General features: G+C 39.1%; 1 long non-coding RNA gene across 5 annotated transcripts; it reads left to right on the top strand.

Moving 5' to 3' along the window:
* Positions 1-31,036: 31,036 nt before the first annotated feature.
* On the top strand, positions 31,037-55,725 carry LOC107203615. Of its 5 annotated transcripts, XR_004497087.1 has the most exons (6): positions 31,037-31,146; positions 31,252-31,954; positions 32,914-33,117; positions 40,590-40,754; positions 54,522-54,679; positions 55,584-55,725. It is a non-coding gene; the product is annotated as an uncharacterized LOC107203615 (long non-coding RNA). The 5 variants fall into 5 exon arrangements; XR_004497086.1 differs by lacking the exon at positions 55,584-55,725 and having other exon boundaries at positions 54,522-55,552; XR_001521278.2 differs by lacking the exons at positions 40,590-40,754; positions 54,522-54,679; positions 55,584-55,725 and having other exon boundaries at positions 32,914-35,747.
* The last annotated feature ends 16,364 nt before the right edge of the window (positions 55,726-72,089 follow it).

A 72,089-nucleotide genomic window follows, 5' to 3' on the forward strand; every position in this document is an offset into this window, starting at 1 on the left:
CTAGGTGGATTTCTTTAGACATCATATTTCCAGCTTGGTGAAGCGCTCTGTGATTCCTAAGGTTGTCCAACTACACTGCCTTGTGTCACATCATGGTCTAATGAGCGCCTGACACTATTGTATATAGCTTCCCATGCAGTTTCCAGCTAGTGTAGTTGAAGTACATTGAATACATTGAATACATTAAAGCAGTATAAGCAGGTGTCCCATACCTAACACAGTGTCTGTTGCATTGGAATTTTGCATTACAGCTGATGCTTGGAATTCTCTAGAAAAAGTAACACTTTGCAGCATATTTTCTCTGCTTGTGTTTATGTTTTGGTGTGACATCTGCTTTTGCAATTCGTTGGATTTGTAGCAAAGCTGAAATCTATGTATGTGTAACTTCCATAAAATACAAACTTAGTAATGTGAGCTATGAGCTTTAAGATGCTGCTAGACTGAAACTATCTTACCTCCAAAATATGACATTGTTGGATTGTTTCTAAATCTGGCAGCATGCCACCTATTGCTTGAAGTTTCTGGATTTATATTCCCAGTGTTTCTGAATATCTTAACAGTGCAGTTCTAGTGAGAACGTACTAAAATATAATTTGTCTGTAAATCTCCCCTGTCATATGCAAACACTATAAGATCTTCAAGGGAATTGCTTTTTTTTTTTAAACTACAAAAAAGACACACTTTGCCTAGATTATCAGTGTAAAGCCCTGTGTGCAAAATACAAAGCAGAGAAAGCATGTCCCAGAATAATTGAAATAACTTTGTCTATCAGCAGTGTAAGAATCATAATGTAAGTATTAATACAGAAGGCACAGGGTCTGTCATCTGTGGCTCCACTTACGTAGGGGTGTGAGCTGGTTCAGCCAGGTAATTGTCACCATAAGTGAGGGTCTGACAAAACCTGGATAGCAGTGGGCAAGCACTTGTCACTGAGCACTTCGTGTGAAGTTGTAAATAAATTTTCAATGCTAAATGGCAGCTTAGCAGATGGGAAGACAAGTCCCTCCCCTCACCTGGAATCTTGCCCCAGCAAAGGGCAGTTTCTTACTTGCTCTCCGCTTTTACAACTCACCCCTGAACACAAAGGTAAGGTTCTTATTAATAATAGATTGTATGGGGTGGATTAGAGTGAAACAACATGAAATGACTACTCTTTATATATATATATATATATATATATGTACATGTGTGTGTGTAGTGTTCATTTTAGAACAAGTTGGTTGCAATGAAAAGGAGATACATAGCCATTTCTGTTATTATCTACAGTGATATAGTAATATAAAGCATAAAAATAACACTTATGAAAATGTATAAGGAAAAGAAGGAAAGACAAAGAAAGATAACACCACCTGTGGATCCAGAAACAAGACCTGACTGTTGCGGTTTTGGTGTCAGATGGTCAAGTGTTGATCCCTGGGGGTGGGAAAAGCCCACAAGACCTAGAGTTTGACAGGTTAATATGGGTTCTGGTTTATGTGGGAACACCCAGGTACCACCCCTGGGGCAGATTTTTACCCTCTCTGAGGAAACACTTCAATCTGAATCTGTTGTAATATTGTGGATCATGTCCAGTGCTCTAGTGAAAGGCCCCAGAAATTAGTCTGTGGGCACTTTGGGTTACGACAGTTGTGACATCTTGTAAGGCATGACAGCTCCCTCTCATGCAGTGTAGTTGAGCCAATTATGTCCCACCAGAAAGGATGAACAACTTCAGGACAACATTGGCTGAATATCTCCTGTGATGGGGAGAGAGGACTTTTACAGCTGAGCCAGCTGTGTAAGGGAGGACATTGGAATGATAAGAAGCACTTTCCCACCTCAGCAGGGAAGGCTTCTTATCAGCCTTCTTGCTCATCTGGGTCAAAACCCAGCTTCTAGCCCTTGGTGGTGGGTGCTCACCCACTGTGCACTGGAGTGGTTCCCTTGCACATTGTCAGCAAAACATCCACTGTCAGTGATTTATTAAACTATTAACATTATTAACTATTAAAACAGTTATTAACTATTAACATTTCAGACTCACATCCACAGAGATGCTCCTAACCCTCTGAAGGAGTGTAAGTTGTGTACCAGTTTCTGCTAGTATTCAGTTTCAGTAATATAACTCTATTAGCTGCACTAAATATCTTGATTTTTAAATGTGACTGAATATTTTAGTGAAACTGTACTTGAATGTTTTTTGGAAAACACATTTGGGAAGGAAAAGTGCAGATATATTCCTGTTAAGAACTTGTTATTCACTGTATTAACATGTGGTGAGTCAGATTTATGGGCTCAGACATCCTCTGTCTGTATTTTTGTATGCATGTGCATGTGTTTAAACCTGAAAGAATATGAATAATTGAGAATAGTTCTCAAGGACTAAAACACAAGGAGCAACTGCTGTTGGCTCTTGTAGGAGTCCACTGGAGAACAGGTTATTATTCCATTTGCAGCTCTGGGGGAAACCACTTGTAAAATCTATCCACAGGACATTTAATAAAGCTGGGGAACCACTGACTACTAGGGACACATAGCCTGAACTTCAGGGTCTTGCATAAGCCCTGCTGAAGTGGTAGGAGCTGAGAACTTGAGAAAGAGAAGGAACTGCTTAGCATTTAGGTATGACAGTGCTCTGGAGTGAGCCAGATGAGTGCCTGCATTCAAAACTCATGACATTCAGTTCTGGCAGAGGTTCTTCCTTTGTGTATCTCTGGTAACGCACAGAAAACCAAACCTGCAAGGCATGATGCAGAGAGAACTGGCTGTCCTGCTCATTGGCTTCCCCTGCACATTGCACTCCTCTGGAAGAGATTGATCCCTGCTAAAAGGCTTGTCATTCACCTTTGACCAACTCTGCTCTGTTGACTAGACTTGAGCAAGGAAATATTCCAGCTTGTGGTCAGGAAAAACAATCATGCAGCTCTGCCCTCTTTCAGTCACTTTTCATTTCTCTGCTGTCTGGGCTTTCACACCAGACCAGACAGGTCACATCTATACTCTTGCACTAAAGGTCTCAGAAGCAGGGAAGCATGTTTTGGTCAGTGACATTTCTGTCCATTTGAGAGATCACCTTTGTCCTTTGGGATAATTTCCCAGGTGGAGTCACTGCCACCACCTGGCTAGGGAGGAAGGAAGCTAACCTCAAGGCTTGTTAGTAACAGCTGCTGCATTTCCAAAAGAGGGACCACTCTGTGTTTCAAAGCTAATGATTTTGGGAATCATTGCATGATTCAGGTATTTTCCCACTTTTCACCTGAGGCTTGAAGGGGTTGGGATTTGGCTGAGGAGACATGACAGATATCATGGTGTTAACCAAGTCTTTCAAGTACATGCAGAGATAGATTTAAATTTAGATGTTGCAATCATGTTGGTTCATTTTGTAGTTATGTTTTTTCTATTATCTGTAGTCATAGTTAAGGAAGACTTATTTGAAATCCAAATGAGTCAAATAAGAGAATTGGCACAACAGATCTCACAGAAATAATAAAAGCTATTTTATGGCCAAGGACAACCTATGTGAAAAACCAAGTGGTCTCCAGCCATTCCTTCTGAGGCCAGCACAGGGAGAAGAAACTGAGGGTCTGCTGGGTGATACCACACTGTCCATCCCTCCAAACATCAGAGAAGGCAGCGAGCTCTGAGGTGGATTCAGAGGAACTGGACTGCCTTCTACAACTGATTGCAATGCCTGGCTCCAAATACGTGCTTGCTGCTGAGAGCACTCTTGTGCAGATCATAAATAAAAGCTATGTGGCTGTTGACAAATTTCTGCATGTTTTCTTCACCATTCATCCAAACTACTTAACCTTGACACATGAATCTTATGGGGAATATCCCTTGTAACTCCTTCATTTTAAAGAATCCGCTTTGGTGGCTAATCAAGGCTGGGCTGTAAATTTCATAACCTTATTATAAAGTACATCAGATCCAGTTCTTAAGAAAACAACAAAAAAAAACTTGCCCAATGTAGGAAGGTCAGTATTTTAAAATAATCAGATTATAGATATTTTTTCAAAGTGATCTAAAAAAGAACCTATACCTTTGTGAGGACCAAGGTTTATAAAAGCCGGTCTTTTTGACACAAAAACTTAATTTGGCAACTGATTTATAATCCTGGCTCACATTTACAGCCAGTCTCACTGGCTGTGTGTATTAGTTGATTAACATAGCTCTTAAAAATTGGCTATGGAACAATTTGAATATACCTTATAATGGTCAAAATAAGAAGGGAAGTTCTACAGTGCTGAAATAGCAGAGAACACAATTGTGATTGGGGAAGAATAGCTAAAAATCTTTGTCTAGAAACAAAATAATAGAGTATTTGCATGAGTGTGTTTGCAACAAATTAATGAGGAGTAAAAACTGGGATGCAGAAGAGGGAAAACTAGGAAGTTTGGAAACTAGATTTCCCTGATAAAATTGTGGGGAGGAAGTCTTTTTTTTCCATTCTAAACTTGAAGTCATACTGTATGCATACAGAAAAAAAGGAGCAATTGGAGCCAGGATGTTAATAAGGTTTGATCTTTAAAAAAAAGAATGAGCAAGCAAGAGAGGGAGAAATATAATAATGTTTTGTATTTGAATAACATGTTAGCTAACAGCAACAGAAAGAAACATCAATTCAGAGGGAAGGAAAGTGGTCAAAATTGCATTATGGAATATGAATCATAGAGTAGCTAGAAAGGTAAATATGTAAGGAAGCAACAGGAACAACAAAAAGACTGGACACCTTACAAGGATTCTGCTGTTGAACAAATCATCTATTCCTATGATTTTTCTGCCAACAAAATATATCTCAGATCATCCAGAAGAGAATAAATAACTATATAGAAACTATGACATTAAAGGAACAAATTATTTTTAAAAACTACTTTGACTTTGTCATCAGCCTTGGCTGCATACACTGTTAACTTGTACTGTGCTGCCCTTTCTTAGATATCTGTTGTGTCAAAAAGGGTGTCAGATGAGCATGAGACGATCTTTAGTAAATAAACATTCTATTTGCTTCCTTTTTAGCTTTTTCCTCATAAATTGTTTTCAGTTGTTTTGCAAAATTTTTAGAAGCTATCTGGTCAAAAGATACCGGGTGATTTTTTTTTTTTCTCTTCCCAAATAATGGTTCTTCTTTTGTTATCTAAGCAAGGTAATCTCAGCAATGCCTGTTTTGGCTGAGCTTTCCAATTCAGAGTCATGTGGATTGCCTCCAGTAAAGCATGTCACTGTCATTTTAGAAAAGTGAGGTGAGATATTTAAGTTTGGGATTATTTAATTCATGGCTGCACTATCCTTAATGTCTCCCCAATATCTCATTACATAAGAACCCACTTTTCCTCTGATTTTTAGCATGTGCCTGAAGGACATTTTAGGGGTACTTTTAATCTACTTGACTGCTTTAGTTCACCTTGCCTTTTTCTAATTCTCACTAAATTCTTCAGCATTCTGTCCCTAAAGACATACATTTTGTGTTAAACACTGATTGTTTTTGTCAATCAGTTCAGTTTTTTTTCCCCATTCTCAGCTTTAGATTCTCTGTTGACTTCCAGTGTATTATTTCATGTAATTATTCATCCAGTTATGTGTGGAGCTTTTCCCTGCAACTTCCTTTTCTCCTTTTAGCATCAGTCTAGGCAGTTTCATACCTTTCATGGTATTTGTTTTCATGGTAAAATCACAAATTAGTTCTCCCAGACCAACAGCCGTGTAAGAATTAAGGTTTAATATTATCACATTATTTCCTTTTTCTAAATCCATTGGCAAAAGTAATTGAAAGTTTTTGCTGGAACTTTCAAAATGTAAATCTGACTGCAGCCAACAAATGCAGGATTTTACTAATTTTTTAAGTCCTGGGACTTACAATTTCATTCCAGGCTTTTTATTCATGAGGTTTTTAACCTGAGTACAAATTATTGCTCATGTAGCAACCTGAATACAAATTATTGTTCATATAGCAAGCTAATAAACATTTAAACCCAAAAATATCTCTCAAAGACCATCTGCCAGTGGTTACACTGGAGACTCAGGCAATCTTCTTTGAAAGTCACATTAAGCCAAGTGGTTTCTAAAGACATCTCTCCTGTTACATGTCCCTGTGCACAGGGCAGAGGTTCAGAGCTATCTACTTAGTTCTGTCTGTCTATAGGAGTGAATTAAGCAGAGCCAGGTAATGTTCTCAGGTGCTGGACCTGCATTATCTGGACTATTACGTCATTAGAGCCATCTTCAGCGTGAATTTGGACTACATTCAATAGGCATATAATGTTAGTAATAAAATAGCAATGGGTTATGACAATAATGTAATAATAATAACAGTAACAACAACAATAATGATGATGGTGATAATGTCAGTGATTGTTGTCCACACAGAGTATCTTCCTCAGGTCTCCCCCAGCTCCCTTATAATCTTCAGAGCATTTTGTCAAACAGTATTTAAATTCACAGTATCTAAAATGAAACAAATACCATTCAGGATTCCACCAGCCATGCCTTCCTGTTACTTTGCACCAGGTGCAGAATTGCACCTGCATTTGCCTCAAACGTGACTAACTAGTCAGTGCGTTTCAAGAGAGAGCTAGGAAGAAAACTAACATAGACGTAGCATGGCCAGGCAGGAAGGAGGAGCAAACTGGGGGAACCAAATTACTTGGCCAGTCAGCTGTAGACACATACTTCTCTTGCCCACATGGTGATGTTGAACTTTGCTAGCCTAAGAACTTTAATGAAAAGGAAAGAAAAGCTGTTTTAGGAAAATGAGTGCTTAATTGACAAGAAACCAGGGCAAACAGCTCTTCAGTTTTTGCTTTCCCTTTGGTTTGTTTAGGAAGTTCTGGATTTTTAAGAAAATGCAGCATCTGTGAGTGTGAAAAAGCTGGAGGAGCAAGGCAGAGCTCAGATCTGTGCTGTGCTTGCACCCTGATGTGCTCTGCTTAGAGGGTGACTGGGAGCAATGTTCATCAGCTCCCTCGTGGGAGGCTCAATAATGTGATGAGTTTCTAGTGCTAGCAGTACCTTGGAATGCTCTGAAGCTCCAGCATCATGTGTAGTGCCTGTGCAAACAGCCCAGGTGCTTGCACAAGTGTCTAGCCTCAGGTGCATGAACAGTCTTGTTGACTCTAAGAGCACTTCTCATGCATTTAGATTAAGGCACACTCTTGTGCCTGTGGGTGAAGGGAGCCAGAAGCCTCCTTCTGCAGTCACACCATGTTACTCCTGTCTTTGATGCCTACTGTGATTTCCAAAGGAAGAGTTTGCAAATACTGAGCTGAGATTAAATATGTTTACTTACACTGAGTATCATTACCTCACTCTGCTGGCATTTTCCTTTCCCTCACTTCCCCACTTTGGTGGGGCCATTTGCAAAGCCCTGCTACTTGATGAGTAAAACACCAGCCTGGGTAATGGTGTCTGTGTGACAGCACAAATCTCAGTCTGAGCCTTCCCTTCTGGTGGTGCTAAAACTGACCTAGGATCAACCTCCCTGTCAGTAAGTGCAGGGCATAGTGACATTCATATTGCTAACTATGCAATATTACTTTTCAGCTTCACACCACTACCAGTAATTAAGGGATAATATTAACAACTTGCTGGTTTGTGGGACAATAATCTTGTTCCCAAAGGGACGTGCCAGAAAACCAAAAGGAACCAGATTATTGACAGGAAAACCAGGGGTGGTATTGTTCTCAGAGTAATATGAAGCAATACTCATTTTGAATGTTTCTGAGAGCTGTTCTGCTGGTTTTATGATAAGAAAACCATCCATTAGGGGGAAAAAAAAAATGTCCATTTTTCTGCTGACTTGCTTTTATCCTGCCATGCTTTCAGGGCTGAATTAATAAATTGTTTACCTGTGAAGTCTAGAATCCTATTTATTAAGGAGTTTATTTCATAAAAAAAATGTGTAATTGTCTCTGAGATGGTGTTTCAGCTTCAGAAACTGGAGCTACTGGAACAAAATCAACAACAAAACTACTTTTCTTCATGCTGATAAAGGCATGGCTTTTACAACCCACAGACTTCATCCTCAGTTTTCAAATTGCTTGTAGTTACTTTGTCATAGATAATAACATAATGTGGAAAGTAATGGTTTATAGAGAGTTAAGAGGGAATATACCAGAGTGCTTTGATGTTGTTACTCACCACTAAGTGCTGTCTATCCAGATGAGACACAAAAAACTCAGACTGGTAGCAATCCAAAACTTAGAGCATTATTTAACATAGAAATTAAAAAAGCAAATGAAAGAGGTCTTAAACAGAAGCTAAACAAAAATTAAGGGCTTTCTTCCCAAAGCCTATCTTTGCGAAAGAGAATCTTTGAAATGAGAAAAGTTAAGGTACAGTGGTGGAAATCAGACCCATTCAATAAAAAAGGCCAAGGAACACATTCTCTTCCAGATGGACAAGTGGAAGTGAAAATGAAGGTCACAAACTCAACTGTGAGTACTAATTAGGTCAAATTCACTAAATATAATATTCTTTCCTAGTAGAACAATCTATAATCCTAGGCTGACAATTGCAGGCTTACACGAAAAACCAAAAATCCTGGAATAAAGTCCCATTAAGAGTTTGGCCTAAACAGGCAGAGAGAAGCACTAAAAACAATCCCTGTTTCTACAGTCACATGAGTTTGCCTGAGGTCCTGCTCCACATTTTCAGCTGTGTGCTCAACAGAGGCACTTCTTTTTCTTACATTTGTGTGTTGGAATACCCTCTTGGGCATGTGAATACTTGTTTGTATCTGCTACCCCTGAGAAATATGGTCACTGAAACAAAATTAAACCCATAGCAAATGCTTGAGTAGGTGTCCAGAACTTGTGAGATACATGTTGTGATTGCCAACAGCATTTTGAGACATTATTTGCAAAGCAGGGAAGAGTGTGCAAATGCAGAAGAGCTTCTCCTGAGAGAGAGAGACAGGGTGGTCAGTGTGGCTCTCTATGTTGTATTTGCCCCAAGCTTACATACACTGCTCTTAGAAGGAAAAAAACGAGTTTTGATTGGGGTGGAAGAGACAAAAGGGATGAAGCAGACAGAGCTTCTTCCCTTTTGGCCTTCTGAAGCATTCAAACTGGAAGTTTGGATTCTTACCAGATAAAATTAAATACCTGAAGTGCAAAAACCTTGGTTCACATGGTCAGAACTAACTTCGGGAAAATAAGTGGAAAAACCCCTGTTTTAGCTCTTAAATGATTTCCTTACAATAAATCACTACATTTTAAGTACCATCAGTCAGCATTATTCAAAGCAATATTACCCTGACAGAAAAGTAAAATGATTGGGCCAGTGGGCTTCTGTGAGATGTAACAACTAGACTCCTTCATCAGCATCATCCCGGCAGCTGCAGAAGCACTGCAGAATTTGGATTAAGCAGAAAACTGCTTGGTAGCTCCATCCTGTTTCTCACAGACAACAAATGTTTCCTATCTTTTTATATCACACTAATCCATCTGTAAAATTCTGGCTATGTGCAGGGAACATGGTTGGGCCCCAAATGTGCAACTGTGGGCACTATTTTCTAGCAGGATGTGTGAAAGCAGCTCGGATTTGACTGCTGTTGCACTTTGATTGTAAGGTCTGACTATTGAAAGTCTTATTACTGCTCATATTCTAGTTGTTGTCTCCTGAATTTTTGTGGCATTAGAACAGTTGGCCATAGAAAATTCAGCTTTATGTAATGTATCCCCTTATTCCTTTTGTGCTAGAGTAAATATTCAGGCAGAGTCAATTATGAAAGAAGGGAAGAATTAAAACCTAATGAAAGTTAATCAAAGAGAAGAACTTCCTTCAGGCTGGCCATGCGTGTCTGTAGTTTGTCTGTCATTTATAATGCTGCAGCCTCTGGTTCATAGTCAAGCTGTAATTCTGCCAGTTAATGTATCCAATTAACCCCACTAATGAGCTAATCAACAGTGTAAAATCTGTGTAAAATCACTGAGGGTGTATGATGAATGGGAAATGCACTGAACTCTCACGGTATAAAAAGTGCTTTATTGCACTTGTTAAAGTGGCACAGTCTTCTCCCTCTCTAAAGGGTAATTTATCACTGGGGTCTGTAACAGTGCCATGCCCTGATAAGGGAGAGGTGGCAATAAACCCATCATAAAATGATTACTCAGGAATGCTGAGCAATTAAAGTGTCTCTGCATATCAGAGTCATAGGCTAGAGAGCAAAACTGGTATTTTTTGGTATAGGGTGCTAACAAAGGGTAGGCAGCTGCTTGAACTGTGCATTGATCCACAATTTGGGAATGAAATACATATTTAATACAAATATTTCAGTTTAGGGGTAAAGAATCTACTGAACCCCTTTCATTGTGATATATGAAAATAATTCAAGATTCTGACATCATTTTCAGTATGAAAAATGCTTGCTGCAGTGATAATCCTGCTAATTTCAATGAGATCATGTGACTAGGAAAGTAGTCCTCCACCCAAACAAGCATAACAGAATCTGGCTGGTTTCAGAGAAAAGAATCGGATGAAACTGTATTTGTTTTCCTACAGTCATGACTAATGCAAAACACTGATAACAATAATTAATTTGAGCTATTTTTATTATTTTATTCAATATCCTTTCAACATCTCTTTTTGTGAGATACAGTTTGGAGAAAAATAACATATCATAAGAGAAGATTGGAAGGAAAGAAAATCAAAATACTGGCATGCCAAAACCCCTCTTGTTAAGTAAAGGGCAATAAAAAGAGATAAAAAGGAGTTTTCTTAACCTTTGCAGAAAAAACCAAACAATAAGAGAAAATTTTGCTATGTACAGGGGGAATCAAATTATCTCAGGAGTCTGAGAATTTCAATGGAAACAAGAAAATTAGAGAACTCTCACAGATAATTAATTTTATGTTTGCCTTGTGCAATTTGATTATGTATAAGGGTAGAGTGAAATGACCTGCTAGAGATCCAAGTTGCTCTGTGACTAAATTTGATAATTGAAGGTATTTTCCATGCAACAATATTTTTTTTTCCTATGCAAGAAGCAGCAATGATTTTAGTAGAAAGAAAATGAAAGTTAAGGGCTGTCTGGGATATTGAGGGATACATACGGCTTTAGTTCTACAGTTTATATGGTAGAAAAGAAACTAGATTGCAATAGGCACTGCTAAAATACAGCCTTTGCAGTTTATATTTATTTTTTTTTTTAGTCCAAAGGAAAACTGAGTAATTTTCCAAAGAATGATATGAATTCTATGTTGGACAAGGTTTATAAAAGGCAGCGTTTCTCAAAACATTCTGCAAAGAGACAAACTGCAGGATATTTTTTCTTCTTGTCTTTGTGCTGGGTTTTCCCAACTGAGTTAGTGTTTTAGCTCTTTTTGATCTTCCCTACCACTCTCGCACTGATGAAAAATAGGAGGCTTGAAATATTCTGTGCAGAATGTAAGAATTCTCTGTCGGCATGATTGTGTTACAGGGTGTGAGTCCATGTCCCGGGCTGAGCTCTGTCAGGTACTTATGTCCCCCTCTCACCTTCCCTCTGCTCTTTTCCACTCTGCACTCTTACCTGGAGGGGGGAAAGGCACTAAGTGTGCAGAAAGGGGTCTGTGAGTTCACCCACACAGCCCTGGGCAATCTCCATCACCACCTTGGAGTAGCTGAGAGGAGAACAATGAAAGGAGACAAACAGGAGAGGCACATTCTGGGGATGGGAGCTCCCAGCCAGCCTGTGAGGAAAGGAAATCTCTGTGTGGTGCACAAGCTGCAGGAGGCATGGAGGTTTCTGGAGAAGGAAGTTAGCTTTGTACAGGCATTGACATGAAACAGGTGTGGTGATAAGAAATGTTTAGAGGATGAGAGACTTTAAATGGAGAGGAATCTTATTTACCAAGAAAAATCTTACCGTCTTTTAATAAATTTAATGAACAATGAGCATCTATGCCTTCCCTCTACCTTTTCTGTGCCTCTAAACTTGCTAGCAGAATGATCTAATTTTCTTTCTTTCTTGCAAGTAGGGTTAATAATGCTGCTGCAGTGTTAGGAAGCAGAAGGAAAATCTAGACTGTGGTTCTATTGGATAGATTCTCCATATGTATGTTCAGACACCCTACTGACACACAGAACTGAGATAAATCTGCAAGTTATTTCTGAAACAGGTCTTATAAGATATTATCAATAATAATAACAAAAACAATAATAAAACCAATAATAATAATAATAGTATTGTGTTGTTTGCTTGCAAGTAGTTCATCACCATGGTGATGAGAAACAGCTTGCATTTCTTTGCTGTTTTCAGGTTTACTGACTTGAAAAGATTGTTACATGCTTTGAATTACTCAGTTCCCCTTTGGAAGATTTTGATGCTGTTGCAAGGGATGGAAATAGGAAGTGGGACATGCCTTCTGCTGACACTAGGACAAGTGGCACACACTTTGGGTCACCAAACACCACCACTGTCACTGAACCTGGGGCTGGTCTTGCTCCAGGTTTCCCCTGTGTTGGACAAACACTCCTGAACCTTTGTTGTGAGTTAAGCTGAGGAGGTGTTCTGGGTTAAAAATATTTTTCATCAATTTCTGAGTTAGTTTTAACCCAAACCAGTTGTTCCCTTTGACTCTTTACATGGAACAAGAAACAGGGAGGTGTAGGCAGAGTAATCAACCGAGGGAAACACAATGCTAAAAATTGCTGTTTGCCACTGGTCCTCTTAGGATGGGTTCATAGATACTACAGTGTGGTATGTTTTATATCTCGATATAAAAATATCTGCATTGAACCTACTTGCTTACCTGGGAAAATATTTGCTTTTTGAAAAGAAGCCCTGAGGCAGGGGTTGCATATCAGAGCAACAAAATAATCTCGATTTTTTTTTTTTTTCCCCAATGAACTTCATAGATGAAAGATGCAGGAAAATTGTGTACCAAAATCATTTATCTAGAGTCTGGTAAAACTGATTAATGATCCCCCCTGAATTTATGTCTAGTGTAAATAAATCACTTTTTTTGCAGTTGTCTGAGGCATCAGACAAACATAAACTTAAAAATATTCTCTTCAAGTTCTTTTTTGCCTAAAATTACAGTTAAAACCATATTCATATGCCTGAGGTTAGGAAATGTCATATTGATGGATGAGTCACATGCCTGCCTTTTCCTGGATTGGGCATTGGGGGCCCGACTCTGCTCTCTGTTCAACTCTGCTGGATTGAATGGCATTGAATTGACACAAATGAGAGAAGAAAGGCAGCTGGGGTGTGCCTTTCACAATCAATAAAAATAATTTCATACAAAGATGAATTTTTCAAGTGTATCAGAATCAATTAAGGTGCTACCTGCTACTTTCAAGTATATGTGCTTAAATGCAGAGTCTATATTCATTCTTCTTTCCATGAAATTTGACTTTTGGCCAGAACATTAATACAAATTGTGTTCTACTAAGTGGAAATAGAACTCCTATTCACATTTCATGAAATAGGAGATATTCTGTATACCTATGAGTTCTGAGTATGTTTTCCTCTGTGTGTTAAACTCCTTTATCACCATAGACTTTAGATAATACTTTCCTGTCAATGTTGCCAGTAACAGCATAGCAAAATATCTGCAGGATCAAACAACAGTCATTAGAGCTCATCTACATTTCATGCTCAGTAGAGACATTCTCTGATTAGTATAAAAGTTATCTAGTATACTTTTCTTGTATTTTTGTGTCCATGTGCTTTGTATCTGAACAGTAAAATATGGTCAGTGCAATCCAAGAGGTCAAAATCCTGGTACCCCTGTCCCACAGCAGGGAAATGCTACACAACTGATAAACTGTTGAGCAGCTGTGCCTGCCCCTGAGCCATGCATTTCAGCCACTAGAGAGGGAAAAAACCCCAAAAAATACTAACCTGCTGTCCCAGCATTTCTAAGTTTTGAGGATCAAAACCAGGATCCAAGCCAACTTTTTTAACATTCAGGTTTTTTTCAGTCAAGTATTTGACTTCAATTAACCTAATATTTGACTTTGAATTAATCCAATATGAAACAGGTTTTAGGGAGGAAAGATATTTTGAAGCCCTTCTTACAGCTGGGTTATTCTGCATGCCATGTGAGGCACGTTCCAAAACCGAGTGTTCTTCACTGGCAGTTCTGACTGGGAATGAAGATATAGCATTCAGCTGTAGTCCAGGTCTTCCTTTAATGCCATTTATAATTTAGAGGTAATATAATTTAGAGGTATGGTTGCTCAAAGCAACCCTTAGAGCCTTTAACTAGGAAGTGTATTAAAATAATAACAAATCAAAATTGGACTACTGTACAGCATCATTCCTCTTTAACCATATCCCTAGATTTAGCTCGAAGTGCACAGATGCCTGAGTCTCTTTAGTGATGCAGCCTGCTACAGGTCTGTGTTTTGTTCCATGCAGCCCATTCCAGACCCTATGTTATAGTCTAGAGGCACCTGCATGGCTCAAGTAAAAACTTACTTTATACCTTTTGATATTAAAGTTTATTTTTCAGTGTAGGGATCTAATTAGAATGTATTCAGTCTGTAAACAAACCACTGTATAGTTGAAGGAAATTTATTTTTCCTTTCAACAGCATAAGGATTTTAGTAAGCAGCTGATATGCAGATCAGCCAACCTTGTAGAAAAGGTAAGCAGTGTGAAATTATATATGAGTTATTAATAATTCCTAATAGGAGGAAAAGACCTAACAGAAAGGGTGAATCAAATTACTACAATAATCACAGAGATGCATTAATTGGGATTCTTTTCAGCACATTTCTGGTACTCTGTAATGTGAGTCAACTTGTAACTCAGCAAGAAAGCATGTTCTTCCTCATTAACAATATTTCCTCTTGAATTTAAATTCTTCTGTTTCATATTCATACACTGATGCTAGTACTGCACTTGTAGGATAGCTTTTTTATTATAAAAATGCTTGTCTAAATACATCCATTGAACTACAGCTCCCAAAGTGTGGAAGAGCTTGTTTATGTCTATTCTCAAACCTTTATCTATTCATCTCCTTCTCCACTGAATTCTAAGAAGTCAGTAAAGAATTATTTGTTAAATACTGTATAATGGAAAAAAGATTACTGCAAGAAAAAAAAAAAAGAAAATAATAACATGCTATACTGCAGAAAAATAGGGTGGGAAACTATTCAGTGATCTTATTATGCTAACCTTATCTCTCTGTTAGAAATTTTAATCCTGCTTTGATCCAGTTGTCTTTCTTACAACTGATTTTCGGATTATGGTATCTCTTTCTATGTGCACGTACTTTCAGCACAGGGCTGCCTATATTCTGTTAGACAAAGCAAGATCATCTGGATAAGACTGACAGCAGACTGAAATATTTTAAAGAAAATTCTTTTCTTGTATGTCCCTGACCTTTTTTCAAGACCCTGCATGTATTTCTAGGAGGGCTGGGTGAGTCAGGCAAGCACGTGTGCATGCACACACCACCACGCACCCACCGCACACACCCAAGCCCAAAAGAAAGAAAAGCCTTTTGTGTAGCTTGGAGGATACATAAATGTCAACTAGAGAGGTAAATAATGGTCATTAATTTGAATAAAGAGACAAGAGCTGAGTGGGAAATTAAACTAATAGCTATGGAAGCCGCCTTGATAAAAGAGAAATGAGGACAAACAGTGGAAACAGGCTGAACAAGCACATGATTATGGAAAGCCAGTTATAGAAACTACATGAAAGAGGAAGAATGCAAAGTATCTGTGCTGTTGTGTATCAAATTTCATCATAATCCAGCATAGGTCTAAGTATAGGTAATGAAGTTCCATACTAGTTTACAGAGAAATGGGACAAAGCAGAGTAAACAGGACTCTTAGTGAATGACTTCTGTTCCGTAACTTATACAGAAGATGAGTAGGATGTTCATTGCAAATGTACATACAGTGTTAAACAAGTCCTTAAAGTACAAAATTACTAAGTTAAAATTTCTGTTTCTGGTAAAATTATAACACCTGTTTATAATGAATTTAAAAATACCAGCATGTGTGTGGGAATTTGGAGGTGGAAGGGGAGTGAGCTATTTACTTTCTTTGGTGGATTTTGTATATTTGTTCTTTTTTATACTTAAAAATTTTGCACTATAATTTATCTGTCTAAATCTAACATGTGTAAATTAATCTTAGACAATTCCCATTTCTTTATATTCTTTAGCTGGTCAGTATCTCCTTCCATTGAATTGGCAGCATGCTTTCCTTTTTTGGTTTCACTTATCTGTTGAAAAGTGGTTTTAACAAGTTTGGATGAAAACACAAACATCATAAGAATATCTTTGCATCCTGTGATCACTTTTGCTGAGTTATTAGACCTTCTCAAACTGAGAATAAAGTTACCACTTATATGTGTTTGAGAATAGATAGATGTATAGATAGATGTAATAGTTAGATGGTTAGTTTTCTCATCTGCCATGGCCAACAGATGCTGGTAAGAAACAAATAATTTGCATTCTCATCCATATCAGTGGAATATGTCATTTCTTTAAGAGCTTTTTCTGACTTTGAAAAAGAAAATAGCCCCATTATTGCTGTGTTTCTTTCTTTTGGAAAACTGCATTTTAATAATTGCTTACATGGTCTTCTTGGTAAAGTCAAACAGCAGTGACATGTTCCTGTTTTGGAAGTTCTTTCTATTTTTCTCAGTAATGTCTTAATATTAAAGAGTTTTTTCTAGGCCAAACACCACTGGGGTTATTGTGCACAATTCATTTTTGTTGGGTAGGCAAACAGAAAACCTCCCAGAACAAATCTTTAGAGCTGGCGTTCTACTTTAAAGCTATTTTCCTCAGTGCACACAGGAAGGCAGAAAATGCACACAATCTCTTCCTCATCATTTGAGATAAAGCACGTACTTCAAAAATTACATATTTGTAAAGGAAACAGGTCTCATGTTACTCCTTGAGTGGCAACAGACCATGCACTCTGCAGATGTTCCTTGGTTCAGTAATCTCAGTTATTTCAGGGGATTACTAACATTACAGGTTGTACCATTAAACTACAGATTCTCTCTACAGCAAAGTCAAGGCTGTTGAAACGAACAGAAAAGAGAATATTTTATAAATTGTGCCTTATCTTGCTAGGTATCACATGGGGATTTTTATTTAAGGCTGTCCAACATTGTGCACTATATGATAACATTCTAGAGAGCTTTTAAATTTTAATTTCTTCACTTGGAGGTTGACATTTTCTATGTTGGTCTTTATGAATATCTTGGGGAAAGTAAACAATCAGCCAAACACCTCTATTTTGTGGGCTTCAGTGATGTGGTTTAAGATGTATCTTAATAAAGAATTGCATCAGTACAGCTTAGGATGTGGAGGACTATGGTACAAGACAAACTTTCAAGGTTATAAGCTTTTGAAAGCTTGAACATCAGAAAATCTGTTCTAGCTTCAGGGTGTAGGTCTTTCTATGAAAAAAGTAACAAAAAAGACAATAGAAAAAGGAATCAGCCATTGGGTTCAAGGAAAAGGAGGTAGAACAGACCAGGACAGGGTTTTTTTTTTCAGTATGGGTGTTTTTGTAGGACACACAAAATTCAATCAAATCAGGAATTAGCTGAATAGGGAAAACACACATAAGAATATAGGAATGTGAAGATGAACAGGAATCACACAGGCCCCAAAGGAGATGCTGGGACTAGGCAAGTAGAAAGATGAAACAGTACACATAAAAGAAGATTGGACAAATAAATAAAAAGAAAGCCAGAATCCAGTGGTAGATTGCATGGCAATGTCTGTGTGACAGATTTGTGTCTGGCTATAGAGAAGGAGTATACTAAGGGCAAGGAAGCAGCAAAGTGAAAGAGAAGAGATGAGAAAATAAAGTTAGATGTAAGGATCTGAAGGACTGTGAAAGGCTGGGTGTAGACAGTAAATTTTCAAGGGATGAATTATGCAAACTAGGGGAGACAGATCAGGGGAATGAGCAGAAGTGCCTGTGTTCACAGGACCCCCTGGACTGAGCAGCAGTAGAAGAACCAATTCCCATTTCTCTCCATTTCTATTTCACTTTTGTGCAGTATTTATGGTTCTCATCTCCTATAAGATTACAACTGTGTTATACAGCTGTCAGTTGTGCCATTAGAGATATTCAAAGGCTGGCAGGATGTGGTCCTGGGCAGCTGTCCCTAGGTTAGTCTCCTTTGGCAGAAGGATTGGATCAGATGACCTCCAGAGGTCCCTTCCAAACTTCAAGACTTCACAGGACTTCACAGGACTATAATCCTGTGAAGTCACAGCTCCGTGTCAGACAGTGGGAAGAAGATCCAGGGAAATGACTTGGTTTTTCCATGTCCTGTGAAAGGCCACATAACCCTCTCTTTCTCTGTCCAGCCTGTGCACAGGAGCTCCACAAAACTAAAGTGTTAAAACTTTCTTCTGGGGCATTATTTCCATTCCCCTAGGTTAATGGTTAGACTCAATGATTTAGAGATCTTTTCCAACCTTAACAATTCTATAATATTTTCAGTTGCATAATTACATGCCATTTGTTGATTGTTCCTTAAGAACCTAGAAAGCATGACTGGTTTAACAGAGCCTCATAGTCATAATGCAAGAAAATTATTTGTAAAGACAAAAAATACCTGCCCCTAAAGGAAATACTATGAATACCTTGAGTTTCACTTATCTTCAAACAAACTTGGAAAGAACCCCAAAAATCACACAATATTTCTATTATCTATTTAGAAGCATACTAGCTACCCTGATTTAACATCTTTCCTGAGAACTGTTACTCTTCTAGTTTAGAGGGAGTTGCTAACATTTCTCTCTGTGGCCTCCATAAAGACCATATGAAGCAGATGCTAATAGCACTGCATTTTTGGTAATACAATAAATATGAAAATGAACCTTCACAACTTGATCGTGTACCTGTTAAGAGTTTATGGAGACAAGTGACCTTAATCTCTAGAAGAGCAATAAATATTTACATATTTAAGTGACTGCTAACTACACAATAAAGATTGTATTGACATATAGACAGGATTTGGTTTTGCCTGCTCATTTTTACCTAGAAGCCACCAGCCCTTTGGGTCTAGCTTGTTCTGGTTTTGGCACAACTTTGCTTTCCTCTGTGTTCCCTTCTCCCCCAGTCCTGAAGCTGTGTCTCAGAGTCCCACAGAAAGAGAACAACACTGGCCACCACTTGTAATTTCAGAGGCCTTTCAACTTTTTGTAAGAACACTTCAGTGAGGCGAGGCGTCTTCTTACAAGCAATTTAATTCTTAATCACTAGGGCTTTAAGTAGGAAGAAGCTATATGCTATCATGGGAAAATGCCAAAGTGTGTTAGTTCTAGGAAGATGTAAGTGATCATGCTCTGTCATCTGTGGTGATTTTCACACATAGTACAGCAACCTTAAGAGGTGGAATACAGGAGTAAATAATGACAAGTTTCAGCAGAGCTGTAGGGTAATACAGCTGCTTGTAGATCTTACCTCCATAAAATGAAGGGTTAGAAAAGGAATGACTGTTATACATACAAACCAACAACAATCAAAGCTTTAGTTCTTTGTTTCTGAATTGAAATTAATATAATTTCCCCTCTGCCATGCTCTACTTTCCTACTCCCCTTTCAGTCTGAAGGAACAACTTTTCTCACAAATACTGACTCTGCATGCCTTGAGTCTGGTTGCATAAGTGTCCCATGGGCCTGCAAAATATGTGGTGCTGCTGTGTACTCACAGCTTTGAGTCCTGAGTGCATGAATGACATTCAGTGTGAACTGCCAAGTCCAGTCTCTAGAACTACTGCACTCTCACATTTTTAAATTTCTAATGGTGTTCAGAAGCTCACAATAATTTCAGGTATGCTTATTTATATTCCTAAATGCATATATTTGGTATGTATGTGCGTGTATAATTCTCAAAAGGCATGAACTATGCACTAGGAATGTTTTTTTAAAAATTGCTTTCTGAGAAAATACACAGTAACTGATGGCACTATTGACATAATTCATAAAGAGAATAGTTGATTACCTGTTCTATAACTGAGCCAATGAATATTCATAGTTCCCTTGGTATGGAGCTGGCATATTTCAGCTAATTAACTCTTCTGCTTAGTTGGTGCATATGTGCACTTTTTATATGATACCAAAGTATGTTTAATTGGGGTTTGGCAGATAGTACCAAAGAGAGTTTGCAAACAAACAAACAAAGTAGACTCCATTGCCATTTCCATAAATGGAATGGTATCACTTTATGGATGTCTGTATAAAAATGTCACCTCATTCCAAAAGGGCCTAAAACTCACACTATTAGGGCAATCTTCAGTTAGAAAATTACAGGGGAAATACTTCTTTTTAGGTAAAACACTTATTTCAGATATGCATATAAATTTTTACTCAGAGTGTTTTAAATGTTGTTGATAATTACATTATCCCCATTCCTGAATGTTCCTGAGAATACTATACCATCTTTGAATCAAAATATTAGGATGTCATTTTTCCTTTGAGAATCTTGGATGCAAGCCAAGGTAAGTGAAAGATCAGAAGTTGAGCTGCTGTCTCAGTTTCTTGCTTAACTTCCTACTGTCTTTTGCTGGGAACACACAACGTGACTGGCAAGGAGCACAGCCTGGCACAGACTGCTCATCACCACTTTGTTGGAAACAAGTTGCCTAATAAGATGACCTGAGCTAGTTTTGGGGGGTGTATCCAGGTATCCTTTCAATGGTCTCACCAACAGGACACTCAGGTCACGCCTGGCTCCTGATGGAACGCAGAATCCAGACACAGCTGAGGTGTGACCAAAGCCAGGAATGCAGAGCTTTTTGTGCTCTGAGAGCCTAGAGGTACCCTAATATCCAATCACAAGAAAGTGATACAAGTGGTGTGCTCTACTATTCTGCTTCCATGGAACCCTTGCCTGGTCTCCCAGTTACTTTTGTCCCTGCCACAGCAGAAGAATTAAAACTTCAGTTCAGTGACACAATGTTCTCATGTTAATGAGTACATTAATCCAGGCACTGACATGAGTTATTCTCTTCTACCTATGAGAATGCAATCTTATTAATTTTTAGTCTTAAATTCTATTTCCCTCTTTTGCTAGTCTTTCTGACACCCTATAAGCTTTTCCACCCTTATGGCCCTTTCCCATGCTCTTACTTGGTATCTACTTCTGAAGGAGACTAATGTGAGTCCACCATCCAAAACAGCATCTTTATGTCTAATTGACACATGACTCTTTTGGATCTTTTTGGATCCCATCTTTCTCTCTGAACCATGACTGCTACACCTTCTGGGATCATAATATCTGATTCTGAAGCAAGGCTGATTTCTGGTTATGAAACAGAGCTTTTTAATCAGTTATTACTCCTTTTTTCACAGAGCTGGAGTACATCTGGAGGAATCACATTGTCACAGGTTTAAGGGAATAAACTGTCTTTGCTCTGCAGCTGGTGGGAAAAATGTTTCCATGTATACAAGCTCTAAGGCATCCACAGCAATATTTATATCAGATCAGATATGTTGCTGAAAAAAGAAATCAAATCAAGCCACTCAGAAAAATTCCCCACACTCTGCACTAAGTTAATATAGTGGCACTGGAGTTAGACATCATATTAGGGGGTATGTGGCTCTTAATTCAGGTAAAATTGTTTCCTGCCGAGCTCAAGTTTACTTAAGCAGTTATCAGAATCTCATCTAGACCGGTCCCCTAAGGAAGGTGTGGATTCACTTTTAACCTGAAGTGTGAAGTTCTGATACGTATTGAATTCCACTTATGATCTCAGCCATCAAAATTTTATGCAACTCAATGAAAATCAATTCTACTCTTCATTTTTTGAAATTACATCATTTCTGTGTATACCCTAATCTGCTCAGAAATACCATGGCACTTTCCTGTGTCTGAAGCTGTAAAACAATATAATCTCTTATAATCATGACCAATATGACTTTTATGTCCTTGATAAAATATACCAAAGAAGGAATAGAAGATCGAACACAATCTCTTTCAAAAGAAAGGTCTGAACTACATTTTGAAGATTTCTTTCATAAAACTAGGAACAGACTAGTTCATGTTCTGCTTCAGTAACTTCTTGTGAAGAAAATACGTTTCAAAACTGGTGAGACTTTTTTCCCGTTCATATTTGTTTCTTCTATATGTAAAGCTTTAAAAAATTAAATCCATAATTAAATTATTTTCTCTGTAAAGTTAAGAATTTGAAGTTAATTTTATCTTACCTACATGATGATTTCATCATAGGTATCTAGCTATTATGTTGTAATGGTCAGTCAGATTTAGTACATAAATCTTAATTCATGATAACCTTTAGTAGACTTTGAAACAGCAGTTATGTCAAAAGAATTTGTAAAATAGCTGTTTTTCCAAATGTTAAAGCTATATCACAGTTGTTTTTTTTTTAATTGTTAACCATGCTGCAGGGAGTAAAAGTAATTTTGCATTCTAAAAAAGGCACAGCACTGGGTTTAAGTATGAAATGTTTTATTGCCTTCTGGTAACAATAGGGAAATGCAGCACCTGGGAGAGCCTTGTAATGGGTTTTTAACATTTGCTAACATTCCCCCCACCCCCTTTACCTCAGTGCTTGTAAAAAAAAAAGAAAATTATGAGAAAAAAATTCTCAGTTTCTGGGGGTAAATCAAGTCACACTGTGCCTAAAAGTGTTTAAAATAATGATTCAAGATTCAAACTGGTCACAGGAAAGTCAGCTGATTTGGAGTGGTCTGCAGGATTTCCTCAGTGTCTACCATGGCAGTGACTACAGAAACCAAGAAACCGAGGTGACTTCTCCAAAGACTGTCCTTTCCCTGAGAGAGTAAACTCCAAAGGTTTAGTTGACAGAATTTCTGTATTGCCTGGACACCAGCTTCTAAAAATATGTTTATACTTACCCCTGTCAAGGGCCTGCAGCAAGGGCAGCACCATTCAGGGGAGATGATAGGGGCATGCAGCCAAGGGAGTGTAATTCCTCTCCCCAAAAGAGCCTTTGAGCCTCACAAGATGGGTTTCTTCTTTTATAGTGCCATCATTTTAATTAGCGTAAGCACTGAAATTATCTGATAGCAGTATTGTAATGACCTCAGCTAATGCACTGGTTTTAGCACTGCCTTTTAAATGAGCTAGTGAATCTAGATGTGGCATGAAAATATTCCAACAGGCATTTTATAGTACTTCTGTATAGATGAAACTACAGTTACAGTAATTAAAATGTTCTTGTAAGCCAGTAGCATTCTAGTCCTCCTACCTCTTACAAGACTGTTTGGACTTGTGTTAGCTTTTACCACAGTGATTCTCAAGCATGTGTTTTTATCCAGACCAGAGCATGATCCACTTTTGTCTAGTTTAATCAGCCTCACAGGAGACCCCCTGACCTGCTTGCCGAGAAAAGTGAGAAAATAGAAATTCACTTGATAGTCTCGTGACCTGGAGTCAGAAATCAAACTGCAGTATCTCTCAGGAGCACTAAAATTCACTTTCAAGAAGCTATGTGTTTAGAGGCACCAGCCTAAGTTCCTATTAGAAGGTGAGACCTGAGACAAGTAACTCGTAAATAAAACAAATAAGGCTACTTGTATGCTGCCACTCCAAATTAATTGACTTCAACTGTTGAAGGTATTTAATGGAGTTGCTTAGATTTTGGGTTTGGAGGTGAGCAGAATTGTGCAGGCTGCTGCTTGCAGGATCACTGTGCTTTCTGTTTGCATTATAGATGATCAGTGAACAGCGTGGCCACTTGAAGATAATTTGCAATATTCTCCTTTGATATTCACCTCTCCCATTCAGTGGAAAAGAGATATGTTTAGTTTGATAATAAATTATTTACTTTAAGGTAAGCAATATATGTCCAAAGATAATGCTTTAATGACAGTGTGTCCACTCATTGAATCAGTTATGTGTCTAAAGAGACATCTGCTAATCAAAGGAAGAATTAGAAATATTTTGTCTCGTTCCCTGTGGGACAGCAAACATCAATCAATAGATCTGATCTAGAATAACCTGCAGTGATTTTTTTCCTGCAGAATTTAAAAGTGAAATTCCCATCTTCTTGATTTTATGGAGGTAAAGATATAGTACTGTTGAAACTAGATAAAGTATTTATGGAGTAAGGCAATAATGTGAATAGGAGTGTCAGAATCTAACCACTGAACAGTAAATTATTAAAAGTGAGATCACAATGAAATTCCTTTATGCCTACAGGTAGCTATTTTTTTCCATAACCTTTTTGTTAAATGCTAGGAATAATCAGGAAAGGGATAGCTGCAAATAAAACAGGCAAAGGCATTAAGTTGCATTACAACTGCTTTTAACTTTAATGGCATTCCCTGAATCTGAAATAACCACTGTTACTTACAACTTGACCTCTTTGATCTGGCAATAACTTAGCCCCTTAAGCTAAAAGGTAACACAGTCAATTACACCTCAGCACTCTTTTCACAGGAGACTTGTCCTTCCTAATGTAGATTCAGTAAAACTGATAATGTTTGCCTTATTTTTTCTTTTGCATGAGTGGCAAGTGATTCCATTTATTCTTTTTAAATCAAAGATGAAATAAGAATGCTCTTCCTGATCCATTGCCTAAACTTCTAGGACTTAGTCTCAACTATTCTTCTCTTACTCAAGTTTTAATCTTTGCTCTCCCATATGTGCAAAATATACAGAAAAAAATCTACACATTGAATTCAAATATTGCCTAAAGCAATCCAGGGTCGTGTTGAAAATGTGTGAGAGTGCTGCATTTATATTACTGTAGGTACAGATAAGTGTTTGTGATTTGAGCTCTACAGCAGATTTTTCCTTGAAAACTGGTTTGGTTATGTGCATTATGACAAGAAACCTTTCAGAAATTCAAGCTTTCAATCACATTTTCTACTTTTTTCTGTCTGTCTGGGGCTTTCCTTTTTCTTACCAAATTAACCATGGGACATTATTTCTCCAAGTTGCTGCCTGTAAGAGAACCCAGAGATCTCCTTCCACCTTCTGTGCTGCAGCTCAGCTTCAGGGAAGATTCCCTCTCAAGGCTGTGTGAGTTTCCAGGTAGCTGCTTTTTAGTTTTCTCTTTGTTAAAAAGCTTAAAAATAGGGCCACCAAGCACCTCCTTTCTCCATACCCTGTTAATGCATGTGTCTCCTGATGCAGAGCACCATACAAGATAGTGCCAGAAGATTCCCAGTTTGCATCTACCTTCTACAGGGATAAAATTAAGGAGTGTATGAAGATCCTCAAAACCACCTATGGTAGCTGGGGGACCTTAGGAACCTGATCTGTGCAGAGTATGATCAGAGAGCTGCTAAGGTATTCAGATATGGCTGGACGTGGTGCTTGCCTGTAGGCAACTTGTTTCTGCAGATGGGGACAGGAATGCTTCTCTCTGCCAGTCCTCTGTGAAACACAGATGGAGCCCAGAGAACAGGAAGAGAACCCTCCTGTCGTTCCAGTTGTCTCCAAGGAGGCAAGATGTGTGTGGGAAGCATGAAGGACTCATTAGAGACAGCAAGGTAGCTCACCACTGAGGGCAAGAGATAAGTGGTGTCAGAAGAGAGCATTTTTGTGAGGAAAGGGAGAAAACCTCACTGTGGGAGGAATGTGCGCGGGAGTCCAGGCATGTTTGTTTTTTGAAGATTCTTGTTTTAGTTTGTGGAAGGTATTGGGCTTCAAATAGAGACTAAATAAGGGTAATACCCAAAAGGGTCCATAGATCAAGAGGTAAACAAACCACTTTCAGAAAGCTACTTCCTTTGGAAAGCAGAAGCAGCAGTCAGTCTTCAAATATAGAGACTTACTGCTTCCAAGGACAGTAATTTTGAATGCTATTAAGCACTGGCCAGATCCCAGGACTTCAAAATTTAATATGGGGTTTGATACTTTTGAAAGTTGGTTTGTTTACAAAAGGAACCTCTATTTTGTCTCCTACTCTTGAAAAGGATAGAAAGGCTTCAATGAACTGTTGTGACCAGCCACGCTTTAGGAAAAAATACAGAGTTCACCTCAGTGTTGACTGCTTCTCCAAGTCTGTCTTTGGAGTTATTTCAACTGTGATTAAGATTTCCAATTATATTACAGCTGGAAGGATAAAACACATCAATGAAAGCAGAATAAATCTTCAGGGCAACCTGAGGACAATAAAGTAGCCAAGCCACAGGGAATGAGAAAGAAATTCACTAATAAAAATCTAAGTTGTTATGAAACGCTTTTCAGTCCAGCTTCTCAGAGAAAAATGCACATTTCTATTGCTTTTAATCTGGAAGGAACTGAGGCGCAAGGCACTGAAATGACAAAGTGAAAGGGCAAATGTAGAGAAATGTCCTGTAAACATGGAACATAAAGAGATGTCATTTGCCATGGAAAGCTGTCAGAAGCCTGTTGGAGGGCAATTTTCAGTGGTCAAGTTGTATTTCTTATTTTCTTTCATTTTTGACAGGAAAAAAACTATACTTTTCTGTATTTGTATAGGAAGTACAACTCTAGAGGAAAGAAAAATAAATTTGGGCTAAATTGAAACCATTTAGCATTGAGTTTAATTTCTGCTTCAGAATGTAGTGTAGAAATAGGATAAATAAAAATTTCATTTAAAAATGAAATTCTTTATTCAGAGAATATTTCAATATGACATTTTGGCATTATAATTCCCCCACTTTTTATTTCATTCTTCAATAGTATTCACTAAAATTCACACAGTTTAGCAAAGTATTTTTAGTTTTGTCTATAGAACTGCATTTTCTGATGGAAAATTGTTCCCTTAAATTTTTTTGTCTGTCTCAGTTTCAGTCATGCATCTATACTTTCCTTCTGCTTATGCAGAATTGTCCCCTGAAGTATATTTTACCAATGCTTTGTCCAGTCTTGCTATAAATGTCTCAGACAATGAGACTCCCACTGAAAGATTACTCCACAGTCTAATAGATCTGTCAGAAAGATTTTCCTGAAACTCAGACTATATTTTCCTTGCCTTAATTTGGGATGTCTTGGAGCAGCTCATGAAATGCAAGCATAGTAAATCACTTGAACCAGATGGTATTCATCGGGGGGGGTTCTGAAAGAAATAAAGTGCAAAAGAGGGAAGATACTGGCAATAAATCATTAAAAATAGCAGCTGTTCCTTTTAAAAGGGAAAATCCAGTTTGTACTTAGAATAAAAATTATTATTCTTTTTTAACTGAATAAAAGATCCGTTTCAAGAATGGCAGCCTGATGAGCTTAATCTCAGCTTCAAGGAAATCTACTAACAATCTAACTACAGTCCAAGTATTAGATGATTATAATTTTAGACCGAACTGTGGCATCTCCCACAGGGGTAAATAATGACTCTCTGGCCTGAGAGAAATCTTTGGAAGAACAACAGCCGTAATTGTGTAGGAAATTTCATTCTAGAAAAAAAATCGTAACTGAATGGCTCTAACATTCTTGGATTTTTAAAAAAGTTTCTGGAAAGGAGTCTCTAGAAGAGGGGTTCATTGGAGGGGGAGTTTGCTATTACTGAGCTGGATTTTGTAAATGAAGGCTCCCAATGCTAACATCTTGGGAGGCAGCAGGGAAGGAGTTTATCACACCAGGTGTCCAAACCTGCAGTAGTAATGACTGTCATGATAAGATATTTATTTCACTTTAAAATGCAATGCACTTGCATTACAATAGGCAGGGTGAAGGAAATACACTGAGCAAATGGAGCATGAGCAAGTTAAGATTTGTGATGGTCCCTAGGTCTGATGGCAACTCTTTTTTCTCCTCCAAAAGAATCCTTTATCTCAGCCAGTAACCACAGGAAATTCAGTGCATCCTGCTCTACTTTGGATAAATTTTCCATCAGTGGAATTTAAATAACAAATAAACATCTCCCTGTGAAATTTGTGACAATTATCTCCTAGGTAAATCAAAATGTGGCACAAGAAGGGCATATTTCTGTTTTCTTAAGAAGTGTGTATTTGTATTAAGAAGCGGGAGCAAGACAAATTGGTATTTCCATACAGAGACGAGGCATTACATTTATTATTATTCAGATCTTATCTCCAATTATGTTAGAAATTTAGCAAGTATTCCTGGGGCTTGAACCACCTGTTGAGAAAATCTCCCTGATTAGTGTTGCATGAGCAAGTTATAGGAAAAGAATTCTGAACAGAGAAAGAAAAAGTGGTCTAAGAAAGAGAAGCACAGGGAGCAAAAGCTGCTGGGAATCATGCAAAAAGCCAGAGAGGACTGACAGTTTTAAAAGAATTATTCATCCATCTGAATGCTTTGGGCAAGGAAAGGTAAATTACTTCTTTTCTGCTGTGTCATTTTGATGCCTACTTGCTTTGGATTTCCTTTCTGTAGGTCTCATTCATGGCAGCTCCATAACTCTGCCGGATCCATGTCTTCAAAAGTATCTGCTAAACTTGCTAACATTCACTTTGTCCTCTGCAGGCATCACACATTCAGCTCTGACTCACTTACAGCTGCTTACATGTCCCATCTGCATTTGCACTAGATAAAGTCTAAGTCCCCAAAAAAGTACCCTGGAATCCCTGTGTGGAAAGACTGATCTACAGTCTACAGATAACCCAGGAGGATATATCTGAAGGCCTGCTTTATTCCTGCAGAAAGGGCTTGGGGGAAAGGGATTGTTGCAAATACTAACTCCACCAAAGGTTTTCCTCAAGAAAACCTGGAAGGCTGACCCAGAGTCAGTGCTAGACTGTTCCTATAGCAAAAATTTTACTTGTGGTTATTTTGACTTCAAAACTGTCAGCAGAAAGTGGAGAACTCCATCTAAGCATGCGAGGATTGCTACTGAAGTCTTTGGAAAAAAATTTTGTTGACTTAACTAGAAATGTATCCAAAGGTTTTTCTCACTAGAAACTCCTGTATTGTACAACAGTACCTTTTACTGTTCAAAATAATCATTAAAAGACAGATTCTTACAATTTCACAAGTGCTTTGGCACAGAACTGCAGTATTTCACACCTGCCTGCCCTTCCACAAAGCGACAGAGCTGCAGTCTCAAACCAAAGTGTAGTTGAGAGCCTGTCCCTGTGTCACCTTGGTTAAGGTTTCCTCTACAAAGTAGCAGTTTTTGGCAGCTTGCTGGGACACGCTTCCCTTCCCACTAGTAGCAGATGCCCACATGTAAATCTCTGTAAGAAATCCAAATTCTGGGCTATTTTCCACACAAATCTGAGGGTATTCTGCTTGGATTTAGTATTATTAGCACTGAAATCCATGTACAAGGGAACTGAACATGATAAAGAAGAGAATGTGTTCCATTTTTGTGATTTCTCAAAAAGATGGCTGAATCTTAAGAAGAAACAAAACAGAATGAAAAAGGTAAAAGGTCCCCAAGTGATGACATTTTCTTTTGCCAAGTGTAAAAATTCATGTGAGTCACCTGAGACAGGTGTGCTCTGTGGTCTTCCTGCAGCCCTGGTGATGTGATTATCCCAAGTGGGAGATGCACTGGAGTGCTCCTTATGCCACTCACACCCAGGTTTCTCTCCGGTCTGCAAGGGGATGCAGCCTCTGCAAGGTCAGGAAGCAGCCATGGTTCATTCCTATTGCCAAGACTGCACTACAAAACTAGCGTACAACCATTGCCATCCAGTTTGATCCCTGCTTTTTTTCCTCATACAAACCTTCCAGTATTATGATTATGTTGCCTTCAGCAGAATTTGTTTGATATGCAATGCGGTCCCAGAATATCATCAAATTCCAAAGTAGCCACTTTGACTGAAAGCTATTTTTGGAGGACTATGAAACCATTCATTCAAAACCTTTGAGATTTCTCAAAATATATTTGTTTTGCTTTGCATTCATCTTTTTGAAGTTTGCATTTTTACTGGGTAAATGCTATACTGTGAGTGCTGCAGAAACCTATCCTTTATATTGTTGTAGGAGCTTAGGTTGTAAGAACTGCTAGAGATATTCAGAATTTACCATAAAAGAGCTTTTGTTCCATCTAATGGTTTTTGGCATTAACTATGCTCTGCCTCTCAGAGGTGTTGTCTGGAATTTCTACCAAGCTATCACAGAGAGTGGCAGACACATAACAAGATAGGTAATTAGTGTTTTGGGGCACAAAATGGGTTCTTCCTGGTGTCTAGATCCATGGTAGGCCATTGAAGATTACAGACCATCCTGCAGTTGATTTTCATTTAGAGATAAATTGTTCCTATTAGGCTGTGTCGCTGCCTCAGTAAATAGCATCATTTTAATCTCCTACTTCCCCGGTATATTACTACCACGATACAAAACCTTGTTGGTTCATGTCTCTTTGAAGATTGCTCCTAGAGTTTCCTTCCAGGAAAGAGGAGGTGTTGCCTTGCTCTGGTTGGCTTGGAGTATTGTGGTAATGAGGTCACACCTGGGTATGGTTCTTCTCCACTTCACTTAGAATAGGTTCTCAGACCCAGAATTCTCCAGAGTTAAACACAGAATACACAACTGTAGTGAAGACTTCACCACTTTAAAAGACACAGAAAAAAAATCTTTGGTTGGAAAAAAAAAAAAAAAAGTTAGACTTCCAATATAGGGATTATATCATGTGAAAGGAAAACATTGTGCTTTTTTGCCCCTTTTTGTAGATAAAACATTAGTGGATAAAATAGGGGATCATATTCCTCTTTTGAAAAACTTCCGACTTAGAGATTTGAAGAAAAATCAATGTGACATTTGAATACACTTTGAAGCTCTTTCACAGCTTGAAACTTCACAACTTTTGTCTCTCCCTCTTTTTATCAACTGTATTCATTACATTTCCATATAAAGCAGCCTCCTTGTTAAATATCATCTCTCTCCCTCTTCTTGCTCTTTTCCTCTCGCTCACTCTCTCTTTTCCCATTTCCCCCCCTCCTGGCACTTTGCTCTCCAGGAGTACTGAACACTTTCTCTCAAAGGTAGCAACACACCATTCAATTAAAGCTCCAGCCTTTGTAAGGACAGATAATAACTTTGATCTCCGCATTTGTATAATTAAGGGACAGGCCTCTGGTTTAAAGGGGTTCCTCTCTCGCCTTTGAAACAGCGAGAGCGCGATGAGTTTTGTGCGGCCCCGGCGCTGTCGGAAAGTCCCAGTCTCCTTTGGTGGCACATCTATCTGGCTCCCCCAGGCTGCCTGTCCCTGTCCCGGGGCCGGCGATTAGGCAGCCTCCCGCTGGCTGCAGATGGAGTGAAGCGGAGCGATAAGGGAAGCTGCCTCTCTGCCCTGCCTCAGATGGGCGCGGGGAGAGCTGCTCTTCACAGGCAGCCCCGGTGGAAAGCCATTTAAACAAGCGTGCAGGAAATACTGGGGTAATTACCCAGCGCACGGAGGGGGTCTCCGGCTGTCAGCGCCATTGAGAATGGATTCGAAAACTCGCTCAGCAGATTAATTGATCTTTTTTTTTTTTTCTGCAGCCCATCTTTTGAATAATTCTCGCAGCAGCAGCACGCAGCCAAAAGTTGGGAGAGTGTGGCGTGCCGAGGAGAGGCATCCTCGTCCGCAGACGTGCGTATTTACTGGCGTCTGCATCAGGCTTTCTTCTCCGCCGGAGCATTGAGAAATTTAGCGATAATTCATGCTTGGTAAATTTGTTTTCTGTAATAAGATCAAGCCCACAAAGGGAGAATGAAAAGCAGTGCCGCCTGCGCTTCCTTATCAGCGGTGATGCCAGCTAAGAGCTGCGATCGCAGGAAGCTGCTCCGAGGTGCTCTCGCCTGCTGCTTTATTCAGTTTACTCAGAAAAGACTTCGCCGCAGTTTTAATTTTCAGCTTCGCACCAGCGAAGCGGCGGCCAGTTCAGTGGAGCAGCGGTGGCCAGCGGGCCCCCACCGAGAGCGGCCAGGCTCCTCTCCATCCCGGCAGACCACTCGAGTGGAACATCGGCCAAGCGGCGGCTTTGTTGCTGGGGAGACGAGTACCAGCCTCTCGCTTCCGTCTGTCCCTGCCCTCACTCTTCCCAGCTGGTAGGGGAGGGAAACTGGCAGCGCAAACCTTGGTGCTGTACCCACTTCTCACATTTGCCTGGCAGAGGATGCGCCAACAGGAGGGAAATGGTGCGCGACGCATTTGTGGAGGTGCACGTGTGTCTCCTCTGTAGCTGCATTAGCACATCGGCAGGTATTCTGTGCCTAAAGCAGAGAAGGATGGGCCAGCAAGGAGAACTTGCAAGTGTTGCTCTCCTGGGTGGCTAATATTAATTGCTCATTTAAGGAAAATAGAATAATATTCTGTGATTTAGATGCTGTGCTGCAGAGAGGATTTCAAAACTCTTTATTAGCCCTATCCTAGCAACTTGAGATAGAGCAAGTGTCAAAAATGTCCTGATCTAATTTTGAATACCTATATTTGCACAGAATGATCTAGTACCTTGGCAGTTTCTGTCAGGGCACTGTTCAATTCAAACTGCATTTAGTTGGCACATAAATTGCTATCATACCAAAATACGCTGAAGAGAGCAATTAAAATCCATTGCTATGAGGGTTGTCAGCTTCCTCATACAGGACTTTCCTAGTATTGCAGAATCTCTCTTTAGAGCCCAAAACTGACAAGTTGCTGTGTGTTTTCCCTGTCTCCAATTTTTCCTGCCTTCACCAATGTTATTGGTACATCTGTGAGTGTCATATCCCTCACTCACAAAATACCAAGGACCAGACTTTTGCAATTAAATTGCAAACATTTGTGCAAGGGAAACTGTTTGCTTTATGTGGGTTTGAGAGACCAAAGATTCACGTGACTCGCAGCCGGGCAGATGTCCGATCTGCCGGCAACGTGCGCGCTTCTCTTCTGCAGGTACAGACATCCACATGGAAAGTCTGTAAGTGCTGACATACTCAGTCACACTACAAGGCCCTGTATTCTGCATAATGCCCTCAGCAGACCACATTTCTTGCTTGGTGTTAAGAAGGTTCCAAATGGAAAATTCCCTAGAGTGCAGGCAGATGATTTAAGAAAATTGCTGGGACTACTGTGACTACGTGCTTGTACACCTCCATCCTTCTGTCCTATAAAATGGTGAGAAATGTGTCTGGCTGATTTCACAGGGTGTCCCTCAAGTATTCTTATGTTTTGATCCACAGGTCTTACATTTCTTCAGCCTTGGATGTCCTGACAGAGTAGAAAGAATCACAGATCTCATTTGGCACTACGAACTTCACCTGTGTTTGAATTACAGTGCAAAACAGAAGGCTGCAGCTTCCTCCCATTCAATTGCACTCCATTTTACATCCAGGTTTACCCTTCTACCTCAGGAACTGGGGTGCCTACAGAGCTGGAAATGACAGGTCATCTCCTTTCCTGCCTGTTTTTGGCCATAGTTTGGTGGTTGATGAGTAGTAAAAGTAGGTGTCTGCTCAGGCAGAAGGCTGAGGACCTGCCAGCCACTCCAGCTATGTCCAAGGGTAGTTATAGTCACAGGACTTCATTTCCTAAGGCTGTCACACACCAGGAAAGCCCAGAGAAGCGCTCTTAAATACACTAACCACTAGTCATATAAAGAGATTTTCTAGTCAATAAAGAGATTTTCAACAGGCCAGTGGAGAAAATTCCTTTAGCTGTTCATTTTTAAAAATCCACTTGTATCTGTGCAAATGACTGTTTGCAAGTAAACACATTCTTAGACCCTGGAAAAGGGGACTGTAGTGTTGCTGAGGGTCTGGATGCACCTACTGATGTCATTGCACATGCAGGAGCCAATTTTGTTTTGAGAAGAACAGTGTATCTACAGCTTGCACTCTGTCATAACATATGTGAAATTAATATCCTACTGCAAGTGTATACGGTGCAAAGGAAGCCTTTGGTACAGTGCACCTTCTTGAAATTAATCTCTAGCTCCTGAATCCTTCATCCTGAGGAGAAGAAACAAGGCTTGAAAGCACTCCAAAGAACCATGTTGACATCACAGCTGCTGTTTTTAATACCCCACTGTGCAGGGTAGCATCCTGAAAGAGACTAAAAGCCTCTGTCCATCTACTCATGCCAGATCCAAAGCAGGTGGCTGTTAGAGCTGTCTTTTTCAGGTTGCCAGGCCTTCTTTTGGGGATCTATCTTAGAGCCAAGGGCAATCTCCAGTGGGGTTTGCACCAATTATTTACTCTATTTATATGTAGCTAATTAAGTGATAATCCCAAAGAATCAGGATATATGTGAAATAATAATTATTACTCACCAAGCACAAGCTGAGCAAATTATTTGTTTGTTTCTTTTGTTTATGCCCATATGCTTTAATACTGATGATTGAAAGTTTGTCACTGCACCTTGGGATGTAATTATACTGTCAAAACTAGAGTTAAAGATAGAATAAGTTTGGTTGATGGGGGAAAATGCAGAGTTTTGATTTCAGAGAAGCAAAAAATGTGTCGTTTGGACTCAGCTGTGACATTAGAAATATTTTTGAGTTCCCTATCAATGTTAAATGCTGGAAAGACCACCTCTGCTCACAGGAGAGGTTCAGAGATTTGTGGTACAGTTTTAATGGCACAGCATCTCTGCAGATGTGTGATGGTCTCCTGGTGTGGATGTTTCAGAGGCCATTTCAGCAAGTTAACCAGGAGGATGTGTCCCACCACAGACTTTCCTCTAAACTATTCTGTTATGAGAAAGTACTAAACTGGGCTCCTGCATGCAAACATGTTTTGTTATGATGGTGTCTGGATGGGTGGGGTTGGTCTTTGTGTTCAAGCCATTATATTGTGAGACCAGGTTAAATAAAATGAGGCTCTTAGTACTCCCTGGGTAAGCAAAACAAGTATAGAATGTGCTAGGATACACCTAACTTAGATTCTCAAAGTTTTTTGTATAATCAGCAAGGCTGTAAAAGTGCTGCTTTTAAATTTTTAGCACCCCTTGGATACCTCTGTAGTCTCAGGTCCATTCCCAGGGTTAACTGAAGCCTAGTTCACGATTCTCAGTACTGTCAGTAGTGGGATCACCAGCTGGAGGTGGTGCAAAAGGGCACTTTGAAAGGTGATAATTTGCAACTGCTTTGCATGGAAATAACTTTCCATTTCTTCTTCCTTTCCTGTGCTGTCTTCACTGTCTTGGAAGAAGTATGACTGAGGGAAAAATGGTTTATTAAACGATATGGGATACTGTACTAGATAAACCTTCAGGGATTCTCACTAGATAAACTTTGTCTTGGATCCAACATAGTTGTCCTTGCGTTGAGCTTTTTTATTTTAATCACTTTCTTCTCTTTTGCTTTAGAATATCTTATGACTGCAGCTGGGAAAATTTGGTTGTATGAGAGTGCTCTTGCAGGAAAACTACCTCCTGCAGTGATACAAATGTGGTGGGCTTTGGTTTTAAATTATGAATTATTGCAGTTACTTTGATTTATATTGAACATTTTAATGCACACAAATAAGTGGAAAAGTTTTATTTCTATTTGACCTCATGTGATGAATTCAAATGAGAGGGGGTTGAATTTTTAAAATAGAAGATCTAAGGTCATTTAATTGCATTGTTTTCCATATTTCTTTTCCCTTTTATTTCTAAATAATTTATCTGTTAGAGTTACTCTGTGTGAGAACAAAATTGGCTCCATTTTTAGAGCCAATTGGAACAACCACCCACAATTATTATTGCTTTAGGTCAAGTGCTGAAGAAAATAACCAATCCTGTGTGCATGGCAACTATTTTCAGAGACATCTGAATAAAAAGTATATAAAAGGATAGACAAGATGGATGGGTGAACTGAGAACAACCAAGCCTTTCAGTCTTTTTACATGGGATGTTCACCTCAATGACAGCTGGAGCTATACTGTACAAATGAGTTTGCAGGATTGAGACCTCAGCTAACAAGCTGTGCAGAAAGTCACAAAAAGATCAGTCTTCATTTTGATATAATCAAATTAAAGAAAAATTTTAAACTGATTTTTTTTCAAAATAAAAAGGGAAAAGAAGAAGAAAAGGATAGGGGAAAATATAGTTGAAGAAAAAACAAATCAGAAGAAATTTATTTAGCCATCAGAAAAAAAACCCACAATTTAGCAAGGAGATGTTTTTTATTTTAACATTAGTTTAAAAAGATTGATGCAGATCTTTTGAACCTGAAGTTGGTACTTTCTTCTGTTGTCGTAGTGTCTGCCCTTGAATCATGCAATGCAAACTTGTTACTTTAGATTCAATGGCTTGTTTAAAAGGACACTCACTATTGTGTTCTCTTTGCAGTGGCTCATACAGAACCACTGAGTTTTTGACAGATCCCTGAAACAGAAGGTCTGTTTCTGCAGTGTAAAGGACAGGCCTTTTGCTCTGATTTGTGTTTGAATTCTGTTTCCCATCCAGTTCCTCTCTGCCCTCACCTCTGTCTCTCCTTGGATCAGGTCCAGTTTCAATTTCAAATCTCTGTGACAGCTATTTCAGGTAAGCACTGCCTTCCAGTGTACTGCAGGCTCAGTGCAGAAAAAACACAGGAGAAAGAAAAAGATAAGGAAAAGGGCAAGACTGTTTGAAAGTTTTACCATGATTTTTACTTGCAGTTGCCTTAAGGGTTATTTGTAACAGTAGTACATATAACATTTTTAGGACGTGCTAAGTCATCAACATTGTCTTTAAATTTTATCACATAACTTGATGTGGAAGCCTTGTTCATGTGTTTTACATGCTTGTAAACTGCAGACCACCTTGCTGCAAAACAGAGGGATATGGGTAGGCAGCCATCACATAAAAATCTGACAGAGTGCCTCTAGTGAAGTCCCAAGTCCATTCTGGGTACCATTTTACTCTCAGAGGAGCCTCACTGAATTTTTCTATTGCCAGGAATGGCCAGTGGGTTTTCACAACATCTTTCCTGCGGGAAGATTTCACAAGGGTGGAACTGAAACATGACAGAACATCCCATTTCTTCAGCATTTACATTTAATCAAGTCCTTTTGTCTCTGCTGAAGATCTCTTAATTGAAATACAGATTTTCAGAAGCTATTTTGTTTGGGGTTTTTTGCCTGTCTCATGCGTACCGAGTTCGTATTTTTACTTGGTTTAAATAGCTAAAATGAAGAATGAATGCTGTTTAGGGACGGGGGAAAGCAACGGGGGCAACCACAGGAAGCTCTCCAAGTTATTCTCAAATTTGGTTTTATATTTAGATCTCTGTGAGGTTGGACCTTTTAGTTTGCATCATTGTGCCTTATCTCACAAAAAAAATTATCCAAAATAAGTCAAAACAAATAAATTCCCCTTAGTCTGCAGCACTAAAATCTAAAGATGCATCATCCTAGACCCGTCACAAAACATCTCTCTGCTGTGTAGAACCTACCTCCCAGCAAAGGCTGGGATGAGGGGGTTCTGCAGTCCCCACACCTCTGCTTTTCTATTTAGCAGAACCAGACATCCCACACTGTCTGCTGCAGGCCAAATAGTAGGGGGATCAAGCTTGAAAGGTGTGCAGTTATGGCCTAGAAATTATCTGGGTGAGCACTAGTAATCTATCTCCTCATGTGAAAGTAAGATAATGATAATTAGACTGAACAGTGCATCCTTTCCACTCCACCAGCACCACCCAGTACTTAAATCAGCTGGGATCCTGATGTGCTGCTAAAGAGCTTAGTCTGCCCAGTTTATGCTTTTTATTCATAACTTGCACCTTTATGCAGAGGTGATAATTTCCTAATAAATAGCAAATTCAACCACATTATACCTGTCAGACAGTTGCAAATACCTAGAGACGCTATTACACGAAAATGATTGTGTATTCTCCATTTTGGGAAAAAAACAGTGTGTGTCAGATTAATGAGGTTATGAGCAAGTGAGCAGAATAAACCAGTAAAATGTAATTAAGCCATTTAGCACTCCATAAAAACAGGAACACATAAAAAAGTAATGCGAACCACAGGGTGCAGTTACTTACCAGCCCCAGTATGTCAGTAGGACTTAAAGGGGCCCTCTTTTTTTCCTTTTTTCCACTGTCAAGGCAAAAAAAAAGTTCAGATCACTCTGAGCTGTTAAAGTTGTCCACCCATGTGCCATCCACATTGTATGTAATGGTCTCCCTCCCCACCTGTTTTCTTCCCTTAATGTCTTCAGCAGGAGAGAATTTATTTTTTTTAAAGTAATCACTTGATATTTTTTCACTCTTTCCAGCTGCAGACACTCCCACTTTAGGATTTGTTACCGTGTTCTCCCTTATGTAACAGAAGGTGTAATCTCATCAGGATGCAAACAGACCAACCAAATTAGGGATGCTTGGACAACTGAGCCCTAGGAAGCGCAGAACTGCATCTAGGGAGACAGTGAGAGGGAGTTAATACTTGTTCATTTTAGGACTGAAATAGGTTCTGAGCAGCAGATGCAGTTCAGCAAAGATATTTTCATTGCAGAGAACAGACGTTTCAAATAGTTGTTGTCTATCAAAGGTGGTAAAAGTAGATTTTCATTATGCATAAAGCCATTTTAAATGCCACTATGCAAGAGGAAAGGGATCCAAGGGAGAGAGCTTAACATGCTTTCAGGGTGTGTTAGATTCCCTCTAGTGGCCGATCTTCCAGAATTTAATAAATTACTACTGGCAGAAGCTAGCACAGATATAGTCCCTCATTTAGTTGAAGTGGTAGATGTTCAGATCATGCTGATGATACCTGTAGGGAATTACAGCAGGGCATGGGAAGAGGCAGGAGGGGGGAACCAGCGTGTTAGCCAAGAACTGCATCCAGAAAGGGAACTTCTGGAAGAGACAGAGGATATGATGTGCCAGCAGTGGCTTGATGTGACAGATCAATGGCTCATGTCCTGCAGAAGCCTGGATGTAGTGATGGCCTGAGGATTTACATGCTTCATGATAAAAGAGAGCTAAAAAAAGTGAACTTCAATAAACCCAGAGAAATTCTCTGGCATGTTCTCATAGGGAGGAGTACAAACACAAAAAGGAGAGTTGGAAGTTTCTAGGGGAAAAACACAAAAAGCTGACCAGAAAACAATCCATCCCAAAGTGAACGAAATAGAGTGGTTGTAGTAAAACACTAGAATGCAACACCAGGAGCTATTGAATTATGGGAAAATCAAAGAGAAAAGATAAGCAGAAACAAGGTGCTGGAGGCTGTAAAATAATACATGGCCACACATAATCAGACAGACTAATGAAGAAATAGGATTATAACTAGTGAAGGAAATAAGAAACAATATAGTATTTCTATAAATATAGCTCCTTTATGGGAGATGGGGGGGAAATACAATCTCTTGCCTAATGGAGGCAGGAGTGGAAACATTTAGCTTGTTTCTTTTTTTTTAATGTTAAAAAATAATGAGTTTGTAATTGCACCTCTGATACTACTAACAGCAGTTAATGAGAGGACAAGAACTCTGGCCAGATAGTCATAGATCAGGTCAAATAACAGAGTTAGTGCGCTGCAGTCCTTAGGCTGGCTGAAATGTACCCTTGGAGTATTTAAGAGATTAGGATGAGCTGTTGCTGGGTAGTGATTAACACTCTGTAGGGAAGGGTGAATTCCAGAGGAATGCAAGAAGATGGACATAATTCTTACTTTTTTAAAAAAGGAAGGAAGAAAAAAAGAGAGGGGAATTAGAGACTAACAAGCTGATTTTCTCTACCTTAATAGAGTGTAAAGATCTTTCCAGCGCTGAGAGGCTGCAGTGATAAGATACAGGAAATATGGATTTATCAAGGATAAATCATCTTGAAACAAGGCCTTGATGAGCAGCACTGTACCTCCAGCAGGTACTGTGAGGAGGCAAAGGGTGTGGCATCAAGGCTTTGGGCTCATTCCCCTGTGTTATTCCCATAAGCAGTCTAAGAAACTATGGCCCAGGTAAAACTACAGTCAGGATGATGCAAAACTGGAATCAATAATGTGTTGTTCCAAAAAGACCAGAGCAAAGTGCTGTCTCTGTTTAGGAGAACCCTGTGCACTGGGAACAGGCTGCTCGGTACATGGCAGAGGTGTGACTTGGAGCTTGTATTCTGCATTCTGAGGAATATGCTCCAAATGTGTGTCACCAAGGCAATAGTGGCAGCTTCATAGGGAGCCTGTGCCTTCTGTGGGGCTGGCTTTTTTTAAAGTCTCATTGCTCAGTTTAAAAGAAATGTGCAGGTCAGTGGGAGTTGGGAGTATGTTGTGAAGAGAAAAAAGATAGCAAGGAGCATGGTTGTCCTCTAAAGTTTAAAATCATTAGTTAAGGAGCAGAAAGTTTCCAAATTCTAGATGATGCTGACCTTTGGAATGTGTGGCTTCAACTTTATACTCATAGCTTCTTTTTAGACTGTGAAAATTGAAAGACCATTTTTTAACAAAATAGCCTGACCTCGTACTTTCACAGACCTTTCCTGAGTTAATTCCTAGTTAACTAAAGAAACTATTTTAGAGTAACCCCCAAGTTATTGATAGCATTTACAAATTTAGAAGTCTAGTGCAGATATTTCTTAAATTGTTTCAGTGATTAGTAAAAATGTCAACTTAAATTCTACTGTATTTCTGACTTTTACTTCTGGATATTGTTATATAATTTTATTATCAAAATTTTCTTTCCTATTACATAAAGACACAGATCAAGTTATCCCTTAACCTCTTTGATGGACAAACTGCATGGCTATCCTGGAGTGTACATGTTTCCTTTCCAATCCTCTAATGATTCTCACCGATTTTCTCAGAACCCTCTCCAATTTATCGACATCCTTGGTAAAAATGGACATCATATTTCATTCATCACCTAAACTCCCAAACATGAAACTCTAGTGCCAAATCCAGACTCAGTATAATTCCCTTCTGCTTGCCTACAGAAATTTTCTTTTTTATTTTTCCAGGGACAGTAACGACTCTTTTGGATGTAGCATGACGCTGGTACTCATGTACTGGATGTAGTGATGGCCTGAGGATTTACATGTTTCATGATAAAAGATGATGATGATGATGATGATTACCACTATCATCCCCTTTCTGGGGATCCTGAAGTAAATTCCTGCTATCCTGTAAGCATGTCCTACATATTTTATTCCTGGGCATATTCCTTTACATGTAGCTGTGTTACAGCACTAAGGATTTGCTCTTTTGTCTCGCCTGGCAGGTGCTTTTCTTTTTAATCAGCCATTTTTGTGGTTTAGATTGTGATTTTCTCTGGTCCTCCAAAGCTTTGATAAAACTGCTGAACATATAAGGCTAAAACCTGATCACTGTACAGCTGTGATAGGAACATCATCTATCATTGATGATTTTCTGATCTGAATCCATTAAAAATGTGCTGTGCTTGTTTTCCACTGCTCTAAATTCTTGGTCAAAGTCCCAGACCAGCCATCAGGTCATCTTGACTAGATGCTGTATATCATATATGGCTTACTGAGAGGGTGGATGACAGTCTTCAAATGATTCTGCTGTGTGACTGAATGAAGTCATGCTAAACACTTGGGAGTCAAAAGCAAAGTTCACACCATACATGAGAAATGCTGTGTGTTGGGGGAGGGATCAATAATTACATTTTAGTGTTGCAGTGCAGTGGTACGTAGTTCATCTTTGACTAGTTCCTGTGACGATCAATGTGAGATTTGAGTGAATTAGTGTGGGTAAGTGTCTGCAACTCAATAGCTGTAAAATTATGACAGATACCTTAATATTACTATATTGGCTTTCTAGAACATCCCACAGAGGTTTTGGTTGTTTTCTTTCTTTCTTTTTTTTTAATCACTTTACTTACATTTGCAACCCAGTTCTGAGTCAAGGTATGAATTTTCCTGACATATTTCTTGTGTCTTTTTATCTGCTAGAACTTCAGGCACTGTCCTTAGCAGCAAATTTATTTTAAAAATGTAATCAAAATCCCACTAATATTTATGTAGTTCTTCTGAAGAAATGTTGTATTGTTTTCCTTGATCTATTTTTAGAACTTGATAATTGAAACATTTAGTTACACCGGATTAATTTCCATGCCCTGATTTTTTTATTGTATGTATAAAATATCACCATGCACTGATCTAAATGAACTCAGAAAAGGAAAGGATTGCTGATTGTCTCACTTTGCAGAATGACCCATTTTTTTTACTGATATTTGAGGAGCTAAGGGCCACTAAGTTTTTAACATACATTTTCTACTTTGAGTGTCAAAATGCAGACAATTTGGTTTATGTTTGACTTTGTCATTAAGTCCTGGGTTTCAGAAAAGTGCTGAGCCTTTTCAGTTTCCTCTGAGTGCTGGCAAGTGCCCGCAGAAGTGCACGCTGTCATCTGATAACGACAATAAGGAGACCATCAGCAGCATTCCCTTTTTAATTCCATCATATATAACATGCTTGTCAAACAAAATACAGCATGGTGAGGTAATGACTGCTCTGTGTGAGCAAGTTTCCGAGCAGGAGGCGAAACCCCTGGAGCAGTTTTGCTGTTCCAGGACCTGAGCCAGCAGCTCTCCGTGGCTCTGCTTGTGCCGTGCTGTGAGGAGCCAGCGTGGGGGTCTGAAATCATCCCTGCTCTGCGCCGTGCGGTCACGGCCTGGCGACAGCATTTCTGGCTTTTTCATGGGCTGCCCCAGCACTGTGCTGTCTGTCTTGGCTAAACCAAGGCCCCTTGAGGCAGGAGGAGGGTACCTTTATCAGGTGCCATCCGAGCAGGGGGACGGGGGTTTGGTACCCCCTGCCTGGCAGAGGTCTGCGTCTTCCTCCGGCCAGGCACAGGCACATAATGGCACAGCTCGAGTTCCGGATGGAGGCGAGGAAAGAGCATGCTGAGAAAAATAATTGAAAACGAAGCTGCATTTAAAAGTAATCAAATTACTCCTTGGGATTAAATTTTTAGAGCCAAATTTTAGCCCTCATTCTATGGCAGTGCGTTGGCAGGACGGTTTAGCTTGGCCCAGCTCCATGCCTGGGGAGAGTTTACTACTTTTCTGAGTAAACAGAACATATGAAGCCAGATTCTCATTGCTTTTATGCCTAAGTAAATGTACCCCTTTTTCAATTGAGCCTCCCTGATTTATGCATATGTCTATGAAAGAAAACAGAAAGAGAATGGCTCCACAGCTGCTAAACCCTTGCTGACTCTGCTTCCAGAGTGCTCAGGGAAAGCACTGGGAATGAAAGATAAGAGGGCGTGATTACTTGGGGTCTGATTACTTCTTCACAGATCTGGACCTGCTCTATCAGCTACAACATGACCATTAGGATGAGGAGTGTAATTCCACTGTGGCATCTAAGAAAGGTAAAATTCCATTGTTCAAGGACTCCGCCCTTATGAGTGCCAGGGGGATTTATCCTAAACTGTTTGCCTTACTGCCTTTGGACATTTTGTCAATGTGAGCAGTTACTACTCTCACACAAGAGTAGGATGCTTTATAGCTCCTGTAAAGGAGAAGAAAAAAGGTGTTCAGAGGACAGGTGTTATATCTCTGGTCTTCCAGACCATTGCAATTCCAAAAAGCCAGGTCATGGAGCTGCCAGGTTTTGGTGCTCCAAAAAATAAAACCCGTCACTGAGTTTCACTGCCTGTGAGAAGATTTCAAAAGGAGCAAAACACTGCAGGTACCAACCCTGAAGATGATTTTTTTCAACCATGAAGATATATTATATATATTTATATATATTTATATATATATATATATATATATATATATATATATATATATATATATATATACACACACACACATATATTTGTGTGAATGTTTAAGCTGAGCTCAAATTAATAGTTAAGCAAAGAGGGGCTAAACTGTTGGGGACGGTACATATGTATATATATAAATGGATATATATAGATATATATATATATGGACTACAACAAGCAGTGACAAACACAGCAACCTAAGCTCTGTTGCACTGAGGTGTTGTATTATAACATATGTATCTGTCTTGCCCAGCTCTTATGCTGAGCCCCTCCACATGCTATTTGAAGATTTTTGTGTCATATATCCTACACCGTGCTCTGACAGTATCTAGGCACTACAGAGTGAGTTAAGAATGGACTGACACTTTGAAGACTGTCCCTTGCTGTTAGCTTAGCACTGTTTCATGTGAAAAATATCTTCAGAATGGCTGTTTCTTTCTCAGATAACAGAGCTGCCTACCCTTGCCAGTGACAGCTCCGTGCCTTTCACTTCAGAAAACAGAGGGCATCGTTAAAATTTTGACATCCATGTAGGAATACCACAAAGAGAAAACAATAAATGTAAATACCAGGGTCTGGTATATGTCAAGATTTTAATGTAACCCACACTGTCAAAAGTCTCAGAACCAACATACTGCTCAAGAAAAATTGCTCACCTTTTTACTATTCTGGTTCTTGAAAATTGGTAGACACGTCTTAGAAGAATTAGATTTCTAGTGCCCCAAGGTAAGAGTCACCACATCTGTGGTCTCATTAGAGGACTTCTCTTCCTCCACAAATGCATCCATCAAAAGTGGTAGGAAAGAATTCATGTAATGAAATTGGATGTGCTCACTTCTTTGGAAACTTGGTTCAATATTCACTGAAACTAAAGGAATTATTTAATCAGGATCTTGTGCTTATTTTTGGTTTTGCAACATGTGTTCATAAGTGACAGGGCTAAACATTTTTTCAAGCTGTTTCCAGAACACAAAAGAACTTTGAAGTAATAACTTTGAGATTGCTCTAAAATCATGGGTGAATTATGACTAAATGTGAGCATTTAAGGGTATAAGAATACCAAAGCTGCTCAATCAGATCAGACCCACTCAGGCTCTAATGTCATGCATCTTGTCACATGCATGACAAGACATTTTAAAGAATTGTGTACTAGAAGTGTACAAAAGCAATTTTCTTCCTGCCCTTCTGTCAAATAAGAAGAGCTCCCTACTTGAAGTATTTCCTTCTAGTTTTTGTTGCTCTTCTAATTTAACCATGAAGGGTCTTATTGTCCACAAATGAATAAAGTACCTGATGCCCAATTCTGGCCTTTTTCCACAAACTGGATACAAAGCAGATACAGGGCTCAGCCTCTCTCTCATCAGCCTGATGGCAAAATTCCCATTATGTCTCCTGCCACTGGAAGGTTTTTTTCTGTTGAGATTTAATTCACAAACTACATCACAAAGTCAACCAAAACATTCGTATCATTTCTAAAATTATACCTGACAAAAATTGGGAAAACCCACAGAAGTATGGAAAATTAAAAAAAAACCCACGTTTTTTATTTTCTTTTTCAAAATTGTCTCACTACATCTCATAAATTTATTTTCTACAGTGCTAAAAATAATCAAAAACTGCTTCATTCTTGGTTAACTGAAGTATGATCACTAATCAATAAATTGTTAACAATTTTTTTTATTTTGCCTTGCATTCATATTTTTGGTCAATCCAAATTTTCCTTAATACCAGCTTCTTGTTTTGGCCAATAAAGGGGAAATATCAGTCTTTCAAGCATGCCTTTCTTCTGTAGCTGTAAAGGACTGAGATTAAGACTGCAATATCCAAAATGCCAAAAATCCTTTCTATCACTGATTACTAATTAAGTAGTCCCTTATCAGAGGACATCCATTCATAGACGAAAGGATATCTCATCATTGAAAGGGCCACTAGTCATGAAATATAAATGAGAAGATAACAGTAATGCTATGTTCTCTTAGCATGCATCATATCCCACGGTGATTTTTTACTTATAAAACATTGAACTGATTGCATACTGTTTTGCTGTGTATCACTCACAAGGACTACTCTTGGGTAATGAAGTGTAATTAAGAGCGATCGTATCTATCTCTTCATTCAAAGCCAATGATTTCCTTTCCCATTAGTTACACTCTGGAAATACAATGCTTTACAGACATAATCTTTACCATTGATTTAATTGACTCAGCTGTCTTCAGATCTTAGAGCTATTTACCAATAGCTATATCAGTGATATGCTTTTTCTTAGTTCAGAAGTTAAATATAAACTATATTCCTTACCAATCATCAGGACATATTATTAGATGCAGTGCTAAGCAGACATCCCTGCCTTTGAAGAACACAAGATGTGTGCTTTTTTTCTTTTTTTTTTTCCTTATGGGAAGTTTCTTTGAATGTGAATTTGCCAAATCAGGAAATTCTCAATATATTTTTTTTTTTCTTTTGTCTTTCTTGAATTTAACTATGTTTTAGAAGCTAATGAGGTATTAGAAATGGGGATATGTAATACCTGAGTTCTTGGTTTCTGACTGCTGAGAATATGCAATATGGGTTTATGATGTTGAGGTGAAGGGCACAGAAACTGAAGAAAGTTCTGTGCTCCTTCAGGAATGTAGCAACTTAAATACCCATGCTATTCCCTATGAGTAATGGGGAAAGGGTAATAGTGGCATCCTTTATATCTCACTGGAAATTCACAGGAATTTGCTGAGAAATTCTGCAGCCCAGTAATGATATGCAGGTGAAACTCAGTGTAGACATGCTAACATAGAAAATAATCTTAAATTTTTAAAACAAGAGCTCATGAACTTGGGCATGCTGTGATTTCACAGAATCATAAAACACCTTGGGCTGGAAGGGACCTTAAAGATCATCTAGTTCCAAACCACTTGCCATGGGCAGGGACACCTTTCACTAGATCAGGTTGTCTTCTTCCATTTTTATTTGACAATCTTGGTCTTCCATTATCAGAAGTGTGATAAACAGAGACCCTTATGTTTGAGTGAAAGAGTTAATCACCTACTCTCTAAAACACATATGGATAAAATACAAACTGCAGGCTGAACAGTGTTTGGCCAGTGGGAATCATATGGTAAACCTGCCTTTTTAGTGATTTTTGCTTGCCAAGACCACAGCAAACCTCAGGCCTCTAGTTTTCTGCCAGTCAGCACCACCACCACCGTGTTAATGGTCACCAAATGTCAAGAATTACTTTCACCTTGGAAAATACTTGGAACAAGAGGATAATGCCTAAATAAAGCCTGAATCTTAGGGATAAATATGTAATTTATGACGCAGCACAGAAGGAAGATTACCTGTATAGCACTTCCTGGGTAGGTGTATGCACACACACAGAGGAGAATCTGCTCTCCTTCAGTCACAGTGCACATTTGTAAATGTTGAAGATAGGGAACAGATGACTATTTAACATGGCAAAGAACTATAAAAGCATGACTGCCTCTCCTTTATTTTTCAGTCAGTTAAAAAGTTTTTTATTGTAGTATTGTAAACTGACTTCTGAAGAATCATATGGTGTTTTAAATACCTTCCAAGGAGAGTATTTTTAACTATTGTATTTTAGAGCTCACAGGAGGCCTCAGACAGTTTGTTATTCATTTCAACCTAATGCAGGCAATAACAAGCTTACTGGATAAGGTGCCTACTTTCTGAAACAGTTTGACTCTCTAATTCCCATTATTAATTATTTTAATATATAGAGTTCACTGCAATTTATTGTACATATCTGAACAGTTTTTAGGAAATCCGGATAATAGGGTTTCTGGGCATTAAAAATGCCCCGGACAATATATTTTATTACTTCTCAGCTACCTTCTGCTTTGAAAATATAAAATCAAGGAACTCTTAAAAAAGAGGGATCATTTAGAGGTCAAAAATATCAGAGTGGTAAAACAATGATATTCTTCAGCTGTTAATAGTCTCTGAGCTGCTAGAAATGCTTCCTGCCGTCTACATTTTAGAAACCAAGATAATGCTAATGATGTTTTGTATCCTCAGGATCCTCAGTGGTGTCATTAGTACAAACCCATCTCAGGAAAAGTTCTCTGGGTAGCAGAAGGAGCAGTCTGGGACCTGGCTCCTGCCATATCACACAGCCTGTGCAGTGGGCTGCTGCCTTGGTGCGTCCCTTTGTGCCCTGTCTGTTCTTACAGTGTCACATCCTGAAGCTGCACCAAGGCCTTGCTGGGTTTGGGAAGAGGTTGTTATCATTACAGCTGACTGGAAAACAATGTTACACATGACAAGGTCTGGGGAAGATAGGAAACACTTTACCTACAAAATTTCCTTCTAATTATGGCAACTCAGAACAGTACTTTGATTTGTTAGCCACTGCGCTTTCTTGTGTCCAGGAGCTCTGGTTTTTCCTTGTGTCTAAACAACTCTTAGCACAGCACAACGATGGTTCAGCCCTTGTATAGCAGTTCTTACAGCTCCCAAACTATTGATGCTCACTGATTTTGGAAACCACCACAAAAACAATTTCTCAGATTTCAAGCACAAGCAAATGATGGGTTTGTAAGACTTTGTAAAACCCTTTGTCAACCTTTGTCCTTCTGGCACTTCTGACTTTAGTAAACCTAATCTTGAGGCATCTGACTGGCTTAACTCTCTCCAGTTTTATTCTTCAAACACCACTGATTTACATGGTAGTTTGCCTTAGACAGGGAAGCTGGGCTTTGATATTTGTTCCCCATGGGAGTGTTGATTAATAAAGCCTGAGAGGAAAAGTTATAACAGCAGAAAATGAGAGCGAGTGAGAGTCCTTTGTAAATGAGAGTCCTGGGATCTGCAATGATTTCAAATTACATTTCTCTGTGTGTGTGTAGTCAGTGCTTTGGCATGTCAATAGCTCTTAGTGCACTTTAGAAAAGATGCTCTGAACATTAATAATCTGTCAAGCTAAGCTATCTTGGCTCAAGTAATTGTATAAAAGTAGTACCATCACTGTGTTAGAAATGAAAAGAGAAAAAAATAAACCTGCAAAAAAGGCACTGTAAAAGCAGAAGACTAAAGAAAACAACAAAAAAAAAATTATAGATATTACAGCAGAGAACAAAGTATTTTCTTCCTGAAGGCACAATAGCAAAAAATTAGTTCCTTTACTAGGCAAGATCCAAATCTGGGGCATCAAGAAATTTGAGAAGTAAGCTGTAGGCTTGACACTGGGGCCAGGCGCCTGACCTCATTGCTGTGGGCTGTTCGAGAGCAAACAGAACTTTCTACATTTTCTGTATTCCAATTCTGAAAGGGTCACTGTGGGCTCTAATAGCCCTGGCTACACAAACCATCTGACACTTTTTCATATGACCCCACATGACCTTCCTTAATGTGGAGAAGACTGTGAATCTACCAATTACTACTAAAAAGTAATAATCAGTTGTGTTACATGTGTGTGATAAGATTTCCACTAAAATTTATTGATGAATGTTTGTAACATAGGCTATCAAAATTTCAATAATATCTTTAGTAACTGAAATTGTGGTATGCATAGATTTTGTTGGTGACCTTCACTGAACTGACTGTAATTTGGAAATACTGTGAAATCCATAAAGGCTACACTTTGCAACCAGCCAAATCTTGAATGTGGGTTATAATTTCCACAGCATGTGAATAGCTTAATATTTTTATTTTATTTTACCTCTGATTAGTTGTACATGGAATATTAAAGCTGGCTTTTTACAGTCAGTATAGCTAGGGGTATTTAAATCAGAACATAGATCTCTCCTCTAAGTACAAATCAGAAGGACAGACACTTAACAGTTTTGAAACATATGGTTAATAGGCCTATATTTTTTATTTATAACTCCATGATTATATTTTATTTTTCAGTTTGTAGATATTGGGAAAGGAATCTTCAGATGGTCTTTAATTATTTTTAATTTAGCTAATGAGATATGTTGCCGCAGTCCAAACTCTAGGCTCATATTAAACAAAAACTAAAAGAAGGAAATACACCCATTCTTGCTTTATTACTAAATGTCATTTAGAATTTTTTTCCTACTTTTCCAACCACTGAGAAGGTTGGTGGGGTTTTTTTTTGGTTTGGGTTTTTCGGGTTTTTTTAATGAATGTTCTTCATCTATAAATTTCATTGCTGCTCTCTGTGCTGGGTTTTTGAGAGACCTCAGCTCTCATTTCCACCAGAGCAATTGATATGATTTGGGGACAAATAAAGGTGAAATAGCTGAGTGTAGGAAGGCTGACCAGAAGCAATCAGCTGTCAAAGCCCTGGATCCAAGCCCTCAGGCAGCCCCTCTGACTGGCTGGGCAGCATGGGTGTCGTGTTTGCCCTCACTATCCTGTGAGGCAGGGAAACAGGTCCATCTCATATTCCAGCTTACAACCTGAGGAAGGGAACAGATCAGGCTGGGGCTGTGCTTTAGGCTGAGCACCCATCCTGGATCACACAGTGGGAGCAGCCCCTGTTCCCATTAGAAGAGCCAGGTGCTAGATCTTCAGTGGCCCCAGGACAAGGTGGGATGGAGTGCTTGTGTGACAAATCCTAAGAGAAAGATGTGACACCTCAGCTTTAGGTAGGGTCAGAGTAGCCAGGGTTATCTCTAGTGGCACCACTGTGATTGGGGAATAGGGACCTGGACCATGGGAGACAGATGGTTTGGAGGAGAGTGGAGATGATGCCTTAACCAGTGTTCCACCCCTGCTCCCAGGAAATGCCCACTCAGCAGATAAACTGAGTATCATTCCCACGCTGCAGAGAAAGTCTGACAGAAACATAAGGTGACACATGCTTAGGGCTGGTATCCTGTCTGCCAAACCACAGATCTTCTGTAATCACAGCACTGTAATTGGAGTAACTTTCCTTTTCCAATTCCATTTAATGAAGATGGGATCTTGTGGACCATTCTTTATACTTCAGAAATGCTGCATCTCTCATGGGCCCAAGGCATTTGTGACCAGCCGGCTGAGCATGTCTCTAGCAAAAAGCTGTCACTCAGAATTTAGAATAGGTATCTGTTTATAAAGATACCATGTATGTACTGAATATTGTAATGTCTTTTTTTATTCAACATATGTTTGAAATGGCACAAGGAAAACATGGAAGACTGGCAACTTTGCAGCTAATTTTACTTTACCATAGCAGGTTTGCTAGAGGTTTGGCCACTGGCTGGACTTCTCCTGACAGTTTACCACAGCTCTGAGGGGTTCTTGGCTTTCCTTACATGTTTTTGATTTCCTTCAGTCAGTTATTCCACAGAATCCCCAGGAATTTGTGCTGTTCCTGGGGATTCTGTAGAATAACTGATTGAGGAAGACGAAAGAGGGAAAAGGGTGGGTTTTTTGTTTCCCCTTATTCATTGTTGATGCCCTCCAAAGGAAAACTGGCAAGAAAGGAATGAAGGTAGCACAGGACTTGGCAGAAAGCAAACACACAGGACTGCTGCAGGGGTTGAGCACTTAATCTTTTGTTCAGTTCAAGTATCCCTGTTTTATTCTTTGCAGTACAAGCTGTACAAGTCCTCCCCTTATGCAAGCTGGACCAGCAGAACTTTGTTTTCTGTTGTGCACAGCAGTCCTGATGAGCACTTCAGGATTTCATCAGTTATCCTTGTCATTGGAACTGTTCAGTGTATCTCAAAGTAGTTTGAGGACAGCTGCTCAGCCTCACAGAAGATGCTGAATGTCTGATATGATAGCCACTGCTCAGGTGTTACTGACTGACACTGGATTCACTCTGTGGTGCATGAACTGCTTTACAGTGACAACACTGGTCTGATCCCTGAAGTCATCATTCTGTCATTTGTCCCGTTTGATGGCACTGCTGAAGATCACCACTCTCTAAACCACCACCACTTTTCTTTGTCTACTTCTTTGTGGGTGTCTCCTTAATGCCCTACAACCTTCTGAATCATTCAGTAGACACAGGGCAGATGTTTGGTTTTGTTTGTCCAAATGGCAACCACTAGAGTGGGAATTTCAAGTTTTTGGTAACTGTCTCAATTACTGCAGCACCTGCCTTTTACAGGAGTTGTCACATTCCCTCTGGGTTGCAATCATGGTTACTTCTCACCCAGGCAGGTAATGTGAGAATTCCTGGTGCTGGGTCTATTCAAGGATTTTGAATTAAACTGTGTTTCCTTTCAGTCTCGTAAATAATAGAAAATAATGTTATTCTTTGTTATTGTTATGGATAAATTATCTTAGAAAGACATATATTTTGACTTGGACTTAAAAAGCTCTACTAATAATATAGGAATGGGGAGAATGGGGTTTGACATGAATTCCAGCAAGTTAGTTATAGAAGAGATTTTACAATAATTAAAACAGAGTATAGGTTATGTTAAAGCAAATTAAGTCAATTTAGTCCATCATCATTTTTACAGTGTTGCAAATTAACATAACAATGACAACTATAGTTGTCACTGACTTGAACAGCAGCAGTTAATCATTGCAGTTAATCATTATTAACACATAATTCATAATGATCAATCACGTTTGACTCTGGGATCATAGTGGGGTTATATTAAATACTGTATAAATATATAAGGATATTAATAACTGTCCAAAACCTAGGAAAATCAGGCCCCCATTTTCCTCTTTGATGTAGTGGTGTGAGCTGTTTCTGTCATGTCTCTGAGTTTGCTAGGACTTGTTTAGTTTGAATTCACCTTGGCAGGTAAGATGGCTGCATGTATACGCAGATGGCATAAACGGCCCCTATTTGCCTAAGGTAGTTGTTCATCTCACAGGTCTGCTGAGTCAGGAAAAACTCTTTGCTCAGAATTGCACTGGTGCTTTGGCCTGGCAATTCTCCTCCTACTCTATTCTCACGGCATATAGAACTTCATGAAAAGTAACCTGTGTTTTTTTGGGCCTTTCAGGTCCTACTCCTCTGCTGAAAGTTGTTTGAGTAAAGGCTGGTTCCAAGGTGGACACTGTGCTGTGGTTTATAACTATTGCAACACTGATGTCCAGGAGCATCACAACCACTGAAAATTAGTTTTGCAGGCTGCCTGTATGGCTTTGCAGGCTGCAGATTACCTGTATTCTAAAAGGCCATGCTCTAGACCATGCTTTGGTCTAGGTTTTTTTAAAGAATTTCACTTTTTACATGCTCATTTACCTCTCAGTGAAGTAGAAGAGATGTGACATAAATTAAGTGCATTTTCAGAAAGCTTTGGAGTACTACTTTTCAAGTTAAATATGCCTGGACATTTTAATGAGTCTGCTTTACATGAAAGTTTACCAGAGTGGTGGTATTTGTCTTCCCAAATAACCTTTCCATGTGTTGAAGCCCTGCTTTCCTGGGATGGCTGAGCACCTGTCTGCCTGTGTGATGTGCTGAGTGAATTCTTTGTTCCACTCTGCTTGTGTGCATGGCCATTGTGTTACCTGCTAAGCTGTCTTTGTCTCAACCCATGAGACCTCTCAGGGTTACTTTTCTGACTCTCTTCCCAGTCCCATTGTGGAGGGAGGAGTGGACTTAATTGCCAGCTGGGGTTATCACAGAGTCATAGAATGTCCTGAGCTGTAAGGGACCCATAAGGATTGTGGAGTCCAACTCCTGGCCCTGCACTGGACACCCCAGGAATCCCCTCGTGTGCCTGAGAGCATTGTCCAAATCCTTTTTGAACTCTCTCAGGCTGATGTTGTGACCACTTCCCTGGGGAGCCTGAGCCAGTGCCCAAACACCCTCTGCGTGAAAAACCTTTTCTTAATATTTACCCTAAACCTATCCTGACACAGCTTCATGCCATTCCCACAAATTAAAACGTGACACCATGGTTCAGACAAATCTTGCAATCCAAAACAAATCAATTTGTTTTATTTTCCCTTGAAGAGTAAAAAGCAAATAAATATTTTGATTGGAATTAATTTTAAATATTTTAGTTTTCTCTAAGGGAAACAGGAGAGAACATGTGGATATCCATAATAAACTTCATCAATACTTAGTTCAAAGTGAGTGTTATTACAGCATACAACAGTGCTCAGAGAAAGCCAAAAATTCAACACAAAATAAAAGCATTGAAGTTTGATAGCTGTATTATTTCTAGACAGAGGGTAAAGACCCACTGGAGGAGTTGCTAAGTGCCCTGTACTGCAAAGGATATGTGAAAGTGCTTTTTTCTTAACCAAACAAAATATTTCAAAGAGAGCAAACCTCTTTTAAATTCCTCCATGAAATGAAAGTCTCTTCAAGGGTAGTTTGGCAGAATTAAACCATTAATTCGTCAGATTTCAGCAGCGTCTGATCTTTGAATAGTATGCAGACTGTTTTCTGCCTGAAGGACAAGCAAAGCCATGTGACTCCTGCAAGAGGGTAGAGCCTAGAGCAGCAGGTAAAATTGTGCTGTATTTGCCTCAAAACAGGCCAGGGTTCCATCCACTGTCGTGTAATGATTTCAAAATTAGTCCTCTTACCACAGGTGTAATTTCAATCTTTTTTCATCCTGTCAATATTTTTTTTCCCTGAGTTTGAGAATCCCTCATGAAACTTATTTTTATGATGCTGCAGTACTTGTCCTCTGGGAAATCACACCTTGCTCTGCCAAGGGGACAAGTTCACTTTTCATCTTCAGTCCAGTCCTTGGCCAAGTGTTTCTCCTGTCCTGTCAATGACACTGCTACTTCTGTGACTGCTGTGCACAGAGGTGCTACCAGTGCAAATGATTTCTCAGTGTGCTGCAACCATGCACAAATTCTGGAATATGAGACTTGGAAGAACTGGGAATAAGATTCTGAAGTGCACCTTTTTTTCTGCGGTGCCTTTATCCCTCTGCACTTTCTTTACTGTTTAACTGTGCTAAAATGATTTATTATCTAAATTAAATTAAGAATGGATCCCATCTTTGTCCTTCCATATTTTGCTCAGTGTGACACTTAGAACTGGAGGTAGGTGAACAGAAACTACTTGAAAAATAATGTTGCTATTAAAAAAATATTTTAAGTGTCTTTCTCCCTAAAAACCTAATAATTCCAAAGGTTTTTAGCAAAAAAAGTAGGCTTGAAATTGCCTGAGATAAAAGAAGGCCATATTAAAAAAAAACAGATGTTCATAAAAGATTCTGTTAGGAGTTTGGAAATTGCCTCCATTGTGGGGTTTTGTTTTAAGGACTTAAAAAAAAGCTCCTCAACTTCAACATTTAACTTCTCAGGTTCTGGCCTCTGAGGAAGGAATCATCTGCTGAGTGCCTCAACTTCCTGAAGAAGCTGTGGGAAGGGCAGGGCAACTTAGAGTTGAATCAAAAGCAGCTGAATTGCCAACAGGGAGATCTGCCATGGAGGGGATGAGAGAAGACCTCATCAGTGATGGGTAAGTACTCTGTTGGTTTGGAGCTTCTCCCAGAGTTGTATAAAGGCCTTTTTGTCCAGCATAGGTCCAGAGCCTGAAAGATATCACCAAAACATGTTTTTTTCTCCATGCCGTGTTAATGAAGGACTAAGCAGGGTTCACTGCTGTGTTTAAGGAGACAGCAGTAGCAGATGAACCTGTACAGGTGTGAGCCTCAGTGCTTAAGGGATTCTCAGTTAAGGGGAGAACAGGTCCCTTCAGGCTGAAGTGGTAGCTGGTGTCTGCTTTTGAATGTCAGTTTCAGACTGAGATGCAAATTCTCCTTGTAGCCCCTCTTTGCAATGCTAAATCTTTTATTGTGTGCAGCTCTCCATCACTCAGCTCTCACAGATCCGAGATGAAGAGGGCAGAGTCTCTTTTTAGGGTCATTGCTTTTCTGTCTTGATTTATTTGTACTGGTCACTCTTCTGTTGATGAACTATTACTACCAAGATACAAAGAGCAGAGTGAAGGACTCATCAAGATTGATGCTTTCAGGAATACTGGATTGTAAATAATAATGTATGTGTGTGTTTGCCTTGTCTGATATGTTTGGTTAAAAAACTAGCTGGTTTCTGAAATACAGTGAACCTGTACATTTTTCAGGATGCTCCTGTGAAGAAAATTTGGGTGGAGCTTTAAAAAGACAAATTACTTTCTTATGAAGAACCTTTTTTTGTGTGTGTGTGGTCCTTAATATAATTATCAATTTATTTCCCTTTTGTTGTATTTTCCTTTGCAACACTGTGAGTCTTATAAGTAGAGCAATGGTGATTATTTTAGGGGCAGATTGTAAACACAAAGATTTTGGGTTTTTTTTTACAAGTGAAATAATAAAGTTCTGTAACATATGTGTCCCAATGTCAGCGTGAATTTCTGTCTGCAGCCTCCTGAGAAAAGCTGTGACCTGGTGAGGGCAGTGTGGCTCAATAGGGGCACTGAGGAAAGGGGTGGAAGAACTCCTTAAAAACTTCCCTACATAGTCCTGCAACTCCATCTGGTTTGCATGTCAGAAACTGCTGCTTAGACTCGAGATTCAGAGGTATGAACCCACTCATTTGTTCCTTACCTGTAACCACAAAAAGACCACCATTGCTGTGCCTGGAGCTCTTTCCACACTCAAGCCCCATTTAAATTGCCATTTATTAGATTGTTTGAAGAGGAAGACACTATCACTTTCACCTTACAAGTAGTTACACCTTGGACATGGTTAGAGATAACCTGTTATCAGTCACCTGGGTTGACATGGGTCTGCAATGAATGATGAATTCTAAATACTCCTTTATTTCAAGTGGGCTGGCTGGTTTTTGTTTATAGCCCAACAGCAGTAGTGAAGGGTTTTTGACATCTGCCATTGCTGCAGCATGTTTCCAAGAACTTCTTATGTTTATTAACTTGTTATGGTAAAATGTATTTCCTCCATGCAAATACAATTTAAGGGTACTCTAATTTCATTGAATTCTTCTCAAGCAATTTTTCCATTTAAGTCTTGTGATGTAATAATAAAAAAAACCATGAAAACTCTTACGTTCTTGTTACAGCTGGGAACAGGTTTAAAAACTGAAAGATCAGGTTAATATAATATCCATCAATTGATTCAATGAAGTTTTGAGCTAGATGCCAGGTGTTTAAGGTTGGTTTATTCTATATGCCAAAATTTATTCACAGTTGTAGTTATATTTTGTTACATAATTTATTATTGTCCATTACCACATTTTGCTTTTAGCCTAATTTACTGTCCCTACTTTTAACGCTGAGAGTTATTTTGTATAAAAGTGGTCTCATCCAGACCTTCCCAAACACCTTTTTCCTTCTGGGTCTCATTCTACCTAGAGAGCAGGGTTAGATGATTTGGTTCAGGAAAACTTTTACAGACTAAAGAGGTTAAAAGAAAATGCTGAATTCCTGGTTGAATAGGCTTTTAATTTTTAAAGAATTTTGGAGCTGGCAGAGCTTGCTATACTGACAGGGTCTGAGGCTGCCATCATCTACACTTGCAAAGGTAGCAGAGCAAAGTTTGGCTGAAGGTTTGTGAGCTCCTATTTCACTTGAATGTGTCATGTAATCCCATTAAAAACTATAATTATGGGCCAGAATCTGGACTGATTTTTACATTACTACTAGTCTTAGTAGTTCCTAAGTTATCCTCTTTACTCTGATAATTTTCTCTACTTCCAAAATATAGGAGGTACTATCCAGCACAGGAAAGAGAGGCAGAGCTTAGTTGCCTCATGCAAACTGGATTCATTAAATGTATTTATTATCAAAGGGTTAATACAGAAACCACAAAGAGACAAGGATCTTGGCACTCACCCTGCTTCTGAGTCCAGATATATCCAAAAAAACTTCCCTAAGGCAGACCCATCACTAGTCTTGTTGAATTTCCCATTTGTGTGCTACATTCTTTTCTTAGGATAATCTGAGGATGCTGGCACAGATCTTCAGCTCCTTTTCCAGAGAAGTTACCATTGACAGATAAATAAATCACAAGGAAAATGATACTGCAAATTCTCTGTTCATCATCCTACACATGTTCATCTTTGTATTTTCTCCTACATGATAATATCTCCTAGAGTAATCATACCTAAAAAAATTAAAAGTATAGTACTATTCTTTCTACTATATTAAGTTTGAAAATGGGAAATTTTTGCTAACAGTATCTTTATGCCAAACTTCCTTCTAACCTCTGCTATACTACAGAAACGTTAAAGTAAATTTATATAATAAGAAATGAATATGATCCATTTATGGGTCAGATAGTAAGCTTAGATGTCCTTTTTAATCTTTTAATTGTTTGTTTCAAATCATGTTATGAAAATACAATGAAGAATACTTGTAACAGGTAGTTTAGTAAGATAGACTAAAAGCTTTCACATAATTTCTGTACATTTTTATTTGGCAAAAAAATATACATCACTGGTCAATATTTTTTTAATTGGGTTTTTGGAATTCAATCCCATACATGTGCCCTAGCTAGACCTAAATGTTAAATTAAATTAATATGAAGGATAGACCTTATTTTTTGATCCAAACCAACAAAATCCCAATAGACATCATTTCACTTTGAGTGCCATTGTAAGACTCTCCAGTCTCACAGGTAATAAATAACAACTTGACAAGGCTTCACTTCATGCTATAGATATTGAATCATGAAAATCCATCTCTTAGATTTCATATTTAATTTTATTTCCCTTTTTCTGGTAACAGAATTTTTTTGACTTTGTGTCTAAACTCTGATTCTGGGGTTCAGTGCGGCTCATTTGGCATTCGATAGTTTGGAAATTCTTACGCTTTATTTATTTCCATAAAGATTGATACAAAAAGAGAAAATGCTACTCTGTCCTATACCCTACACATGTTAACTGATTATATTGTTGGACTCTATGACCTATTTATCTTCCTGAAAGAAACAGAAATGACTTTGTCACAAGCTGCAGAATATATGCAGGACTGCACAGTGCACAGTCCCTACTGCATTGTGAACAATGATATATTTTAGCATCTAATATTTATGTTCATTTCAACTTGTAGTCTCATTTTTCATCTGCAGTGCCCTTGGTGATGGTAGAAATTAGTTTTTTTACAGCTTCCTCTAAAGGACATCCATGCTTGGAGGAAAAAACAGGGAAGGAAAAGTCATCTGGAGGCATGGACTCCAAATTGATATGTCAGGGAGGTATATCCATGAATTTCTTGTTGAAGTATAGTGATCCATAATCCTCTTTTATATTATAGACATACAAATTACCTTATTCTATGGTATGTCATTTAACTATACATGTCTCAGTATCAAAACTCAGGTTTCAAGCCTAGGCTGGAACCATCAGTGCTGTGGAGGTCAGCCTGGAAAAACAAAATAGATAGCAGTCTCGATAAGCAGAGACTCCCATCAGGCACGGGCATGGCTGTGGCTGCCACAAGTCCCTGGGAAGTCTCGTGGTGATATTTTTTCCTGTTCCGTGGGGCCAGGCAGACACTGCCATCTGTCACTCACTGCCTCGCTCAGGATTCACGTTTGTGCCTCCTCTCACTTTTCCCCTCAGCGTGGCCTCCCTTCAGGCTGCTGCAGCCTAAAACTTAGCACTGAGGTGCTATTTTTCCTGTCTCTAGCCTGTGAGCCTGCATCTTCAGAAAACCTCCAGCAGGCCCTTTTCTCCTCCCCACTTCCACCAGAGAGACATTTTGAGTAAGTCAAGGTTCAGGAAGTGCCAGGAAACAGAAGAAATAAAAAAGCATCCTTCTAATGCCATATGAAGTTCTTGTAAAGGTGTAAGGAAGGAAAGGGAAATAAAAGGGAAAAAAATGTTCTACATTGCCAAATCCTCTACATTAAAATTGGCTAAAAACCACCAAAGTTCTTGAATAGCTGTAGCATTTTTGTATCACTAGCCTTATTAACCTGACATTTGGTCAAATTAGCAAAATTTATTAAATATATATGAAACTGTATTGAAATATACTGAAAAAAGTCTTAGCCTTTAGACCTATTGATGCAGAGAGAATGATTTGGTGCTTGCTAAACATTTCATACGTTTCAAACTTCTAAAAGTTGTTTTTCTTCCAATAAAGAGCTTGTGAATTTCAGCAGGGTCTCTATAGCTCTTTACAGGGAAGGAAAACAGACAGGTAGGCACACTACAAAATAAAAAGCTACTTAAAGAGAAGGTGAATGAGAAAGTAAAACAAATTCCAGGACTTCCAAAAGAATTGACAAAAATGCAAAATTGCAGTCAGTGTACCACTTACGACACCCTGAGAGTGAATGAGAATGGTGGCCATTTTCCATGGGAAAAATAAGTCATTTCCCCAGGGTCTGGGGGTTAGCTCAGAGGGGATCTAAGGGCAGTCACAATCCTAGTTGCTGGCGGTTTTGTTCTGGAAGAAATCCTGCACTGATTGTGAATTTAGGAGGTGGCACCTCACTGTCACCCAGTGCGAGTGGACATGAACAATGGCCATTTTCCATGGGAAAAAAACATCATTCAAAATTTATCATTAACAGTCCACACAGTCTTTGTTGCTGTGTGAGGTAAGAATAGCCATTCTAACACAAGGGCCTTTATCAATAACAAACCATTGAAACAGAACTGCAAGAGGTTAAAATTTGCTAGCAATTATGGCAAGGTACACAGATTTATCAGGGTCCCACTCCAATTATGTCGGTTTTCTAGTACTTGAGCACTAGGCAGTTTTAGCTTCTGGGGTCAGTTGTTGAAGTGAATGCAGGTGGGAGTTTCCTCTGAATAAGTCAAATAAAGGGTGTAAAAGTTCTGTAGATAGACCCCAAACAGGATGCAGCCAATTCAAGGAACCTAGCAGTTTCTGTAATTCATTTAAATTTAGTGTGTCTTTAATACAAAGCCTTAAAGGCTGAGGGCTGATGGTCTGCTGAGTAATTCTCCACCCCAGATAATGCCACGGGAACTCATGCTGCACCTTTTCAGGTGCCACGATGAGTCCTGCACTTTGAATTACCTGCATGACAGCTACCTGAATAGAACATAAAATGGATTGCTCATGAGCTGAGAGTAAAATGTCATCCGTATGATATATTGTAGCAGCAGGAAATTTATGATGGACAGGCTGTAGGGTAAGATCAACTACCCTTTGGCTGGACTGTGACATGTCTTGTGGCAACGTGGTCCAATGAAATCTCTTTATTGGTTCCGCATGATTCAAGAACAGGAAAAAGAAAAGGAAAACCAAGGTACATCATCAGGATGTAAAGGGATAGTGAAAAAGAAATATTTTAGGTCTAAAATTACGAAGGGCCAATTGAGGGGAATCATTGTGGCTGATGGAAGTCCAGGTTGCAGAGGACCCATAGGTTCAATAACTGCATTTACTGCCTGTAAATCCTGCAATAACCACCACTTGCCATTTTGCTTAGGTATACAGCAAATATATATACGGAATATAGGGATGTTCCAGGGACTAGAAAATGAACATATATGGCTTAAGGATAATTGCTCTTCCACAAGCTGTTTTAAATTTAGTAGCTTCTCCTTTCGTAGGGGCCATTGGTAGACCCACCCAGCATCTTTAGTCTGCCATGTGGGTTTATACATGTCCCGTATTTGATTTTGGAATGGCTGATCAATGGCCCCTATGGAAAAGGTTTTCCAGTGAGGTTGAGTCTACTTGTATGGTTGTTCCAAATTGTCCTAGAACATCTCTTCCCCACAATGTCCATGGTATAGAGGCAATGAATGGGGCAGCCTAAGCAGTTTGCCCATCAGGGTCAAGGACAATCTAAAGGTGAGATCTATGTCTAGGGTGTTGCATTCCTCCCACCCCAATTAGGGTCGCTGTGGGGGTGATTGTGGGCCAGTTACTACACCATTCATTGCTTTTAATAATAGAGACATCAGCTGTAGTATCAACTGGCCCTTTGAATCTATACTGCATGATAAGGTTGGCTGAGCTGTTGTGATAGAGCTTGTCCAGAAAACCTGTGCCTGACCTGTGCACCAAAGTTATTTGTGCCAGGTTTATCCTTACCACTAGGGGTTTTGTTGGAAAAAGGAATAAGGTGACCTGCAGGTATAAAGTAGGGTGGCATGTGAGTCCATAGCATAATTTGTATCTCACCTTCATAATCCAAATCAATAACTCCAGGTAGCACAAAAAAAATCCCAATTTAGTGGCAGAGGAACACCCTATTAGCAAAGCATGGATGTTATTTCCAAGGGGTCCCCACACTCCAGTAGGAGCTAAATGCACTGAAGTTGTTATAAGAGCTATTGATTCTCTGGAGACAAGGTCCAGCCCTGTACTGCCTGCTGTTGTGGGAAGGAGCTCACTTGCCAAAAGTTTTGCTTCTCATTTTTTTGAATCTCTGGGGCATGCAGACCTGTCCCCCACTGGAAGTTTCCCAATTATTTAGCCTTCCATTTTACCGGATACCAGGAGCGGCAGTCAGCAGCCCAGTGCTTCCCTCTTTCACACCAGGAACAATCTCTAGGTGATATTTTTATCCCATTCCTTTGTTGAGGGAAATCCTTTTTAAAATTACCCATTAAACTGCATTTAAAACAACCCCTCATCTTCATGTCCAAAACCTGGAAGGGCATGGCTAAAGCAGCTGCTAGAGAGTTAGATTGCAAGAGGCAGTTCCCACATTTTGGCTTGCTCTAACCATATCATATTTCAAAACTTAAAACCTGTACTGCTTTTTCCTGTGGTATTCAATGCCTTGCCTCCTTTCTTGTTTTTCAATCTGTACATATTTGGGAACTAATACAGGAATTTTGCTACTATCAAGCCATTTGCAAAAGCCTCTTGTCACAACATGCAAATCTCAACAACAATCTTTAATCTACAGAATCCGTAAATAATAAAAAAACATTCTCTGAAATAATTGTAATATATAACCTCCCCAAAAGTAATTTCTACAAGATGAACAATGTTATTGGTTATTTTTCTTGCATCACTTTTTTGTTGCCTTCCCCACCCTATCACTCTCCACATCCCAAGGGGTTTTTCAAGCTGGATTATTTCAGCCCATGCCCTTAAAAGCTGAATTAATTTTATGTGGAGGAGGCAGTCTAGGTGAGCTATAGAAGCAGGACCAAGCTGCAAAGGTGATAAAACCAAAGATATTTTAAGTCAGGTTTGCTGCTAAAGGATTCTTCACATCGGAAGCTCCTCACTAAATCTCCAGAGCCTTTGTTCATGGATACATAAGGGTCACTTTGGAAGACAAAATTATTGGTATATTTAATGTCACTGCTTTATTAGGAGAAAACTGGTACAAAACTCTTGCATTTCGATAAATCAAAGGTAAGTTGTTTGCCCCTTCCAGTGCTGATTAGTAGGAAAGTCCAGAGGTGACCCTGTCTGGTGTCCAGGACTGTATGGTTTATCACTGGGTCCTTCACTCTGTCTAGGCTTTCTAAATCACAATACTCAGAGAGAACTCATGCAAGGTCTCTCAGTGGTGTTTCTCACAAACTGCTGTTTGCAAAACTACAATAAAAGTCCAAAGACCAAGCAGTAGGCAAGAAACAAAAATGTTATTTTTAGCAATTCCCTGTGAAGAACTGGGGAGGAGTTGCATCAAGGAGGAACCCACACAGTCAAGTGCTTGATGCAGTGCTTGAATAGGCAGCATTTTCTTTATTTCAGGGAAAAGCTAAGACTGCTGTCAGGCTGTCTGGCAGAAGCCGTGTAAGGGCAAGGGGGTTCTCTGTTGGAGCAGCATGGGCTTGGGGTGCTGGTGAATTTTTGAGGTACAGAGATAAATTAGAAATACTGCTGGGAGGCCCGTGAGTGTGCCAGACAGTTGCTTTTGGTAATGGCAGGACCTGACTGACTGCAGGCTTATCTTTCCAACTTCACAGTACACTGTGAAATACTTTGTGTGTACCTCAGCTATAGCTGTCTCTGAAAGTCCCAGGCAGGAAGGAGGATTGCAGTGCTTTGTGACTGCCATCACTTCTTCTGTTGCTACCCAGCTGCTGCAGGGAAGAGAAAAAGCTCTTGGGCACTGCCCTGCCCTGCAGGCAGAGGCTCTGAGGACCATGAGTTCAGCCAGGTGCCAGTGCAAAGGTCAGGCCTGGAAATTTCTGCACATACATCCTATCAACAGCAGGCCCTCCCTGTGCACTGCAGGTGGTTCAGCTGCGAGTAGTGCCTCCCAAGCCTACTGGGAAGACAAGGGGGAAAGATACTGCCTTCTGCAAAGGTGTGCTGGAGTGTAGGCTGCAAGCCCGATTTAAAATCATGAATTGTAGTGTTTTAGGGCATGGCCTTCAGCAAAATGAAAATGAGATGTTAAGGACAGAGCTGTGATACCATGTATTGCATCTCTGATGGAAGAAAATGATGGTCCAGGGGACATACCCAACCATCTTCATCTTTATGCAATTTTTAATATTTTTTTAATTTTGTATTTTTGCATAATAGAGCTAGCTAACTGTACTCTCTAAATTCAGCCAGACAAATTCTAGCTCAATATGAAATTGTGTTGATGGGGGAGTTTAAGTTATGGTTATTGTGTTTGTGTTTAGGGACTGTATTCTGAAATAAGCAATCTGAATGAAATACAGAAAGACCTTGTATAGGAAGGACCCAAAGAGAGAAAGGAGTAGAATGAAGATTGGGAGTAGAAATTAATAGGAAGATGAACAGATAGAGCAGTCACTAGAAGTCAGCAAGTGTCATGGAACTTTGGAGAGACATGCAGTAGGGCAGGAGCAGAAAAAGGAGATTTGGAAAGAATAAAGAACATGGAAGGTATGGGAAAACAAATATTGTCCATGTAGCATGAGAAGAGGTAATCTAAGTCTAATATAAAATAAGGCCTAGAAGAAAGCTAGATATCTAAGTGTATCAAAGTCATAAGAAAGAGTTATAAGAGAAATAGAATATTGAAGAGAGCTGTAGGAAGCAAGAGAATAAGCAAACTGTAGAAACACTATAGGGATTTGAAACATTTTTTATATCTTCTTTCTTATTAAGCCTCATCATTAACAGGAATATTGTTTGATCTTATTTATAGCATCAATATACTGTTGCTGTAAAATCTTCTCCAATATTGTATCAGCAGCAGCAGCTGCAAGTAAATTTGAAAGCTTCAGACAAGTAGTGCGAGATAAAGCCACAATCAGCCTTTCCTTTCTCTCGTTTCCAATGAGATGATGCTGATCCTTTGGACATCAGCAGATTTCCTCTGCTGAGGGGCTTTTTAGACTCTCCACACCTTCATTGGAAAAATGTGCAGAGCAGGCATTCAGAGTAGCAAGAAACCTATTATGGTAATGACTGACTAGGAGGAGAAGAGGAAAGCGGACTGCTAGGGAACTCACATTTGTTAATCTGTGCTAAAAATAATGGGATTAATACAATAAATTAATAAATAATCATGAAAGAGGGCTAATAAGAGAAAGGATAGAATGGGGGAGGGTAGGTGGAAACACTTCTTGTAATGGGAATAAGGTGTGAATGCAGAGAATAGATACCACATGTAAATGAACCTTTTGGAGTAAGATAAATACTGCCGTACAGTGATGTCAGTTTTGACAGTAATAGTGATTAGTGTGAGCTGATAACTGACTACAAGTAGCTACAGCCAGAGCAGAAACTCTGTATGAAAATCCTGTGACACTATTACTTAACTCAATTAGCTCATATTACAGAGGTGTAGCTGAATAAGCAATATTATGAACTGTGACTCACATAAGCATTTGACTCTGGGAAGGTAATTCAGAATCTGCTAACTAGAAGCTAATAGCCAGCAGGAGCACATGCACGATTTATTACTTTCATTTAAACAGGACTGCTTAACACAAAATAGCTACTTTAAAAATGAGAGTGCTTAAGTCTGTTTTAACGCCTTTCTCAGCACTAGAGAAAAATCTGTGTTAGATCAAAACCACCTGTAAAACTCTCATGTTTTGCTACTAATGTTGGCAAAAATAGATGCAGCTTCCTCAGCATAGATGCATCCTTATGTCAGAAAGGTGCCATTAGCTTTACTTCAAACATCAGCTAAACTGTGGCTCAAAAGAGCTACAAAAAGTACTTCTGAGCACACAATTGTTTCATCTAGCGTCTGACATTGGCTACCAGGTTCAACTTTCCTATCACATTGATCCAGGTGGTGTTTCTACTGACTCTCACATCTATTACCTCAAGCAGAGTCAGGTCAATGGAATCTAAAGGTGAAAATATTCATGAAGTAGTGAGCGTTTTCTCTGAAAAGCTCTTCAAAACTTTCCCCAGAAGAAAAAAATCCCTGAGTATTTATAATTGCCACCTCACATTCACCACCTATTTCTTAAAGCAAGATAAATTTTTCTCATCACCACATCAACTGTATATCAATGATATCAATGTATATATAATCTGAGAAACATATTCACCTCTACCTCACCAGGACTTGGGGGAATTTGCATAGGGGCAGACAGACTGTTGCTGCTTTGTGAGGTTTTCTGTTTTCAGCTGTTATGGATTTTTTCCTAAGCTTTCTCTCACCATACTTTGTGCATGCCACCTGTGAGAAGACATTTTTGGGTTTAATAATGGTATAAACTGAGCCTTGAGCATTCACAGATGTGTGAAGTCATACACAATGCTGAAAGAGAATCAGATTGTCCTCAGAACATCTGTCAGATGTGGCATGCCCCAGGGCACACCGTCTTGTTGATCCTGTTAATTTACAGTACAGCCTGCTCTGTACTTCTGTAAGTCACAGTAGTTGGCATTAGAGCACATAGTATTTCTTGCAACCCACTTTCTCCTCAGTTTCCACTCATTCTTGTGCTTAAATATGTGATCCCTGCTTTGAATATGCACCTGAAATGATGACAGCATAACCTTCTTGTTTTCAAGTATGAAAAACCAATATTGTTAAAAACAAAAAACCCCCACAAAACTCTGTTTTGTCACAGGTGTGCTTCTTCTCATCTAACAACTTCTCCACAAAGTCTCTCTTATACGAATTGCAGCTGATGTGGCATTATCTCATTTTGAAGTACTTGTTCAGAAATTATTTTCATGTCTTTTCTTTCTGCCACACTGATAGCTTAGCAACAACAAAAAAAAATCAACAAAAATGAACAAACAACAACAACAAAAAAACCCCCACCTGTCTGTAAGTTTTTAGTGGAATATAGATCCACAACACATAGATCAAATCTTGGTTGAGAAAAATTTCCAGAGCTGGGCATCTAAACATATGTAATGATTCAGGCCTAAACTACTGATAAATTCTGTTGTTAGAAGAGCACAAAAAAAGATTTTGAGACCTATGTCTTAATGGCTATCCTGAGACCTCTTTACTCAGTTGGTATCTGGAACATTTAGGCATCTGAGGAGAGACTTGTTTTTGCTCTTTGAAGTTCCTCAGGTGCCTGAATTTCCTTCTCAGCATTGTCTCAGCAATCCTGACCAGTCTGACTCACAGCATCGAGGGTGAGTGCAAACAAGTGAGTGTTCTGACCCCAGGCGTTGCCTTAGTCCCTGTGGAACTATTAGGAAGGGCCCAAGTGTGCTTGCTGGTTTGAATGACTTGGGCTTGTGAACTGAGACTGGAATTGGGGATTGCCAAATCAGGGAGATGGAGATCATAGTCCAACGTATCCTCTGCACAAGGATTTTAAACACCCATGTGTCACCTTCCAGGGTACTGACCTCAATGTTAAAATGCTCCAAACAGGCGTCAGTGAGATTGCTGGAAAAACTATGCTGGTGTGCAAAGGATGCAGGAAGGAGGCAGCATCTCTGCAGAGAAAGAGTTCCACTCACAGCCTGGTTAGGCTAACCTGGAAGAAAGGGAATGGGAAGGAAGAAGGGAAGAAAGTGGAATACATGCTGCTGTGATCTACTGCTACAGTGGCTCAAAAAACTCAGAGGAGCTCATGTATTTTTCAGTGTTGACTACCCTCGTTTTGCAGGTGATGAATTACAGACCCTTTAGCAGCTATGACACTCTCTCTAATTGTGTTTCCTCAAATTAGCTCAGAGCTCTGAGAAGCTGGCATGTAGTGAGACAACCCAGTGGGAGTATGGGATTTTCCTGCCCTTGCATAGTGTATAAATAAAGGCTCTTTTCTACAATCCTTATGATCAGACAGTCTTGCCTAAAGCTGGTCGGAATAGATCCAGTGACTTCAGTGAGGCTGTGCATGTTCACATCAGCTGAGAATCTGGCCTGAAGTACTATTAAATTACTTATTTCACTTCTATAAATATCCCTGCCCTGCTGAGATGATGCGCCTGATTCATGGGGCCTGTTTTGCTGCACAGGGCAGTTGATGGGCAAGATAACCAGTAGTCAGATCATTAAAACACAATTAGACAGAAGGAAGCCAGAAATTCAGCCACAATCATCCCTCTCCATTTTGTGCCCCAGCATACGCTGGCAGTTCCTGCGGACAGCTGGAGGCACACGAGGATGTTACCTCCTAGCTGCCGTGCCATACCTTCTCCAAGGAGAGCAGCAGCTGAAAAGCAGATTGCCTTCCTGAAAATGGGACATCCTGTCAGCAGGGAAAAGCAAACTGAACAAAAGGTCTGTGTGAAAATCATGCAGTCATCCTCCAGCATAAGGTATATTCAGACCAATTCTTCATTAATTCTTTTAGCTGACTGGTCCAAATAAAAGCAAGCAATATGTGAAGCAGTGGGATGTATGTGGATATTTATGGACTCCTGTTCACTCCTAAACCAAGGGGTTTTTTATAGGTAATGATGGTTTCTACTGTTCACAGCAGAAACATTGGAGCTTCTATTTGAAAAGAACTAAGTTAAAACATACTAGAATCTTTTCTCCAAGTGATATTTCCCATGTAATGGTAACATCTCTTTCCTAGATAGTGAAATGTCTTGGCCAAGCCTATTTTTCTATTGATGAAATTAAAATAATTTTCTTTAATATATGGCACTACCTTTATCTAAATTAAATGTTTCCAGTCCTTTCATCTCCAGTCAGTACTAGAGCTCTTTCTGCACCTTTACAAATCTGCTTTCCCTTTTTGCTAACTTGGGCAAGCAAATATCGACAGCTGCCTTTGTCACCTCAGTGTTTGTGCTGTTTTCTAAATTGCCAATGAGTAGTTACCTAGCATAACTTGATTTTCTTCAATAAAAAATTGTGCTAAAAAAAATATGATGCATTGGCTGAGACACTCTTGCTCTGCTGTCAGTAGAGTTTTCATATTGACTTTAATGGGGCTGGGGCTGGACATATTTGTATTAGATTTTTTTCAGCACTTCCTTTATTTGATTTTTAGAAAGACATAAATTAATAAATTCTAGTTCTTCGCTTCCTTTTTTTTTTGTTTTTCTCATGTGTATAAAGCCTTAAACAAAAATGAATCAGTTTTAAGAGAATGTTACACACTCACAATTTTGTCATCATTAAGATAGCCAATGTTTCAATTTTTGCAGTTAGATAGTGGGAAGCACTGGCAAAAGTACCGGAGAATTATTTAGCAGAAATATGAAGTCATTTATACCACATAAACTGAACTTACCAGGGTCTGAAAATTCCTCTTTGTAGTAATGTTTAGCACTTAAACATATTACATCTTCAACCAAGAATGCAAGCATCCATTAATTAATCTTCACAGCTTAGGTGACCTGGAGCTGCCATTCTTATTTTACATGTGAGATTCTAATTTAATATCCCATCTCATATCAGCTACGGGCTCTTTGCATTTCTCTGAGGGAAAAGCTAAAGATTTTTTTTTATTCACACTACCTGCTTTCAGAATTGTCAGACTGTCACTTCTCACCTCATCACAAGCTGTAAATATAGTCTTTACATATTTAGTCATTTTTGGAAACTCGCTATTTCTTTTTACAAAATAGGAAGTATGAAATTGCATATATAACTTAAAGAAAATTTAAGAACTTCAGCTGGAAGATATGTAACAGTCTGTGAAAAATGTTACTTTTAATTTTGAATTCAGAAAATGTATAATGACCCACTTTTAAATACAGCTATGTGAAGTTAGTTGATCTCTCGATCTTTCCATTATGCCTTTTTCGGCAACAAGGAGAATTTCCCAAATATTTCCAAATATTCCTTTCCTTTGTAATAATTAAAAATTTTAATTAAAACGAGTTTTGAAGCCAATCTAGATAAAGTTTCTCAATCTTATTACCAGTTAATCTAATATTAGCTGGTTTTATATAACTTTCCTGCTCATTTATGATTCAAAGTACCCAAAGTCTAAACGTATGCCAGAAGCCCTCCTAATATTAACCAACATTGCATATTGTTATGCATGTATGTATGCATTTTGCATAAGGCTGCAATTTTAGTTCTTCTTTAGACCTTTCTAGGTTCATGCTTTGTGGCAATAAGATGGCATGTATTAGTGTGATGAAGAGGAAGAACTTTTAATAATTAAAAAAATTAATTAAGAATTATTAACAATTATTGCCAATGGACTGTAAATCTGAGGAGATGAGTATAGCAGGGGTAGTCATCTCTAATGTGAACTCTTTCTTTTTCAAATGGACAAGACCAGTGTTTTACGTGGTGCCCCAGACACCATGTAAGGGTAATCTAACTCACAGAATGTGGGCAAGGGCTCAGGCTTTCAGAAGTGATTTCTCAGTTGGGGAGGCTGCTCAGAGAATGCATAACCTTAGTCTACAGGACCAATTAGTGGACTCTGTTGATGAAGTCTGCTTTCATTATTAGACACTACTTCAGACACCTCATGTGTGAAGGACAGGGATAGTTATCCAAATACCTCACTGTCCCATCTGTCCTGTCTGTTCTGCATCCTACCCAAGAACCTGCTTTCAATTTCTTCACAAAGCTGTGGCATGCTGTCAAAGACATCATTTTCCTGTTACCCAAAATGTATCATGTTTTAGGATCTGATACTTAATTTTGTCTATAGTCGTGAATCAGGCTGTTTTTTCCTCTGTTTTATTTCTTGGCATCCATCAGACTGTGGTGGTTACAGATAGTTGTGTACTCCCTATGGTGCTGCTACCAGTGATAGAGGCGACCTGATTTGCTGTTCTCCATCCTTCTCTTCCCAACAGGTGCTGAGTTTGTTTCCCATTCAGTGGCTGCTATTTGCCTCATGGTGTTTGGCATTCGCCTTGCAATCTCCAAGTGAGCCAGTGAGGTCTTCTTTGGTGCCCAGCCACTTCTAATCAAACAAGCATGTTTCTGGGGGATGGCAAAGGCAGGTAAAATCACTGTCTTTGTCCTGTGAGTGCTTCACTGACCCAAGTGACAGCCTCTCCATACACCCTTCTGGGTTGTGGTTTTGGTATGATGAAGGAGTTGTCAGGAGGAATGCTGGGCAGAAATGAGGCAGACACTTTTAATAAGACCAACAGTTTGAAAATTTCGTATCAGTTTTATACTTCAGTTTGTGTTGCCATGGTCACGCTCACACTCTTGATGTATTTAATGTTACCTTCATCTTAAACTGATAATTGCCAAAGGCAACATAGAAATACATATGGTTCAAATTTTGCATGGTTGGTGATCTTTGTAGCCTAAATATTTATAAACATTTCAAAGGAATGTTTGAACTTAAGAAGGGTTGCCCACCACATTTTTCCATAAAGCTTTTATATTGTTGACTGCTGTAGCACTGACTGTTGTGAGAGTACATTGTCACTCAAAATTATGCAGTTTTTTAGAAGCTGTCACAGTTCCAGGCAAACCAAGTCATGGTTTAGTGCTGCTGGACTGCTGCAGGTTGAGGAGTCTTTAAAGCCCAGGTCAAATGTGCAGCTTAAGTGAAGTGGCTTTACTTGTGGTTGAAGAGACCCAATACCAGCTTGCTAGAAGGAGGCTGGGCTGTGATCTGAGACCTGCTAATGCAGTTCCTCTGAGAAGATACTTGAGAGGTAAATGAAGTGATACTCAGATATGTAAATGCAATTGAGATTGGTTTTAAATGAGACTTTACATATCATGAGAAGTCAGAGGCTGAATATGTGGGCTGGGTGATGGACTCAGGTATTTGGGTGCCTTCCTTTGAAGAAACAATCCTGGTGCATGCACACTGTACTTAGCATCCAATTATTTATGCCAAAATATATGAAATTTGGCTGTCCTTGAGTATCTGATCATGCCTAGCACAATGTCAGGACTGAGAGGGTACATGGAAAGGGAAAACATTGCAATGGGAAGGGAAAGATGGTGGAGCTGTTAAACCAGTAGGCTCCTGGATTCTTACATTCTTCCTGAGAGCTTTTTAGGATTTGGGAGTTACAAAGAAGGAGTTAATTTAAGGTCTTTAAAAAGTTTCCTGAAAGTCCAATAAGTCCTTTCATAGTAAAGCTATTCTATATTTAGGACCAGTGATATACTTCACTCTTTAGATGTATGAAACATTGAGTTGAACAGCATATTTTGTAAAAGCCTGCCTATCCTACATCTTTTATACATCTTGACTAGATTCTTGACTGAGTCTGTGTGGAGTAGTTTTTTTTAATTACTGATCAAAAATATGTCCAACCTGATAGAAAATGTGTAGAGGAGGGAAAAAACCCTATTTTATTTCCCTTTTCTCTCCACAGACCCCTGTTAAAAATATTAAATTAATGCAGTACAGGCTTCTTACTGTCTGACAAAAAGTCAGCTGTGAATTCAATTCAGTGAAGATTTAGTGATCAATTGTACTATTGGAAAAACAAATGTTTAAAATCAGGAGACCATGTATGTATTATTTAAATGTGGAAACTACTTATTTTGATGTGCAAATTACTACCACCTGGAAGTTGAGCACCATTGTTTTTAAACAAGATATATTAATAAAATTGCTAAATATCTTTAAAATCTGATCATATACTTAGAAATTGAATATGGGTTTAGAATTTTCTGCTAATAATTTAGAGTTGTTAATGCATAATATAGAGTGGTTTTTGTTCAGAGAACAGTTTCTAATGTTTCTTGTTTGCTTGA

This window comes from Parus major, chromosome 4 (genome assembly GCF_001522545.3).
Source record: "Parus major isolate Abel chromosome 4, Parus_major1.1, whole genome shotgun sequence".
Lineage (NCBI taxonomy): Eukaryota > Metazoa > Chordata > Aves > Passeriformes > Paridae > Parus > Parus major.